The 57,282-nt window shown below is 39.1% G+C and overlaps 4 protein-coding genes and 1 long non-coding RNA gene across 7 annotated transcripts; 1 reads left to right on the top strand and 4 right to left on the bottom strand.

Annotated features, from left to right (window-relative positions):
- Positions 1-6,337: 6,337 nt before the first annotated feature.
- On the bottom strand, positions 6,338-18,659 carry LOC129771865 (protein singed wings 2). 2 transcript variants are annotated; one of them, XM_055775980.1, is made up of 4 exons: positions 18,464-18,659; positions 7,557-8,068; positions 6,951-7,438; positions 6,338-6,890 (listed from the first exon to the last, which is right to left on the bottom strand). In XM_055775980.1, the coding sequence occupies exons 1-4, from the start codon at positions 18,520-18,522 to the stop codon at positions 6,504-6,506; spliced, it is 1,446 nt and encodes a 481-aa protein (XP_055631955.1). In that variant the 5' UTR covers positions 18,523-18,659; the 3' UTR covers positions 6,338-6,503. The 2 variants fall into 2 exon arrangements, with proteins under 2 accessions (XP_055631955.1, XP_055631956.1); XM_055775981.1 differs by lacking the exon at positions 18,464-18,659 and adding an exon at positions 17,928-18,406.
- Positions 18,660-22,120: 3,461 nt separating this feature from the next.
- On the bottom strand, positions 22,121-22,645 carry LOC129771876 (uncharacterized). The gene is made up of 2 exons (XR_008742491.1): positions 22,506-22,645; positions 22,121-22,348 (listed from the first exon to the last, which is right to left on the bottom strand). It is a non-coding gene; the product is annotated as an uncharacterized LOC129771876 (long non-coding RNA).
- Positions 22,646-32,026: 9,381 nt separating this feature from the next.
- Positions 32,027-42,989, bottom strand: LOC129771862 (cap-specific mRNA (nucleoside-2'-O-)-methyltransferase 2). Its single transcript, XM_055775976.1, has 2 exons — positions 42,136-42,989; positions 32,027-33,605 (listed from the first exon to the last, which is right to left on the bottom strand). The coding sequence occupies exons 1-2, from the start codon at positions 42,817-42,819 to the stop codon at positions 32,220-32,222; spliced, it is 2,070 nt and encodes a 689-aa protein (XP_055631951.1). The 5' UTR covers positions 42,820-42,989; the 3' UTR covers positions 32,027-32,219.
- A 3,394-nt stretch (positions 42,990-46,383) lies between these two features.
- Positions 46,384-47,439, top strand: LOC129771872 (protein Gemin2). Its single transcript, XM_055775991.1, has 2 exons — positions 46,384-46,709; positions 46,765-47,439. The coding sequence occupies exons 1-2, from the start codon at positions 46,494-46,496 to the stop codon at positions 47,314-47,316; spliced, it is 768 nt and encodes a 255-aa protein (XP_055631966.1). The 5' UTR covers positions 46,384-46,493; the 3' UTR covers positions 47,317-47,439.
- On the bottom strand, positions 47,364-49,449 carry LOC129771868 (UPF0489 protein C5orf22 homolog). Of its 2 annotated transcripts, none has more exons than XM_055775985.1 (3): positions 49,312-49,449; positions 48,466-49,116; positions 47,364-48,410 (listed from the first exon to the last, which is right to left on the bottom strand). In XM_055775985.1, the coding sequence occupies exons 2-3, from the start codon at positions 48,867-48,869 to the stop codon at positions 47,597-47,599; spliced, it is 1,218 nt and encodes a 405-aa protein (XP_055631960.1). In that variant the 5' UTR covers positions 48,870-49,116; positions 49,312-49,449; the 3' UTR covers positions 47,364-47,596. The 2 variants fall into 2 exon arrangements, with proteins under 2 accessions (XP_055631960.1, XP_055631959.1); XM_055775984.1 differs by having other exon boundaries at positions 49,289-49,443.
- Between the last annotated feature and the right edge of the window lie 7,833 nt (positions 49,450-57,282).

Genomic DNA, 57,282 nt, shown 5'->3' with positions numbered 1-57,282 from the left:
ATAAATTAACTAAAGCGTTATATAGCGGTTTTTTGATATCTATTTTTTTATTTTTTATGAGCTTCTTAACAGCGATTTTTCATGAAAAATAACTCATTCCTTACAGAAATGGCAATTTTTTGAATTTTCAAAAACCCCTACGTAACGCTTAAGTATTGTTCTAAAGTTTCAGAATATCATTTGGACTTGATTCTGCGACACCCGTTGCTTCAGAACCGATACCACCAGCAAGGTACCCGTTTCAGACAGCATTTACACATCCAGCTGTCAACAGCGTAATAATCGTTATTCTTGCACTCGAAAATGGAAAATACATCTTGAAATACCTTAAACTAAACTGACCAGACGTCCCGTTTTTCGCGGGACAGTCCCGCGTTTGAGCAAAATGTCCCGCGTCAGATTATGTCCCGCGGAACGTCCCGCGTCAGATTATGTCCCGCGGAACGTCCCGCGTCAGATTATGTCCCGCGGAACGTCCCGCGTTTGTCAAAACTTTCGACATAAAAATTAAAGTTAATTTTAGTTCACTATCTCTTGTTGACTTGTAATGTTGACTTTATTATGTGATCCCACAAAAATGGAAATGTTCTGAATGTTCTGGCTTCGTGTTCTGTTGAGCAATGTGCCGAAACCAACTGTCGATACGTTAACCCATGTTAAAGCAGTGGCAACTATACTGTCACTCACGAACAATATTTTCTTCGCTGCACATGGGATTGTATTTTAATATTTTTTTAACTAACGACTTCTAAAAGTATCTGACTATACTTAAATTTTTCTAAGGCTGCTGAAAGTGTAGGATTAATTTGGCAGTCATTTTTATGTAAACAATCCGCGATTTTAAAACGCTTACAAAAAATTCTGTTGAAATTCGTTGAAAATCCAATGAGTTGATTTTTTTTTCTTAGTTCTCTCTGCACCTGCTGCTTGATCTCGTCGACTTGCGTTTGGGAGAGCATGTTGTTGCGTACTATCGCTCTACGCCTCGCGTTCATCGCGTTCTGATCAAGCCTCCCGACGAACTCTGGATATGCTTCCTCGAACATTGTTAGTATTCGAGGGCGACCGCTCATGTCCGTCTCCAAAGCAGTGCAGATGTAATAGGCGCGGATCACGAATTCATTCATTTCGTGTGTCCACATGATCCGGCGCCTAGTGGTACCCACAAGTGTGGACGACTGTCGTCTGGCAGTCGCAACAGGTCTCGTAGGCGCAGCGTTTCTTGGGTGATGTCGATGGCTGCTGTTTCCGTGTGGCGGTAGCTCTTCGGGTTGAACCCGGCTGGTGGCCCGCTCTTGCACCTCGCCCTCCAGCCGCTGGCCGCTCGCTCTTATGCCCGTTCCAGGACCAGCTCCAGTGGTCCTTTGCCCGGGAGACAGTGGGTTGGCAAGGTCTCCATGACCCGGGAGGCCTTCCCCGGGAGAGATATAGCGTTTTTTTTTTGGCTGACTTATCTCACTTCTTAACTAGGCGAACCTAGCCAGAATTTTCACCTGCCCCCGGGCTTCTGAATGCCAAAGGGGGACTAGGCTCTGCGGAATGCACGTATCTGCATGCTCGTGCTGTTTCAGTCCTGACCGAGAAATTGTCGGACAATCGCGCAGGTGCTAAGGATGACCGACTTTTGGATGCCGGCCAATTCCTTCTCCATATTCAACACCTTTAGCGCTTCCAGAAGTGTCTTCGGGACAATTCCAGTTCCAGAGAGAACGACTGGAACAATTCTTGGGACGTCCCTTAGCCCCCACAGTTCCTTGAGCTCCACGGCCAATGGTCGGTACTTGCAGATTTTGCGACCGTGGGTCTCCTCCAGATTCTGGTTCAGTGGAATAGCGACATCGATGATGGTGACTTTGCGGTCGCTCTTGTCGTAAACCATTATATCTGGGCGGTTGTGGTGGATCGAGAGGTCGGTCAGAACAGTGCGATCCCAGTACAGCTTGAAACGGTCATTTTCCAGGACAGGTGCAGGCAGGTACCGGTAGTTTGGTACGTTGTCTTCCAGTAGAGCACATTGGAGCGCCAGTTGTCGATGAACAATACGGGCCACGTTGTTGTGGCGCTCGGTGTAGGCTGCGTTGGCCAAAACGGGACAGCCTCCCATAATGTGCTCTATGTTTTCACCTGGTTGATGGCACATCCGGCAAATGTCATCAACGTCTTGATGCCAGACGTACCGCCTGCAGTTTCTCGTCGGCATTATCCTGTCCTGGATGGCTATCATGTCGGCTTCTACTACTGAAGAGAGTTCACCACGCGTTAGCCACAGATTAGATGCGGCCTTGTCGACGTGTGGCCGGTCCAGTTGATGGGGGTGGGCACCATGCACTGCCTTCTGCTTCCAAGCTGCAATCTTCTCCTCCACTGTCTGCAGATTGCAGTTGAGTTGGTACTCCGCTTGCGCCAAGTGCAGAGCGCTGTATCCTCTGTCGGCGGCGCAGACAGCCCGGTATAGCGCGTTTTGGTTGGCGCGTTCTGCGAAGTACTCGCGCAGTTGTCGTACCTGGGCAACACACAGTGCAGATATGTCGACTATTCCAAGTCCCCCTTCTTTGCGTGGCAGTGAAACTCTCTCCAGTGCCGATTGAGGATGGTGCATTCCGGCCTCTTTAAATGCTTTCCTCATCCTTCTCTCAAGGTCCTCTAGGTCAGTTTTGCTCCATTTGACTACACCAAAACTGAAGGTCAGCAGGGGAACCGCGAATGTGTTGATCGCGCGTACCTTGTTCCCCGCGTTGAGGAAAGTCCTCAGGACACAGTTCACTCGACTCAAGAACTTGTCTCGCAGCTCCGTCTTGATGTCGGAGTGGCGAATCCCGGTGAGCTGTCGGAATCCAAGATATTTATAGGATTCGCCACGAACCATGTCTCTTATAAACTCGCCGTCATAGATCTCGTAACCTCCGGATTCGGTAAGCTGCCCTTTCAGCAGATGGACACAGCGGCACTTGTCGAGGCCGAACTCCATGCAGATGTCCCTGCTTATGTCTTCGACAACCCGGATAGCTACACCTAGACGCTGACGTGAATCAGCGTAGACCTTGAGATCATCCATGTAGAAGGTATGGGTCACTTCTTCGTGGGCGCCGTCGCCATACCTTATTTTATAGCCATGACCGTTTCTATTGAGCGTCCTACTGAGGGGGTTCAGTGCCAGACAAAACCAAAGCGGGCTGAAAGAGTCGCCTTGGAATATCCCCCTCTTTATCTGCAGCGTTCTAGACTGCAACACATTTTCCCCATCACTGAGGTGCAGAGACGTACTCCACTGCCTCATCGCATGCTGCAGGAACCTAACGACGACGGGATCAATTTTGTAGAGCTCCAATACCCGGACGAGAAACGAGTGAGGTATGGAGTCATAAGCCTTCCTGTAATCGATGTAGGCCATACTTAGGTTCCGCTGGTTATATACCGCCTGGCCGACTATGGCTGCGTCGATGATGGCCTGCTCTTTGCAGCCATGCGTATTTTTCCTGCATCCTTTCTGCTCTTCTGCGATGATGTGATGCTGTTCGCAGTGAGCAGAAACTTTGGCGGTAATTATGCTGCTCAGTATTTTGTACAGACTCGATAGGCACGTTATCGGTTTGTACTTTGATGGGTTCAATGTGTTGCTGTCTTCCGGGAGGAGGAAGGTGACGCCACGGGTGGCGAATTCAGGAAGGTTGTGTGGGTCACGTAGCACCTTGTTGAAGCACTCAGCTATCTTTGGATGTGCGACGGTCAGCTTCTTGTGCCAAAAGTTCTGGACACCATCGGGGCCCGGTGCTGCCCAGTTCCTCAGGTACCGCGAGGCTTCGCGGACATCGTTCTCTCCGACGATGATAGCTGGCATCTCTCCAATTTCACCACAACTCTCCTCCTCCCGTCTTAACCACATTTGCCCGTCGCGATGTTCTACTGGGGTCTCCCAAATACCAGCCCAGAAGTTCGTCACATCGCTAATATCTGGCAAACCTTCGCGGTAGTCGGGCTTCTCGTCGCTAATGTGGTCGTAGAACGCTTTTTCGTTATCTCTGAACATCCGATTTTGTTCCTGGCGCTTTGCAGAGTCAGAGTAACGTTTCAGCCGTTTAGTTAGGACGCTCAATTGCTGTACCAGTGTGTCGAGTTTTTCCGTCAGCTGGTGAGCTCCCAGCTGGCGAAGTTCAGTAGGCCGCACGATCACAGCAACTTGGCGACATAATTTCGCCGATCTGCTGCCTCTTTTGTACGCCATCAGTCTTCCAATTGCGGCGCGCTTGTTTAGGATCCGTTGCTCCAATCTCCTTCGCCATGGAGGCTCACGCCTTTCACGGAGATGTTGGAGCAGTCCGCCTCTTGGCCTAATACGGTATCCTAAACTTTTGGCGGTCGCCACAGCAGCACAGTAAACTTTCAGTTGCAGCTCCTCCATGTTCTCAGCATCAACCAATGCATCTCTGCAGAACTAAAATGAGCTCCTTTTGTTTACTCGAAAATGACAAGGATATTGTTATTGGTTCGACGAAACGTTAAATAAGATTTCTCGAAAGCAACAGATGGATGTTAACGTCCGTTACTAGAATTAAACAAAGGGCACTGTGGAATCCAGGTATGTTGGCTAAGCTTTTCTAAGCTCAATGCGTGCACAAGCTTGATCGATGGATTGAAGAAATGTTTTGGAGCTGAACTTAGTTTGTTGAAGGAAGTGGACCAATGCAGCATGGAAGATCTCCATGTTAATTGGAGAGTACTAAAGCAGTTAAATGAGGAAATCCGTTGTGAAAAGTTACATTTTTCGTTAAATTATTGAACAAAACTTGAGAATTTCACAGAAAAAATATTTTAAAGCATTCATGCCGATTGTGGTGTTTAGCCGTATTCACGGTGATTACGGAAATTTTTCTCTCTGCGTTATTCGTAGCGTACATCGTCTATTCCTTTTGTAAGTCCCTCGTTTCACTTTCATAATTCAGAATCAACAAATATAGGTTATTCTGAGCGACTTCCTCTCTGAATTGGTGAAAAAAAAATCTGGCGTACCGAGCTCAATTCTCACTCTCGACATTCTTCCAAAAATGGAAGTAAAAGTGACGAACCAGTCAAAAAAGTGTTGAAAGTCGCTAGAACATAGAAAAAAAAAGCTGGAAAAATTGAAGAAATTAAAATACAGTGACTTATCAAAAGCACAAATCGCTAAACAATACATCGTACGACAATCACGAAAATGCCGAAGAAGAAGAACAAAATTTTGATTCATTCTGTTATGAATTCAAGTATTTAAAAAAATTAAAAATATGTTGCTGAAGGTAGAATTTGTTTTTGTATTCAAAATAATTGATAAAAAAATGTTTCATGGAAAATACAGTCAGCTAGAAACCGCTGTATACATTTGGTTTCACAAATAACGAGAACCTCATTCTATTATTTCTTCCGAAGATATTCACTTACAGGTTCAAAATCGTCGCATCGTCAATCATAGTAACTCAGTGAATCAACTGCGCTCTATGGCTTGCACATACGGGAGCTCCATCCTGTTGCGAAGAAAGTGTTCATCGTTAAGTACTTTGAATTCGCTGGATACGATCGTTCCGATAATATTCCTACACTTCTGGAGAAAAGCATTGAACGGAAGCCTGGTTCCGGTCGTCCGACTGTACTACGCGATCGTAAACTGCACCTGAAGCGAAAGTAGATCATCATGCGGAAATGAAAGTCAAGACCGGCTGAGTCGGAACAGCAAGCTGAAAGTTATGGAGACTAAAATTTTCCGACAAAGCGGAATGTCGTGGTCGTCATGGATGACGATAAGTATTTAACGCTGGATGGCAACGACTGACAGAGAACCAGCTACTTTACGTCCCCCACCAAGAAGGTAGGTACCGATGTGAAGTATATCTCCTACGTTGTTCCCAAAGAAGGTGCTTCTGTGACTAGCCATCAGCGAAAATGGGATGTCAAAGCTCTCTTCATTAAGCATCCTGCAAAGGCGAATGGCGAATGAACTGCAAAGTTTAAGCCCCTTAAAAAACAAAGAATGGAACGGAAAGCTACACCTCACATAACAATTTTAAAACATCAAAATGTATTCCCATCTATGTTTTCCCCCCTATTGAACATCTTTTTTATTAAATTTTTTTCTCAAGTCAGGTCAATGAATTCGTCTCTATTTATTTTTTTCTATATTCGCAAACGAATGAAACCCTTCATTAATAGAATTAAATGTTCATTAAGTGACATGGGAAAGTTCTTTCCCATATCATGATTATGTTTGCTATTTTCATTCAACAAACATTGTCCGGAATACTTACCGGCTTTATCGAAATGACATTTATTGGATTATCTTTATTAGTGCTGACATTCAAGGAACGATAAAATTTCAATTCTTTACTACGTATACGAGCTGAGATTGACAATTGTGAGGTATTTTCCTACCTACTAATTAAATACTAACACTAGTTAAGTATATCTATCCGATATTGTTGCTTCTAATTATCACATATCATATTGGAGAGGATTCCAGCTGGCGATTCTTCATGCTATGGAATTTTCATAACAAGCCATGGCAGTTTCCCATACTTCCGGTAGATGTAATAATCATACGCCAGCTTCGTAAGGATGAGCAGAATTAACGAGGCGAAAATAATGCTCAATATGTCATAAATGGCCGCTTTGTTATGCTCAGCCAATCGGCACACATCGTTCGGCGTGAGTGTCATTACGGGGACATAGGATTTCCGACCTTCATCGTCTAACGTGTAGCAAGTGATGTTACGTGAATCCACTATCACAGATTCATGCTTTCGAAGGAACTCCTGCATCCGTGTCGCGAAGCGACATCCGCAACGCCATGGATTGCTGCCCAAAAACAATTGGCCAACGTGTGTGTTTCGCTCGAAGGCGTGCTCTAAACTGTATACCCTTATCTGGAAATGAAATGTTTCAAAGATACAAATACACATAGTATAATTGTTTATAACATCTACCCTGCTAATTTGATTGCCACGTAAGCTAAGAATTCGAAAATTATCCAACCAAATACTGTCCTCTAGAACGTCAATAGATGTGAGCTTATTGTGGTCCAAGTAAATATCCTGAACCTGATTGTACAAATCAGTAGTTGCCAATTGATCTACCTCGGTGATTTCATTGTTCGATACATGAAGCACCGTAGTGTTCGGAGGAAGATAACTTGGCAACCTGTAGAAACCTTTTCCGGTACAGTTCACTGTGACCAGAGGTTGGAATGTCTTTCCGCTATCACTCAGTCGCAGATAGGATATCCTACAGGTGCAGTTCTGAATCTCCTCATTTCGGCAATGCTCTCGTAAGATTTGCTTGTACGTCATAGCCGTCATCATCGGCCGCCCAGTGTACTTCCAATCCTTGCAGACCAACGTTGACTTGTCGGCGTAGAATCCACTTTGTTCTTCCAACAGCCAAATCATATCATTGGTGCAGTTCCACGGGTTACCTGCGAGAGGCCTTTAATAATTATTCGAAAAAGGTTTGGTTCAAAGTAATAAAATCGAATCTTCAACATGAGGATTTATTGTAAGCAAATTATTTAACTACTAGTAAACACCGCTCACCTTGCAGATAAATGTCCACATGTTCACTTTGGAACTTAAACGGAGTGATCTTCACCAGTTCATTGCCCCTCATGTTGAGCTGTCTCAGCGCCGGTAGATTGTAGAAAACGAACTCTCTCGTCACGTTCAATTTCGTCCCGGTGATGTTGATGGCCCACAGATTAACCAACGACGGAAAGTCCCCTTTGAGCGACCACAATTTTTCGCCGGTAATCGAAAGCTTTTCCACATTTGGCACCAGTTCGAGCAGCTCACGGGGATCGAAAACGCTCGACGCCCAGTTGCACAAAATCAATTCTTTCGTTCGACTGAACCTCCCTCGACTGTGAAGCGTCCGGCGATAGTCCAATCCTCGAAAGCATACCGTTCTTAGGGTCTGCTCGAAGAAGCAGTGATGGTGTTTCGCCGATATATTATACCTCGTATGATCGGAACATTCCCCGATGGCAACATTTTCAACGGCCAGGTTTTTCAAGCTCATTGGCAGCTCGGCCTCGAGGGGTAGAAACAGTCTGGAAGTGAGGAGATATAAATGATCCAATCGATATTGAAATGCTTGGTCTAATTGATTTGTGACGCAAAGGCTAATGTGTAAAACTAACTTCAAGTGACTTGTTAACTAAATTAGCGCCCAATTGGCGGGAAGAGACTGCAATCAATCATGTGATTTATTTTTTCGTTCGTACGTGCGTTGTACTCTGTACGTGATTATTTGTATTGTTTGATGGTGTATTCATGTTTCATATCTTTGATTGAATGAACGATTGTGGTTCCATAAATGTATTGCTGATTCAGGTCACATTTGTGGAAGTACTATTTCCTCCAGTGGAAACACCTCAACGATGTACAAGAAATCATGAAGAAATACAATTTTTTTAGTTTCCACCAGTAAAATGAAAAGTGAAAAAACCGGCAGCGAAAATAAAATAAATTGTAGACGTTTTTCTGATCACAAAAGCTTGTTTCAAAACAAAATGAATGATCGGACAGAGCACAGAACCATCGAGATGCGAAATAATATTAGTTTCGCATTTTTCTCGCTTTTTTTTATAAATGAATATACAATTTATAGAATAAATATAATTGTATAAGCTTGAAATATTCGTAGTCGTTTCGGGTTATGAACGAGCAACTTCGAGAGGTATTGCTTTGCAAAATTCTATTGGTCTTGGAGGAGCCTCCAAGCCAGCTACATCTCGAACGGAACTGAATCAAGGTCATCGATACGATACATTTTCGATATATTTTAAGAAAGAGGCTCTCATAATGACATAATATTTCAGATTCATAATGCTCAACTTTTAGTTAGACCTTTTTGATGCGAAAGGATCTAATTTCAATTAGATCTAATCAAAAGTTAGACCCTTAAAACACATCTAAAAGGATCTAAATCAAAACAATACAAGCCTTGGATCTAACAGAAGAGTCTAACTAAAAATTTACAAGCATGAAGGATCTATTCATGTTTTATTTAATCCAAAAAAAAAATGAATTTGTGATGTAGGTGTTGATTTCTCGTACAGTCTGTACTCAATAATTGAAGCTCGACTCGACAAAAAGTTAGAGGAACAGGGTGCGAAGTCGAAATTTTTAAGAGATCTTTTAGAGGCGAATGAACTGCAAAGTTTAAATCCTCTTAAAAACAAAGAAAGAAAGAAAGAGATTTTTGGAATGCTGTTATTTCGTGAAAAGTCTACGCATAAAGATGGGATGTACGTCATTTCAAAGCTTCAACTTACAAGTTTTTGAATTTTTTAAGCCCATACTTTTATCTTGTTATGTGTAGGTTAGGGTTGCAATGGATGTATGAAAAAAAATGATCATCAAATTTTAAGAACCGACCATGTTCATTTTAAGAACTGGCCCCAAAAAATGACCTGTACAAATTTTTAGCTCAATCGGACATGATTTAGGAGTGCCTCAAAGCGCTCAAAGTTATGATTTTTTTGACCCTGTAGAATCTCCCAATGAGGTACATGAAATCGGAGTTTTGAAAAAAAAAATTTTGAAAGGTTTTCAAATTGCATGAAACGTCAAATGTACTGTCATCTCGATTTTTTTTTAAATCCCGATTTCATGTACCCCTGATTGGAAGATTCTTCAGGGTGAAAAAATGGGTGGTTTATATTTATGATATAACCGCAAGGTTAACGTGGGTCTTAGCAATCATTTGTTTGTATTAATTAAATTTTTGATTGAATGAAACAATTTCCGAATTCAATTGAATTCAATATATTTGCTTTGTGAGAAAAAATATTGTTTAATGCCATGTAAGGTCAATCCATACATTGTGATAGATTATGTTCTTCGTTACAAGTAAATTTAATGACAGTTCTTTTTCGTTTGGTATAATGCCTAGGACAAAATATGATCTAACGATTATTTTATTTTATGTTTCCTTTTGAAGTTTGCATCTCTCAAGTGTACGTACTTCTCGAACCGCGAATTTGCTTGATTTGATGAACTTCAGGCACTCAATTTCGATTCTGACATGTACGTCGAACGCATATTGTTTAATCAATAGCAGCAAATTGGTTATCAACATTTTGCATAATCATCAAATGGTATGCGTAAAAATCCAATGAGCAGAAGATATGAAGGCATGTCTTTCAATAACCGAACCAAAGCATTGTTTTCGTACCCGCTCTTGTAATCCGTGTTAGGAAAACACTTTTCGGAGTGCAAAAAAAACATGCGGGTGCAGAAGTACCTCCGGCTTGCATGAATCAACAACTTCAACATCTACTTTTATACTATAGAGTATTTAAACCCGAAGGCTCATTCGCCTCTAGTGTCTGCACGATTTTCCCAGGTTTTAGGAGATTTTTCCAGGTTTAGGAGACCGTGTTAAGGAAACATATTCCAGTTTTCACTAAGGCAAGCGAGTACAAAAGTACTCGCAGTTTGCATTTATTTGCAAAGCCGATTCCCCCGACATCTTGGTTTTGAAGTCTGTGTTAGAGAAACACATTTCAGACAGAACAAAAATGCCCCCGACTGGCATGAATTTGCAATGCCAATTTCCTCAGACACCTTTATTCTGTGTTAGGGAAACACAGTTCAGTGGAAACAACAATACCCCTGACCTGCATGTATCTACAATGTGTTAGGGAAACACATTTCAGCGAGAACAAAAGTCCTCATACATTCATGTATTTGCAATTCCGATTGCCAAACGGCTGCTTGGTTTTGATGGCTGTGTTAGGGAAACCGTAAATCGAATCAATCAAAACGAGGCAGTTAGGGCGTTTAGAGAACGCTTAAAATTTTACAGTTTTTCAATTCTTTATCTTATGAAAAATAACATTTTATTAATTGCGATAGAAGCGTAGAAATATCCCCTATCAATTGATGCAAGTCAGAAATGTTCGAGTTATAAGCATTCGGAATCTTTCATTTTTTCCTGCATGTTCTGTGTTTAGGTTTTCATTTCACCCCTCATATACTCTAGTTAGACGTAGTCCCACGTCAAAATCAAACTGCTTTGAGGCACCCCTAAATCATGTCCGATTGAGTTGAAATTTTGCACAGATCGCTTTTGGGTCAATAAACAAAATGTACATGGTCGGTTTTTGAAATTTGACATGACCATTTTCGCGGCCACCCTAGTGTAAGTGTAGTTGACAACAATATCACGAAGAAATAAAGGATTGATTCCTTTCTGTTTTTTCAAAGATTTTGCGGACTACCCTAAAAACATATCGAAAGGGACGCCTTTCGCTAATTCCGTGTTGCACTGTATATTAAAATGAGGAAAAATAAATCCATTATTCCTGCATGAAATTGAAGGCTTCATTTGGCATTGATAATAATTTCCGATTTGGGTTAAAATTGCACCGTTCAGTACGAATTTTATATCTCTATTTTTGATACCGTTTAGCGTAACCTGATCGCATTTATACAATCGAGATAACTTTGCGAAAGCTATTGTAAATAACATATAGATTTCCACAGCCCAATATTCATGCCCTAGACTTCTCATTCTGTCAATTGAACTCACCGCATTTTGGCCCGCGAAATCTTATTTTCCAACATTGTCTATTGGTACTCAAGCTGCAATAATACACGATACTTTGTAAATACTTTTTTGAGTTTGGAATAGTGCTAATTACCGGTAATTAATTCAGTATTGCACCAGCCGAGAGCTGGGCCCATTTGCATATAGGCTGAGTAAATATAACACCATCCTTTTCATTGCCTTTACCAAATCAGTCGTTGGTTACTAGGCTGAGTACTGACTCTAGTAAACACATTTGTCGTATACTCGACCGAACACATGAACAAAAATTGAAGCATTTTTATCAGCAAACACAATCACGTTGATTTTCAGAAATTTTTGCTACTAAAATCATACCGGTATGGTCTGCCACCACTAGGGGTAAGACGGCCACATGAATTACCTCGTGAATCTAGCCGTATAGAGAATTATTGTTTCGGACTAAATTCGCGTAGTCCTACGTCCTGAGCGGTCGTGTCTCGGATACAATCCCTCGAATTTTTGACAAAATGGCGGTCGTTGGAAAAACAAAACGCGAGTTGAAATGTTTTTTTCTGACATTTCCCTATGTTTTTAAAAAAAGTAAAATTTAAAAACTATCATTTTTTAGAGGTTCATGCGATAGAGAGTTGCCTGCAGATTGTATCCATATAAATTCGGCATGAATCGGTTCAGTAGCACTTGAGATATCGTGTACGCCAGTTTGAGAAAAAATAGTTTCGAGAAAAACGCGTTTGAAGATCAGGTTAGATACCGCATCACTAAAATTGCTCTAACTCGGTCAATAATAGGATTTTCGATAAGTCATTTCTAGGGTATATTATTGAATGCCTATACTATAGAAAGATTAAGAAAAAAAATTGTTTTTTTTCAAATTTCTAGACTAGAATACTGCTTTAATCACGCACGCTAGAAACCAAGAAGCCAATCAATTCGCTCAGGAATTAGTGAAACCTTTTGAAATCTAGAAAGTCTGATCATCGTCCGGAAAATCGGAAGCGAATCCAAGAACATATTCGAAAGTAGTGGGCCTTTTCAAGCGGAACAACAAGCTTTTATAGAGAGAAGCGGCAAAAAAGGCGATTGTTTTGCAGTTCTAGATCCAAAAAACGAAGAAAAGGATTACGAAGTAGAATTTGGTGTAGAAGCGCTTGACGAAACTGTATGATTGCGTGGTTATGAACGATGAAAAGTACTACCTTGCAAATTTCGATCAAATTCCTGTGCAGGGAAACCACGATATACCTCGGTTGATCGAAAGAATGTAAAATCAAAATTAAGTCGAAATTCCCCGAACAGTTTTGAACTGATAAGTATATTGCAGTTGTGGTTTTGAAAGCTTTTGTTACATATTGATCCATGAACCAGTGAATTTACCAGGAGTTCGTACGGAAAAGATTACTGCCTTCTCTAAGTCAGCATGAGGTGGATTGCCTATTCTACGCGGACGTGACAAGCCCAAATACAGTGAATTATTAAGGGCACTTGCCGTTTCGGGTTTTATGAAGAGTGGTATCATACTGTGGAAATTTCATGAGGTTGTTAGCCAACTCCCATTTGGGAACATGGAAATCGATTTAGTTGGAGAATCGCTGGAGAAATTTCTTAAATAACATCACAACGATTTCAACGGCTGTTTCGTTGGGTCGAAGAAAAAAAAATCACCAGGAAAAGTGTTTCGTCAGGTGAATCGGTAAACGTGATTCAAACAAAAAAGCCAATGTAACGAAAAAACATTTTCGATTTTTTTTAAAAAAACCTCCAAAGAAGACTGGCTAGTTTGATATGCTTCAATTTGATATTCATATTGATGAATTTCATGCCAACTCGTCTTAGGAGTAGGCAACACCGTCTCAGATAGCAGGGCCAAACAAATTTCTTAATTTTTGACAAAAAATTATAACACAAAAACTATAGTACCTACAAAATCTGGGTCAAAGGATAAAATGTAGAAAATTGTTTAAAATTTCATAAAAAATACCAAACATTTAAAAAAAAATTGCTGAAAAAAATTAGAATTAATTTTTCTCAAAAACGTTTTTTTTTAAATTCTCACAAATATTATGTGAATAGCCATTACAATTTACAACAAGTCGTTCATACATCGTAAGATGGGCACTTTTACAGGGAAAAAGTTTTCCTAACAACAACTTTTTCATGTTTTCTTTGTAAAAATTACAACTAATACTAATTTTGTTTAAAGTCAAGATAGCAATAAAGTGTATTCGACAAAGTTTCAGATCTTATTAAAATATGAACATTCGTCGAAGACTTTCTTCTATAGTTTCTGGAATATAGGGTATTTTTGTATGGAGACCCCTGAAACAAATGTTTTACTCGTTACATTGTTGTATGTAAATTCTTGCGATTGACATGTTCTTGACTTGTTTCTGAATAGTTAGCAGAGTATGTAAATCGCGATAATTTATACACCCATACCTCTCTATACGGCCGCTCTTTATACGGCATTTTGCTATAACGGCCTTCTTCAATTCAGGCACGTTTTCGATTTGCGGCCTAAAATGTTTCGTTATAACGGCAAAAAAAATTGAGGATTGGTTCAAAAATCACTTTTGTACATAAGTGAAAAAAAAAATTGCGAGACAATGACTTAAGCAACAAAAAAATACATACGCATATTCCATGTAACATGTAACAGTTGTTTCATTTTTGTTTATAGGTTATTGTTGGTTTTTATGTTTGTATGTTGTATGTATTTTATGTTTTTTGTTTATGTTATGTATGTATTTCGCTGCTATCTGAGATGGTGCTACCAACGACTAGACGAGTTGGCATGAAATTCGTCTATTACCAAAATCGGTTCAGTTGTTCAAAAGTTATGAAATTTTGAAAAAGTTATTTTTTGAAAAAGGGAAAAAAAGATTTTTCGGACCACCCTAAAATAGAAATAGGCACCCTAATAAAACAATGAAAAAATACGGGTCTAATACTTTGCGAACAAAACTACCGATTGTCACGAAAATATGAGAACTATATCGATTTGGCATGGAATGGCTGATTACTCATAATCATTTAGATCCACAAATAGTATCTAGTGGAAATATTTACTATGCTACGAAACGGATGTTTATGCATTATTTTTTGAATTCTCAAGACTGTATTTCTTTCTGTATCAAATAATAATTGTCAAAATCTCTTGAATCTTTTGCATTTTAATTCAAAAAGGGCTCGTCAAAACGTGCTTCAATTTTAAGTATTTGGACTGACTGATGGGTCATTTTTCCTCGGCGATAAATCAGCATAACATACAAAGATTGAAGGCCATATAATAAATATAGACGACAATCAGAGAAGGGGAATGCTGGATAAATTTCGCTGATGTAGAGTTGTTAATATCGGAGCACGGCATCAACTGATTATAAACTGTGAACACGGAATCATTAAAATGTTACGCTAAGATTAATCGTGAGTGATAGCACAAATTAACAGTCGCTGCATTCGATTTTAAGTGTAAACACGCAATCCGGACCGTTTAGCGATTATGCTTCGCTAAGCTCATCCACGTTTTCCCGCATTGCGTTAGTCACATGTGATTTTGCCTCTCTGCTTCGAGCATCAACATACAATATAACTACATTATTCAAAATTGTTAAAATTTAATAAACTATATATTAGGATAATTGCGGGATGTTGTGTCCTTAATTAGAATAAACAAAATGATAAATGTCTAATACATTGACAAAATTAACGAGGCTGATGCTCAACACTTCAGTCCATATTTGGAAATTAATAAATATTAGTAAACAGTTGGGTACTACATTAGTGGACTGAGAAGAAATTGAATGACCGAATCACTACAGCACATTTTTGAAAATTAGCCAGAACTCGACAAGAATTTTCTGAAAATCATTCGTTTTTCTCCTGAATAGAAACGAATAGAAACGAAGAAGATTTCAGAGAAGCGCCGGCCAGTTTTTACCTCTAGTTAGAGTGATAATTATTCTGCCAACATAGATTTTTTTCCTCATTTTAATTAATGTTTCATTACTACATCAAAAGACGGAAAAAATCATTTAGCGCCGTTAGTGCTAATGATCCATATCGTAGTGTGATCTTTGATTTCAATTTCATTTTAATCATTGGAGTATTTCCGTCAAAGTCCGTTCTTTGGATTTACACATGCATAGTTTCCTTCTTGTTACTGAAAGAAGTATTTATAGGGGAAGTGGGAGCAAAGTGGCCACCCTAAGGAATAAGCCCATTTCCTGCGTTCACATAGCGCTTCAATCACCGTTTTTCGAAGAATATTGTTATTCAAGATAGGACACGGTCACGGACAGGACACGGGCACGGACACGATATAACGTCACTCGATATAACGTACATTTTACCTCGATATAACGTACACATGTTCAATGTGTAAAAAATATTTTCCGAAATAGGTACTGAGAGTTTCATGTCAATCTCACAGGTTCAACAAAGGCCTCTTGCTGGTCTGTACTTTTAACCAATCTCGAAATACAACTGGTTTTATGATTCCGGATTCTAAATGAATCAACAGCATGAAGGAGAACATCGTGAGAAATGTTGGCTTCATCTTTTAATTGAACTTTTTCATCATTATTTGTTTACCTCACCCAAACAACAACACAAAAAAGTAATACAAGCTATGTTCTATGTTATTTTTTTTTGCTTCGATATAACGTACAATTCGATACAACGTACAATTTTGAAATAGAAATGTACGTTATATCGAAGTTTACCAGTAATCGAGTCAAAAAAAAATTTTTTTTTTAATTTGTTTTTTTTTGCATGTATTTTTCGTTTTTTGAAAATAAAAGAGGAATTTGATTTTTGATTCACCCTTTTAAAGTTAGAAAACACCTTTCTCACATGAAAAAAAAACAAATTTATCCAGATTCTCTCAGGAGGTGATAGATGATCATATTTGATGAAAGAAAATCCTCCTACGTATATGTTCGAATTTCAACAATGGCAGAGTTATAGAATTATATAGAATCCGATCTGTACTACCAAACAAGCAAGTGACCATCCTCACTGTCCAATTTTCCCCCACTACCCCTATGTGTTATTTAACCCATTAACGACCAAGCTGTAAAAATATTTTTTTTGACGAAAGCCATTGGTGTAATTTGGATTATTGATGATAAAGAAACCCCAATGTTCAAGAATTATTTTTTTCCCATTTCCCATTTTCTGGGAAACGAACTGAAAATCAGTTCAATTAGCAAATATACGGTAGTCACAAATGCATCAATTTCATATTCACGAACGAACAAGCACCGGAGGATAGAGGTCTCTAAGTATAAACCTAAGTTAATCCACCTAAGATGAGATGTGACATTTCTTATTTGATGTAATTCAACTTATTACTGGCAGGCATATGCTGTTGTTTTTATTGTTAGCCGTAGACAAATGTTTATGCTTAAGAATTATTTCTTTCTAAGTATCCATTTCCCGAAAAAAAACAATTTCCAATACCTGCAAAGTACCAAAATAATGCGAAAAAACAATGGAATCGAGGATTGGGTGGTTATCATTCGGTCCGGCGAAAGAATATTAACACCAGCAATCTCATTAAAATCCTCGTTATACGTACTGATCATTTCCTCCAGCTCCTCTACACACGAAATTCTACGGGCCACCATTACCTAAGGTTTTTACGGACAAAAAATCATACAGATTTTCAATAATATTTACTGAATCAATTGATATTTGCAAACGTTTACAAATGAGAATGCAAAAACAAATGAAAAAACTTCCGTCTTGAACCAAAACGCGCTGCAGAGGTTAGATGTGTTGGTATTAATTCATCAAAAAAAAATCGTTATGGCCAACGTTTGATTTTTCGAACACTCAATTTTCCCGGTTGTTATTTTCCTGTATGAGGCTCAATCGAACGATTTTTGCCCCATATTGCATTGTATGTTCTTTTATAAAACTAATACATTAGAAAAGTTCACATAATTTTGTATTTTATTGTGTTTTTTAATTGAAATTAAAAACACGTTCCAAACATACTTGCTTTAAATCGAATTTATTGCCCAATAATGTTATACAAAACTGAGTGAACTTGATAGTAAGTGGTAGCTAATATATTAAGCTATCTTTTGATGCAAAAACATTACCATATGGTAGCTTTGCAAAGACATGAAAAATTATCAAAGTTGCTGTTCGATTTTTCGAACGCTTGGCCTAAAATGGGTTAACGCGTTGGAATCCATCAATTACTAGCAAAAATGACTTGAGCCATACAACGATCAAAATCTGAACTTCATCAAAGATCAAACACAATAAGTGTTTCAGAAGTCAAATAATCCTGTAAGGTAGAGTATATGTTCGTTTCCATCATCATTTTATGTAGGCACAATATGAGTTCAATGTCATTATACCTCCATTTTTCCCTATCGTCTCCAAATAGATGTTGTGGACCCGCGAAGCAAATATTTCAAGCCTAGCTTACGGTTATGCTGTATTCCAGAAGCCAAAAGTATATGAACAAAAATCAAAACAACGGATCATCATAATCATTCGCTCAACATTCATTCTGAAAGCATGATTAATTGGTGATAGAAATTTTAGCTTCTCGTCTGTGTCAACCAACTGGCTTTATATAAAGCTTGTCCTTTCGTAAATTTTCCGCTAACTGGCCACAGCGGGTTTCTCGTGGTAATAGTGATAATATCATTCTATTTTTAATTAACACTTCCAAAATAGTATCATATCGCAGCAGTGGGAGCAAAAATTACATTTGCTCACAAGCTGCCGGCGTCAATCCCGGCGTCCGCCGTGGTATCACCTTCACGTATTGTAACAGGTAACGACAACAAAACTGTTTATTGCCACAATGTCACACACGCACAGAATGTTCTCTTCTACCATACCAGCGATATATAATATATTTTTTTGGCTATTTATCACCACTCACAATGTGAAAAGAATGCACCAGATTCGTAGTGACAGAATTGGGCCACACGACGAGGTCATATTTTCTACGGATGCCACCGGCAAACCAGGCGCGAAACCGTCGAATCGTCTATCTACCAGAGATATTTGATCAATGCGTGGTTTTTTTTGAAAATGTCGTCGAACTGCGAGATCTCGACAGTGAACTGTTCGCGAGCGCGAATGGAATTCAACTGATAGTAGCGTAGAGAGAATTTAAGTTTCACGCCCAGTATCAGTATCAAAGCTTCATGGTTGGGCCATGCTTCTGTACCTGTGCATCTTCAATTCTAAAAATTACATTTGAGATACTTTTGATCAAGTTTCCTCTCCGAAATTGGTTAATTTTCATACAATTTTCCCGCAATTCACCGCATAATAGGAACAGTAATTCTTCCGCACGTCTATTTTCGAAACATATGCCATCCTAAAACAAATGAAATTGAATATTTGTGTGTTACTCTCTGTTTGTTTTGCTACGACTAAATTACACTGAGCGCCGCAAAGATAAGCAACCAAATTAACCGTTCGCGCCAAAGTCATCAACTTCCAGTACTTTAGAATTCACGTGCAGCCCGAAAATCGCCGCGGCACACACTCGAATTCATGGTCTCCCTCTGCGAGTATATGTAAGTCAATGTCACGGAAGAATTGACGATGATAATCCTCGCAAGCAGCCAGCATGAATCATCAGTTGTATTCGGGATCTAAAGTTTTGAGTAAATAACTGAAAGTTGATCCTCCACCAAATTGTTTTGTAGTAATATTTTTTTCTGTTGCATATTGGAATTACCCTGTGTCTGAGCTAGCGAAAGTACCTCATTTTTTGCTCATTTACAACCTGTTCTTGTTGACAGGGGATTCCGAGGCTTGGTTCTCGAGTTTGTCTCAAAAAATATGGAATGAAAACGCGCTGGTGTAAAAATTCTGGGAACAAGAAGACAAACAGAAAAATAATTGAATGCCGCAGTAGCTGAAAGGTTACCTTGCGCTCGATCGAAGGAGTGGGTGTGATTTTTACAACGTAATACGTGTAATAATATGGACAATGGAGGAAAAGTGGTTGATTTGTATAGTTACATTTAGAATTTCAGATTTCTGTTAATGAGAACACCTTCTACATGTTATTCTATAATATTTAAACCACCCTATGGCAATGAATACTGAGCAAAAGAGGAAAAGGGAAACAAAAACCGAAAATCGTACATGATTCCGCAATTTAAGGTAATGCGAACCGTGTCGAGAGATGTATGGCCGATGGTGTTTAAGAAATACTCTGTCGCTAGCGGAGCGTGTGGGAAACCAGAGTACAATGGGGCGACTCCATACAAAGGCTGGCCAAGCAAAAAAAGGGTTGTAAAATGCGAAAAATCATGGTTTTTACATTATTTGAGGATGCTGAACACGAATCTCGCATCCATTTTTTATTTGGGTCCGTTCACAAAGCACGTGATCCAATTTTTGGGATATTATGGCACCCTTCCTCCGTAGTATTTTCTACACACTTTTATATATAAATTTATGATCTTTTATCACAAGCAACCCCACTAGGCTGATCATTCAACAAGAGCTAAAGGTTGTACCGCTCATGACAACTCTACACGAGCTGATGTTTGCGCCGGCTAGTGACCATTCTATCCTGGATTCCTCGAGTCGAGAAGACGCACCACGCTAGATATGGGGTACAGACTAGGGGGGCGTTGCTGATTAATGGTCAGCTGCATCCCAATAGGAAGTATCCCGTGTCGGGCACACGTACAGAGCATCGAAGACTGCAACATACCAATTATGAGAACACTTGTAATACTAACCTCGAGCCAACCGCGAGTAATCGGTTACATATTACTAACATAGTTATAAGGCAAACATTGTCGAAATATTGAACTCCCGGCCCCGTCAGGTTGACGCCATATGAGCCTTAATAAAAATATATATTTTGGATAAAAAAAAAAAAAAACCCACTAGGCGAAGAAAACCCCCCCGATATTGAAGAAAATACGTTGTTCATGGACGACCCCTCAAATCAAACAATTTATGCTATACAGTGTCGGACAAAACATTACAAAACATTGAGACCACTGCTCAAGCAAAAAAAAGGAAGTGATAAAACTTTGCGAAAAATATTCCATCATTCCATAATCCAATTAAAGCACTCCATTTTTTAATAATTTATTTGCATTTTTCGATGAAATTTATAATAGCTTTAGTGAAAACTTAGCAACTAAACGATTCCCAGCATCTTACCGATGACCCGATGTGACAACTCCGGATTCTCGAAATGAGTGCACAGGATTAATTCACGACGCTCTTTTTCGTTCGACGACATTTTTCCAAATTTACGAAAAATTGATAGTGAAGCATGGCCAACGTGATCTATACACTCTTATCTGATTATAAGCGAAAGCTGAAGATATAATTCCTAAAAATTAAATTTCTACAGCATTTTTTCCGTGATGCAATTTGATGTGACACACCCTTTAAAATGACGCGACAAAATTTAGAACCAGTTCCTCGTTTCGGCTTTTTCGAGTGTTGTTTCGACCGATTTTTGAAGAAAATTGATTGACGTTAGATAGACGAGCGTTGTCTTGAAGAAGTCATTAATAAAAATGGAGAGCACATCGAGTAAATTTATTTGAAGCCTAATAAAGATAATGAACTCGAAAATGTTGCCTAAAGTAGATGAAAATGAGAGAGGTAGAAAAACAACAAATTTTCGCATTTTTTCCTGCCGCACCTTGTACCTTACATGCAGATTGACAAGACGTTGCTCCGCTACGCTTCAGCACACACAGTCAACGCTTTACACAGAAATTATTCGACCACGGGTTACAAAAATGCGTTGTTGCACCTCACACTCAGACCTGTGGAACTCACAGTCAATACTCTACAGAGAGGTTGTTCAGAAACAGTCAAGCATTATCATACTTCACATGCAGACTGACGATCTGCTGAGCGTTGGGAAGAATTTGAAAAACAAACAAACAACTATTGAACAGTTGCCAGGAAAAAAAAAGTTGACACCCCCTACCCCGTGCACTGGTACCGAGTCCGGTGAGCCTAAATTTCTCGATCGAACAAAAGGTCCCGGATATAATCGGCTAAAAAAGCTATGCGAGTAGACATTGGCGATGCTATGTTTTACACTATTAAGGATTGAGTTGGAATAATACCCATCAGATAGGAAGTGCTGAAGGCCTGTCTTCCATGGATTACACCCTCCATGGCAGAGATATTCGGGTGTGAAGAACTTAGGTGACGTATGGCCACTTTACACTCGTGTTTGAGGTACTGGAGCGAGAAGAGGGTTATAAGCCTTATGTGAAAAAATGAACCATTTAGTTCGAGTGTACCGTACCGAATTCATCGTTTTATTTGTGGGATATATGATATATGACTGGAATACGAGGCGGAACAAAGTTTTGTCAGCTTGCGTGCGAGGTGTGTTATAGTAATCATGCAGTTACTCCATGTAAGAATATGAACGACACAGTGAGTGTCAGGTATAATGGGGCACCTTTTCTGTGTAGAAAGCATGAAGGCGGTGATGAGTATTCTATTAAACGTGGTGCTAGACATTCAGGAGGCGATTGGTCATTGAGGGTAAGATTTTTTGAAACTAACTACTTTAATGAACATCTTTTAGGTTTGGATTTTGAAATTTTATTTTTATTTTAAAAAAACCTCAACCGCTTCAACACAGTAGATATATACTTGAAAAAAGAGTATCAGCACCCGGCTGAGCTTCATTTTATGTATGAACAGAAACATCTTCCAACTTGACACTTTCCATTAGCGTGTCCACTCTTTCTGCAGCTGCTGTCGCAGGAAGGCCCGGAGCAGCCAAACATCTCTCGTTTCGATAATTCTAGAAAAAAACAGCTAAGTAGATTATACTAACATGTATATCCATCGCTAGTCATTCGAATACAACATAATGATTGATATGATAAAAAAATATGCGAATAATCTAAAAGAATTTAATACCTCTTTCCTAGATTGGATAATTTTTCATACGTACTTACCGTGTATTTTTGGGATTTCAGCTGACCACGCAACGGTGATTGCTACACACAACAGCAATATGTAACCAAGATATTTCATTTCGCTGTATTTCTATTCAGTAGTTGTGGAGTTAAAATGAGCGATTTCGCCGTTACCGCTGAATAGCTGCATTTTTAGTTTTGCTCGGCGGATTTATAACTGCAAAACGAACTCGGGTGATGGTTTGTTTTCTTTAGATAATAAAGTGTAAAAAATACATTTCACGATGGATGTCAACATTCTACAATCGCGAATCCAATCAATTTCAGGGTTCTACCTCTAGAGTTGATCAGGTTAATCTTGGCAAACTACTCAGTTTCACAAAAGCTGGATTCAAATACAGGATGAAATATTTGAAAACATTTATTCGGAAAACAATCCTTCGACATCATAGAGTCAAGAAATTGTTATACTGCATCGCTTGATGGGCAATGCTTTTTTTCAGCAGAAGTTTGACGAGAACAATTTATAGTTCGGAATTATCTGGAGCAAATTGGATAAACTCCGACTGGGGAGACGCGATTCAGCATTGCAGCAAAAATATTCCGAAAATCCACGGTACTTAAAATAAATCTTACTAACAATGTTACCAACTTGAAATAAAAGAAAACTAAACAGAAATTCACAAAGTTTCGGCACAGCATTAATATCATGACGAGTTATACATACATTCTTCAAGAGATTGAGCTTCAACAAGCGCGTATTTGGAAGAGACATTCCCTTTTTACGCAAGCTCAGCAAGCTCATAAATGGAAGCAAGGTCTAAGTCCCTGACTTTGTTTCTCAGCAAATTCATCGTGGATCTTTAGGCGGTCGCGTCGTGTCGTCGGAATCTACAGGGAGGTCTTAGATTATGATGACTGCAGAAATTGCGATAATTGCGCTATTTCGTTATTGTAATTCTTAGATCTGCTGCTGGATGCATTATTCCATCTATTATTAAAATATACGTCATCACCAAATGAACGGAATTCAAAATATGGATCTCTCTTCGTTTGTTTTGCCGCAATTTTGGAAACGGCAGAGATAAGCACTCAAATCGTCATCTTCGAGCATTTTATAATTCACGTGCAGCATGGAAGCTGCCGCAAAGCATATGAATTAATGGTCACCCAATCGAATACACGTAAGCAATTATCGCAATTATCGGATAAAAGTAGAAGATTTCTCGAGAAGGAATCGTCCGATTTCAGATGTCATCATTTTGTTATATTTTTTGTATCAAATATGTATTCTATGTAAGGGAAAAACATGTTATTTGCAAGTGATTGAAAAATGTCGAACGAGAATTGGGTCTGAAAATGATTTGATATTATAATGACGAGTTCTGGTAGAAGTACTAGGAAATTTATAGTTAAAGGCATTTACAAGGTAAAAATTAAGCAATGAACCGTTCTGCGATTGAACCCATGGACGTTCGCTTAGTAAGAAAACGTAAATGTTTGAAAGTATTTATAACAAAAAAACCATTTTGGCGACACGAAGTTTGCAGGATCAGCTAGTATAATACAATATTGAACGTCTATGGGCCACTTTTGTCTCAGCTAGCGGAAGTACAGGAAGTACCATCTATACTTGTACACAGGGGATTTCCAGAAAGAGGGTTGATACAGCCAAACTTTTTATTTTTTGCGAGGGATAGGGACCGCTCAAAAAATGATACAAAACTTCATCAGTAGCTCTAAAACATCGTATTTGCTACACAATTAAAAAAAACCTTTTTGTACGGTGGATAGCAATCGCATAAAAAAAGTTTCCCTAAGAGAATAACTCAAATCCACACCGTTCGTCGTTCACCATTTTTCGATTGTGTTGTGACTGTGTTGTGCTTTTAGTTGTCTGTCGAAACTATTAGAAACCATTAGAAATCATGTCATGCGCAACTTCGAGCATTTAATGGAAGGATGGGAATGATTAAAGAAGTGGATAATTTAAACGAAAATATGCTCTTTCACACCGAAATGCATATAAAACATCGAAAAAAAAAACTAAATGGACGATTGCTACGCCAAATATGCTTCTTTTCATATATCATATAGGCATGGGGGTACCAAATGTGATAATATGTACTTTACTGATGGGTCCACTATAAACGAGTCCACAGGATTTGGAGTGTTCAACAAAATTTCCAGCACCTCCCATAGTCTTCAGTTCCCTTGCTCAGTGTATATTGCTGAATTGGCAGCGATTCACTGGGCGCTGGATAGTCTTAGCTCTGTTGAAGCTATCCGTTCAGTGAGGCCGGAAAAGCACTCGCCGTACTTCCTTGAGAGAATACGAGAAATTTTGAGTGCTTCATTCAGACGCTGTTATGTCATTACCTTTATCTGGGTCCCTTCACATTGCTCCATTCCGGGTAATGAGAGGGCTGACTCATTAGCAAAGGTAGGTGCAATTGAAGGCGATATTTATCAGCGTCAAATCGCCTTCAATGAATTTTATTCTTTAGTCCGCAAAAATACCATCGCTAACTGGCAACATAAGTGGAATGAAGATGAATTGGGCCGGTGGTTTCATTCGATTATCCCTAAGGTTAGCCTCAAACCGTGGTTCAAAAGTCTGGAATTGAGTTGAGACTTTATTCGCACCTTCTCCCGACTCATGTCCAATCACTGTTTGTTAGATGCACTACTCTTCCGTTTCAATCTTGCCAGCAGCAATCTCTGCGTTTGTGGCCAAGGTTATCACGACATCGAGCACGTTGTTTGGTCGTGCGAGGTGTATCTGGTCGCCAGATCGAATTTAGAAAACTCCCTTCCGGCCCGAGGAAAACAGCCTAATGTGCCGGTAAGAGATGTGTTGGCTCGGTTAGACCTTGATTACATGTCCCATATATATATGTTTTTCTTAAAGCTATCGATCTTTGTGTGTGATTGTCCCTATATCCTTATACCCTTCTTCCCTTCCTTTGCGGGTAATTCGTCCCCTTGCTATAAATAGTAGGATAAGGTGAAATGTAAATACACTATAGATATGCGAATAGATTTAAGAATTGAGTGTTCATCAACATTGTTACAATTTCCTTATATCCCATCCTTCTTCTAAAAATATGTCACCCTTCTAATCTCGAGTACACCGCGAGTAATCGGTTTTCCACCTTACTAACCATAGATGTGAGAAAATTGTTTATATATTAGGCTGTCAAAAAAGTCCTGCGGTATTTCCGCGAGATGTCGTTGTAAGCGCGTAGTTCTAGTTGTATTCATTGTATCGAGTCATACTATAGCTTGTTGGAAAGGTATTTTATATAATAGAGGCCTTGACAGTGTTTTGTTTAGTTAAGTCGTTGGTGAGTTATAGTGTCGCAAATATGAAGCAAAATAAAGAGAAAATCCGACATATTTTACAGTACTACTATGACAAAGGCAAAAATGCATCTCAAGCTGCCAATAAAATTTGTGCAGTTTATGGACCCGATACAGTTTCCATTTCCACCGCACAACGATGGTTTCAACGTTTTCGTTCTGGTGTAGAGGTCGTCGAAGATGCGCCACGCTCCGGAAGGCCTGTCGTCGAAAATTGCGACAAAATCGCTGAATTAGCCGAGAAAGACCGGCATAGTAGCAGCCGTAGCATCGGCCAAGAGCTGGGGATAAGTCATCAAACCATTATTAATCATTTGAAGAAGCTTGGATTCACAAAGAAGCTCGATGTATGGGTGCCACACACGTTGATGCAAAAAAACATCTTTGACCGTATCGACGCATGTGAATCGCTGCTGAATCGCAACAAAATCGACCCGTTTCTGAAGCAGATGGTGACTGGCGATGAAAAGTGGGTCACTTACGACAACGTGAAGCGCAAACGGTCGTGGTCGAAGCCCGCTGAAGCGGCTCAGACGGTGGCCAAGCCCTCATTAACGGCCAGGAAGGTTCTGCTGTGTGTTTGGTGGGATTGTCAAGGAATAATCTATCATGAGCTGCTCTATGGCCAAACGCTCAATTCGGACCTGTACTGCCAACAACTGGACCGCTTGAAGGTAGCACTCATGAAGAAGAGGCCATCTTTGATAAATAGAGGCCGCATTGTCTTCCATCAGGACAACGCCAGGCCACACACTTCTTTGGTGAGCCTGTAAAAATAAACGAGTTTATAAAAAATATATCATAGGTTCTCAAATGGGGATCAACACTAGGGTAGGAGCCTACCTGTTGGTCTCAAATGTTCCTATCTCACGCCTCCACGAAGATCATATGACGACATTTTTAGATCGGGCGTGAACTAGAAACACACACCTGGTCTTGGCTCCGAGAACGGGTGTCGAAAGTGGCTAAGTGAGGGGGTGCGAGCGATTCAGAGCGCTATATCTCTCCCGGGGAAGGCCTCCCGGGTCATGGAGGCTTTGCCAACCCGCTGTCTCCCGGGCAAAGGAGATACACCCAGACAATGGAGCTAAGGTCAAGACGAATACTACGAATGCGATCACCCGAGGAGGGTCCCCGAACTGGAGCTGGTCCTGGAACGGGCGTAAGAGCGAGCGGCCAGCGGCTGGAGGGCGATGTGCAAGAGCGGGCCACCAGCCGGGTTCAACCCGAAGAGCTACCGCCACACGGAAACAGCAGCCATCGACATCACCAACGAAACGCTGCGCCTACGAGGCGTGTTGCGACTGTCAGACGACAGTCGTCCACACTTGTGGGTACTACTAGGCGACGGATCATGTGGACACATGAAATGAATGAATTCGTGATCCGCGCCTATTACATCTGCACTGCTTTGGAGACGGACATGAGCGGTCGCCCTCGAATACTCGCAATGTTCGAGGAAGCGTATCCAGAGTTCGTCGGGAGGCTTGACCAAAACGCGATGAACGCGAGGCGTAGAGCGATTGTACGCAACAATATGCTCTCCCAAACGCAAGTCGACGAGATCAAGCAGCAGGTGCAGAGAGAACTAAGCTCCAGAACATATACCATATACCGCGCAGAAAAATCGCACAAGAATAGAAAATTGCACAAAAAAGGATTATCTGTATAGTTATTATTATGCTGTTGATATTTGGACGCCTGGAAATTTTTTTGGATGGACTCTCCTGTCTGTCCTTCAACGTGTCGTTGGAAGATGATCTTTACGGAAAGCAGACTTCAATATGCGGGGCACGGTTTTCAACAAGCCCAGTCAGTTTATCTGCTTCGCCGATGACGTAGAAATAATTTAAAGAACACATACGACAGTCCTCTGGACGATGCTAGAAGAGGATTCGCAAGCGCTTGATGTTTTCGAACGCCGAGTGCTATGAACAAAATGCGCCGATGTACAGGTAAATGAAGTATGGAGAACAAGGTTGAATCACGAACAGGCGTAGCTCTATGGCGAACCCAGCATCCAGAAACTCGCCAAGGCGGGACGAGATAGTTGGACCACGTAGAGCAGGACTTGGCAAGAATCGGTGTAGTTGGTGAACTGTAGCTATGGATTGAATTTATTGAAGGAACAATCTTCATGGGATGTAGCATGTTTGTAAATAAATAAACGTTATGAAAAAATGTGATGAAAAATTTGGTCAGCGTTAAGTCAGAGGGGACCAAGTTGCAAAACTAAAAAATTAAGCATTAGATTAAGCATTTCGTAAACTATCACCACATTTATCTGATTTGAAAACCACGCGTACTGCAGGAATAACGTATCGAAATTGTTTTGAATTTTCAACGAAGTAGGGTAACACGGGGTGAGTTGGACATACGGGGTAATTTGGACCACCCCATTATCTCAAAAAGTACGGCTCAACTTGGATTTTTTATAATGTCATCTTCTTTCATTAATGAACCGTAAGTAACTAACGTAAAAAAACTTTGGTAAATTTGGTGAAATTTGACAGGTGGAAGGAAATGGTAGCTAAAAAACACCAAGCACTTTGATTTTCAAAAAATGTGAATTTTCCGATCGTGGTTTTAAGGTTTTTCCCGCTGTTTAAACAAACTTTTCGTGTATTGTGCAGTAAAGTTCTGTTCGCCTACAGAAGAGGAACAATTTGATGCAGTAAACTGTAAGTTTGATAACAATAAATGAAATTAATTGCATTTTAATTTTTGCATGTTATGTTGGGTGACATGGACACGTTTTTGTGGGGTGAATTGGTCCTACAGATTTGAGGTTTTTTCTTTGGTCTAATTGATTCCAGATGCCGCTGAATTACAAAAAGAGGATAAGCAGACAACGTTGAAAGGAGGAGGAGCTTGAAAGAGCAACGCAGGCCATCAAGAACGGATTTTCTTTGACCAAGCATCGAAACTGTTTGAAAATGCTCGAACAACAGTGACAAAATCCATGCAGAATTCGAGATGGTCTCAATCAAAATTTTCTGGTCAGGAATATGGCCAAGACACCTGGTATCGATCCCAGAACACAATTACTGATTGTAACATTATTCCAAAATACTTTACATAAACATGAGTAATTTTTTTTTAGATCAAACACACACTGGACCACAGATGGTCCAAATCACCCCGCATCAAGTTTAAATGTCCAAAAATTATCTTTTTTATTTTATAATATATTTGGTAGTTTGAAGCTTGATATAATGATTGAACATTATTGATTGAGAGAAAACAAGTGTAGCTTAGTATACAATGTGACATTTTTTATTTAGACCGTATTGGTTTGGAAATATTAGGCGATTTGCCTAGGTGGTCCAAATTCCCCACTTTTCCCCTAGATGTAAAAAACGCGTCGAACTTTCGTTCAAACATAATAATAATAATAGAACCTCATCTAGAATTCAGGTCACACTTATTAAAATGAAAGTTATAAAGAATTATGTAAAGATGTGAAAGGCATAATAATATTGAATTATACTCGATGTTTTCTTTATTGCATCATTTTATATACATAAAATTACCATCCCAGGTTAGTACACGAAAATCTTTTTTCGCTTATAATAATGATACGATTATGAACTACACGCCTCTGCCCATTCAAGAACCATTAGTCAGTACCATAGAGGCGCGTCTTCTAGCCAAGCAATAGATCTTTGATATACACGAATAGTCGCCAAAAAAAATCGGTTTTATGCTTAAGGATAACGAACTCCGAGAAAACATCACCTTTTGAACGAACACCAACATCTTCCGATTTGACATTTTCCCATAGCGTATCCACCATCCTTGCAGCGGTTGTTGCAGTTTTGACTAGTGCATGTTAACGTTTGTACGAATAATCGTTTTGACGGTTCTATCGATAAACAGTTCAAATTAGTATCACTTTCACTGATCGATCAATATAATTACCATGCCCTCCGGTAATCTCAACAGACCACGCAACGCTGATCGCTACGCACAAAAACAATATATACGACAGATATTTCATTTCACTGCACTTATGTCTTACACCCAATGCGCAATTGAAACGTTGCAACTATCCCAAAAACCGATTCAACCGATCCAATGCGGAATTCTAATAACACTAAAAGCATTCCTGTGTGGACCCGTTTATATCAAACCGGCTTGATGTCGAGCCAGCTTATAGATCTTTATCTACGTCAGGGAGCGTCTTCGCGAATTGGTGTAACAGTGACAGATAACAGCACTGCGTGAGGAATGGTTCTACACGATTTTGGTTGACGTTGAATATGCTGTATTCCCAGCTTGGATTGGTTGTTTCATAGATTGGCTGCGAGTGCAGGCGACGTATTGTTTTCCCCAGATAAGGTGTACATTTTAATTTTCACGTTAAATGCCATCGTTCGTATTCCGTCAACAATCACGTTGGGAGGGAGTGACGTAATGGAAAGTTGGGGGTTTCGGTGGAGCCCTAAATTAGAATTTTGTTTTTCAGAATTGTCACATTTCTTCACTAAGCGGACCTAGCCAGAATATTCAGCTGCCCCCGGATTTCTCAATGTCAAAGGGGGACTAGGCTCTACGGAATGAACGTATCTGCATGCTTGTGCGAGGAATTGTCAGAAAATCGCGCATGTGCTAAGGATGACCGACATTTGGATGCCGGCCAATTCCTTCTCGATGATCAACACCTTTAGCGCTTCCATCAACGTCTTCGGGACAGTTCCAGTTCCAGAGAGAACGATCAAAACAATTCTTGGAACCTCACTTAATCCCCACAGTTCCTTGAGTTCCACGGCCAATGGTCGGTACTGCATATTTTGCGACCGTGGGTCTCACCCGCATTTTGGTTCTGTGGAAAAGCGACATCGATGATAGTGTCGTGTCGGTCGTTGTTGTCGTATATTATAATATCTGGACGGTGCGATCCCAGTACGGTTTGAAACGGACATTTTTCGGGACAGGTACAGGAAGGTACCGTTAATACAGAGTGCTGTGCCCTCTCTCAACGGCGCAGACGGCCCGGTATAGCAAGTTTTGGTTGGTGCGTTCCACGGCTTACTCACACAGTTGTTGTACCTGCAGATATGTCAACGATCAACGAAGTCCCCCTTCTTTGCGTGGTAGTGACACTCTCTCCAGTGCCGATTGATGATGATGCATTCCGGCCTTTCTGAATGCTTTCCTCATCCTCCTCTCAAGGACTTCTATGGCAGTTTTGCTCCACTTGCCTACTCCAAAACTAAAGGTCAGCATAGGAATCGAAAATGTATTGATCGCGCGTACATTGTTTCCCGCGATGAGGAAAGTCCTCAGGACACAGTTCACTCGACTCAAGAACTTGTCTCTCAGCTCCGTCTTGATTCCGGAGTGGCGAATTGGAAAGTCCAATTGAAACAAGAATTGTTTTCTGGTTATGTTCTCATCACAAGTCTCTTTGTATAAAATCCACGAATTGATTGCTGTCCAAAATATAGTAGAAAATTTGCAATGGCCATCTCCGAGACCCTGCTTTTACGCTATATTTGCGTGCCATCTGGTCAACTACATCTACTCCAAATTTGGTTTTATTGTAAAACGATACAATTTCAAGTATTTCTATTTCTACAATCTAAATTTCGTAACCAAACTCTAAACATATCGGACAACTATTGTGCGCAAACTGCACGAAATTGTATATCTAATTGAATGCAAATGCTTATTGATGTCCACCATTCCAGGGATGATGCATAGATTGTTATAAACATTAAAATTGCCAGATCCGTCAATTTGACGGGTCTCGGTAGAAATAGGTATAGATGGTAGTGATTATGGAAGTTAAAGCCGGTGAACAGAAATTGAATATGAATAATAAACTATCCTTGCAACTTATGAAAAGTCATCGCAAAATTCTAAAACAATACATAGAAATTATATAAAATTTTTGACCATGAAATTTGAAATCCGTCAAATTGACGGAGAGTAAATTGCCTCACAAACATAGATTTTAACACAAGATGTCGTAGGTATCGTAGAACCTCGAATGATAGTGTCCCTGCTCTATTACAGTAATGATGGAGCGAAATCAGAAAATCCGGATTTTCATCATTATTGCCCGTCATATCAATTTTGTCAACCTTACACGATCATTGTTGTCATTCTGATGAAGTAATGTCATTGTTATTTATCATGTAAGGGAACCCTTAAGCTTCGGTCATCTACCCAGTGGCAAAAACAAAACAAGATTTAAACTCTTTAGTAGACCGTCAAATACATTTATTTGGAAATAGCAAGACTGATTGTCTTTTGTTATTAGTTAACAACTTAACTGGTCCACATTGCTTTGGTATCATAGAGTCAAGGCATCAAAATTCCGTTTGCAACAATAACATTACAATACATACAAAACATCATACTCCTTCACCGAAGTATATCCATTCAATGCACGAGCAACTCTAAGCAATACTCCAAACACAAACGACTATTGTAGTTCATCACAGCATAGACGAAGCCTCCTTCCAGCAGGACTTCTATGGGAACAATTCCAAGTATGGTTTTATCGGGCGCACATCGGATGAGTTCCGATTGTAAGGATTCGTTTAGGTATTGCAGCGAAGAAATTCCATCCGTCTTGAGGCACGAAAATCGCAACTGGTTGCAAGCGATTAGATCAACTTTTTCGAACACATACATCTTCAAGAATAGCACAAGTCCCACACTGAATTGCGATATCAGGAGCCAATTTTCCACCGTTAGATAGTCGATGCCTTCTTGATGCGGAAGGTCTGTGATGCGTTGCAGCAATGTTCGGAAGATATCCAGCTCATAGGCGCTATAGCAGGACATATTTGCATAGGATTTTATGTCAACTATGAGGCTGTATGTGGGTTCATCAAATGTGAAAATCCGTTCTTTCTTTTGTTCTTTGTGGGGTAACTCGTTGTTGATAAACTTTATGACATCCTTCAAAAATAGAAGGTACGGTATAACAACAAATCTACTACTCTGTAGAACTTCTATTGGTTTTCCGCAACTGAAGTGGATCAAATCGAAGCATGAATCATTGATATCTGGTGGATCGCTAAATTTGTACCATGGAGAGCTGTCTTGTCTGTTTTCAATTAAATCAATTAGGTTAGCCTTCAATTTTGCCAACTTTTGGTCGCTGTTTATTGCGTCCGTTTTACTCCGTTCGTTATACGTGCCCTTGACAAATCTAGGATTGATATTGGGGAGGTTATTCACGTCCATTCCCTTCAAGATGGTTTGGGACATATTGATTCTTCTAATTCCATATAGATCGAAGAACGTTCGGCTCATTGATAATTTCAATCGTTCGATACGCAAGTTTTCCAAATCACATTTATTTTCGTAGAAGTGAATGTTGCGTTCAATCACATTCTGCTGGTGTGCCATGAACTCATCTGCACAGTGCTGAACATTATCGACGAAGTACTGTGGAATGTGTGCCACGCTAAACATTGATTTAGACGAATGGAGATTGTCGAATATCCTATCCAAATAGGAATCGATCCCCTTCGGTTTGCGAAACGATCTAGCGATCACATACACCTCGGAATTGCCCGGTTTCGAAGTGCATGGTTTGAACACATGGAGCTCCTCGAAGCACACGTACAACAGGTAGAGAAGACTGACGCTACAGTGCTCGTAAAAAGTAAACATTTTCAGGACAAACGAACCGCCTGAACTAAGCATTTTCAGGGCAGTCACCGCTTCCGCCAGATGCAGCTGGGACACGCGATCTTCCTGATCTTCCGGGGCATCATGGCAATCGATCGAACCATCTGCAGTGACGAGATTAACCTAGGGATGAGAAACAAAAAGATGCTATGTAACAAAAATGTATGCACACATATGAGAGCTGAATTCGCGAACTGAACGAAGCCTTTTTGCCCACGATTTCGATTCATACTTCGTTGGTTATGGTTATCTCCGTCAAAATGTTTATTTAGCCTGTGGGTATATAATCATACGCACGCATACACAGATACATAAACTTGAATGCTGCAACCTTATAAAGAAGACTACGTCTAACCGGTAAAATGAACTCGCAACTTATAACTCGCATCGTAAAGATGTTTGCATCAATTGACAGTAAATATTTCTACTCATCTTGAAACAATGAGACAAACAATTGAATAATTATGAAATGTCAGGTATTGTCCAAAATTGTTTGTGTTGTGTTGTAAGCCACTCCCGTTGATCCTATCGACAGTCGAATAAAATAAATTTGGCAGTTGCCTTCCAAAAACATCATTTATTTTCTGACCGCGAAGCAGTTAGCTCATATGCGAAGGCCATCGTTCTAGCATGTAGCGGTAGTAGTAGCGGAAGCGGCGACGGCGGCAACAGCAACGAGTTTTGGTTTAATGCTCTTATACTAAAGTGACCAGATGGTCAAAGGTCTAACGCGGGACACAAAAAAAAACAAAACTTTATGTATATATGTTATCTGAAAAAAAACCATAGTTTAGCGAGTCTCATTTATTCGTGAAACATGTGTCCTTGGAATTAAACCTGATCTGTATTATTTCTTTCTAAGTATCGTCATTCAGTTGTGATTTTTCGGTGGTTTAAATTAAAAATAAATCTTTATAAAAATCTTAAAAATCAAGTCTTTATAAAAATCAATTCTCCGATTTTGTTGCTGTTGTTTCCTGTTAACACTCTCTCAACAAAAAGTCCACTGTCGGTGCGATGAAACCAGCTCAACGTATTAATTGTTGAATGCATTGGAAGCGCTGTTGAACAGTCTGACTAATAAAAATTTTATTTTGAGGTTCATCCATTTAAGAAAATCAACATGATCAAATTGTAATACAATAATATATTGATATCGCGGGACATTTTCGTTCCTTTTGCCAAATACGGGACGTTTCGCGGGACGTAATCCTACGCGGGACATTTTGTTGAAATGCGGGACTGTCCCGCGTAATGCGGGACGTCTGGTCAGTTTATCTTATACACTAAGAGCATCTGAAGACTGTAGACTTCCTTCTACTGTAGGAATCTTGAACCACTGCAACCATTAGTTTGATCTATTGTAGTGCACTCCAGTTTGCACTGTCAGTTCGTTCCATTACCCAGGGAATAAGTGATAGTCGCACTAGGACTTTGCATATCCCCACACGAAGGTATGACTTCCTTTATGAAGTTCCTTCCCGTCTTTGGTTCAGTAGACCAAATCTCGGTAGGCAGTCTCCGCTGAACTAGTTTACTGCATTGGCATAGTATGATGTTTCGAAGATTCTGTTTCGAAATTACAGAAACGACAATTATCGTCTGTCAGATTTCCGATTGCTCGGACAGTGTTCGGTCAATAGACCGTATAATGTACTCAAATTTGCCCTATTCAAGCTGAGTAGGCTGCGTGTTATTCGTTACAAGGTGTAATGAATAATTTGGATTGTCTTGGTGTTAATAGAGCCCTTCAGTTAGCTTTAATCATCGTTATTTCCCAGGTTTTGAGCTCGGATTTCATGCATTATGTAGATAATCCACAAAATGGCCCAGGCCCGACACATTTAATTGAAGATTCAAATCTTGATATCGCTTCCAATTCAACAATATACACTGAGCAAGGACACTGAAGACTGTGGGAGGAATTCTGAGAAGTTCGTTGAACACTTCAAATCCTGTGGGCTCATTCATAGAGGATCAATCGGTAAAGTAAATATTATCACAATTGATACCTCCATACATTGTATCGAAGATCGTTGACACGAACTCCGATCGATGATAATCTGGAATTACATGGATATCCTGCTTCTCAGAGACAGATCAAAATGCACAGAGGAATTGACAAACAAAGTTTTTCTAGTAAAAAAACCGCGTTAATTGGTAAATCCGCGTAAATTGGAAAATCCGCTTAAAAAAAACCGCGTTAATTCGAAAATCCGCGTTAATTGGAAAATCCGCGTAAAAAAACCATGTCACCTAATGATAGATATCAAATGGGACTATCCTTACGTAGAACGGAAGTAAAAAGTTGAGTGTTACTCGCTTCCGAAAACCCGTTGTTTTTTCGTGCAATTTCGTTGGTTGCTGATAGTTATAGTTCGGTTTTCCTCACGAATGAGGACATCTGCTGTTGCTAGAAGATTCCTTTGTGATTTGTACACTCTACTGCCGATGCAAGTGCAGTAGGGTGCCAATGAAAATGGTCATCTCGAATTTCAAAAAGTTACCACATAAAAAATGTTCATCACCTCGAAAAAATACCCTATGCAAAATATCAGCTCAATCGGACCTAAAGGAGAGTGGCGCAAAGCGGTCAAAGTTTGACTTTTCTGAAAATCGAAAAATCACCCAAGGGGGGAGATAGGAAATCGGGGTTTTCGAAAAAAAATTGTCAAATGTCTTAAAATTGCATGAAACGTCGAAATCTAGTGTCACTCGAAAATTTTTTTTTGTCAAAAATCGGCATTCTGGGACTTTGTTTTTTCGGAGTACGAAACGAAAATTGTGGTTTTGGGTGCCAATAAAAATAGTTTTTTCGGTTTTTCATTCGGAACTTGCTACGAAATGTTGATTTGCACGATAATATACCCTATGCAAAATATTAGCTCATTCTGACTTTATTTACTGGTGTCGCAAACGCTAAAATTTTAGTTTTTTGAAAACCAAAAAATCACCGAAAATCGAGGTTTTAAAAAAAATTGATGCCAAATGTCTTAAAATTGCATTGCTCGTCGAGATTAACAGTAGCACTGCAGTACCACTGTTGGCCCGTCCAGAGCTAAGTAGACAGGGAAATCCATTCACGAATCGATGCCCGTAAAAACACCGCCCCGTTGTACAGCCCGATGAGCCATCCGTTACCTAACACCTAAAATCCACGTAAGAATCGTGATAAGGTGCGGCACTAATTTCCTTCATAAGCGTTAAGCTCCGTTACAAGCACTAATTACCGTAATATGCTCTGAAGGAAAACATGAGAGAAAAATGTGAGCTGTACCACATCTCATATTGCACTGGTCTTATTTGACGCGGGTACCGCGTAAAAAAAATGGCGTCAATTGGAAAATCCGCGTAAAAAAACCTCGTTATTTGAAAATCCGCGTAAAAAAACCTGGGTGTAGTCAGGAAAACAAACACAGTTAGAAATATACGAAGAAGGATCAGCCTGCATGGAGATGAATTCATGGTATGGACTCATGAATTCAGAATGAAAATTGAGCTCGATCAGTTGCTCAAAATTTCCAATCACCAATGCACAATGGTCCAGGAGATGCATTTAAGTGGAAATTAGCATTTGGAGCTCGACAGTTATGCTCTAGACAAAAACTCTCTTCGACAAAGTTGTTACATACGATAGATCGCTAATTTTTATGTTATCAAAATAGGGTGACCAAAATTGACGATGAAATAAAAAATATAACTTTCTTATCTTTATAGATAGAGGTAGATATAGTTCGACAATGTTGTAGTCCCAATTGTAAAACATCTTTGTAAAACAAAGTTTTTTTTCTATTTCTTGAAATAACCGATATAGGACCTTTTTTCTAAGTTACGTTAGGGTCACCATGAAAAAAAAATGTTTTTTTGCTCTAACTTTTATATTTTAAATTCTACATACAAACTGTCTTCGGAAGACTTTAGAACTTACTAATGCAAACATTTTGCCATGCAGAACTTGTCAATATCTCAACTTCACCCAAAGTTATTGATTTTTCTTCCTAAAAAACACGTTCTTTTCATTTGTTTGTCATTCTTTCTGGGGCAAACATGAAAAATGTTTGTTGACGGAGTTTAAAAGAACAGATTTCACTCTATATATAATATGTGATTTTCAAAACTGTGGGCTTTTGTTTATTTGTTATTTTTTGTGTTTGAGTAAATTAAAATTGAAATCATGAGTTTTTGGGTAAAAAACATCCAATAACTTTGAGCAGGCTTAAGATATTGACAAGTTCTGCATCGCAAAATGTTTGTATTGGTAAGCTCTGACAGTCGTACGAAGACAGTTTTGATGTAGAATTTGAAATATAAAAATTAAAGTAAAAAACAAACCGTTTTTTCATGGTTACCCTAATGCAACTTAGATAGAAAGTGCCAAAAACAACTTTGTGGGAGATATTTGTTCTTAAGACAAAAACAACAAAACTGTTACATATGATAGAGCGCTAATTTTTATGTTATCAAAAATAGGGTGACCAAAATTTTCGATGAAATAAAAAATCTAACTTTCTTATCTTTATAGATAGAGATAAACATAGTTCGACAATGTTGTAGCCCCAGTTATTTTAAACAACTTTGTAGAACAAAGCTTTTTTCTATCTTCTAATATAATCGATTTAGCGCTTTTTTTCTAAGTTGCCTTTGGGTGACCATGAAAAAACGGGTTTTTTAGCTTTCATTTTTTTTTTCACTTATCAATCCTACTTAAAGTTATTGATGTTTTATCAATAAAATTTAGAGGAGTTGAGATATTGACAAGTTCTGCATCGCAAAATGTTTGTATTAGTAAGCTCTAAAAGTCTTTCGAAGACAGTTTGTATGTAGATTTTGAAATCTAAAAGTTTTTTTTCATGGTAACCCTAACGTAACTTAGAAAAAAACGCTAATCGGTTATTTCAAGAGATAAAAAAAAAACTTTGTTCTACAAAGATGTCTCAAATAACTGGGACTACAACATTGTCGAACTATATTTACCTCTATCTATAAAGATAAGAAAGTTAGATTTTTTATTTCATTGACAATTTTGGTCACCCTATTTTTGATAACATAAAAATGAGCGCTCTATTGTATGTAAGAACTTTGTCGAAGAGAGTTTTTGTCTAGAGAATAACTGTCGAGCTCTAAATGCTAATTTCCACTTAAATACATCTACTGGACCATTGTGCAATGGGTTCATAACCCTTAACCGGATGAGGAACCGAAGAGATAAAAAATTGAAGTGATCTTTCAGTAGGAGTACGCCTGCCAAAACCTCGAGACTCATGGTGTGCGTTAAGGGCATACAATCCAACGCAATACGGGGACAAAGATACTGAATTCGCTCGAGTTTAATGAGATGTGTTTTGGTAGCTGATTGAAAACAGAAACTGCCATACTCAATCACTGAGAGAATACAGTAATCGTTCGCTAACTGGTCCTGGTTTAACTGGTCTACTTTTTAACTGGGCGAACGTTAACTGGTCCTTGGACCAGTTAAAACGCAGAGTTTCGTGAACAATCGACGCCATATTCAAATGGAAGATTCGCTGTGAGGGGCATTCGAATGTAATTTAAAATGTTATGAAAATTGACATTATTTTCGCATGACAAAAATATTGATTAAATTACAGAACAATAATTTACTCGAATTATAATTCATACCTGTTGTTGTACTCAATGCGAAACTTCAATTGGAATCCTTTTGTTTATCCAATTTCATGATCAACGCGAAACAAACAATTCATTGAAGTTCCCCTCGATTTTATTTGACGTTTAACATGCCGGACCAGTTAAAACGCGAATGTCGATAACTGGTCTTCCCTTTTCGCCCAGTTAGTGAATGTTTACTGTAGTTGTACGATATAATATTATAAGATTTTCGGGATGGTGCCGGTAATTGTACGGAGAAAATTTATTCTTTGTTGACATTTTTTTACTCAAATACCAATTATGGGCCCCACAAATACATTTGAGGTCGAACCAGACCCCAAGAAACATGAAACACCGCTTTGTCATCTGCAAGTTGTTTTAGGCTGCAATTTTGTGTAAAGCAATTGTCAATATCGCTTACGTAGAAGTTGTACAAAAAAGGGATTAAACATGAACCCTGGGGAAGGCCCATGTAAGAGATCCGACTTACTGCCGAATCTCCGTGTTATCTACGCCACGTCGGAAAGTGCTCCGGCCACACCACACGCCAATCTACACTATTGACCGCTGAACGCACTACACCCATTCCCACGCGAAGGATTTCACGAGACTATTGTGTAAAACAGCAGCAAACACTTATGTTTCTCACAAAGCAAATTGTGTAACTTGCGGTACGAATTGAAGTCGGACGCGGGTTTTTCGGGTTTTTGAATAGCTTGTATCCAATCATCCGAAACAATATTATGCTCAAGAAACTAAATTCTACAAGCGATGTTTCGTCGTTTCGTCGAGGAGGTTTTTCAACAAGTTGAACTTAATTCTATCCGATCCTGGAGCAGAATTGTGACAAGAAAGAAGAGCAAGAGAGAATTCTACCATCGAAAACTCGAAATCACGGTCGCACCTATCTTGTGGTATATCTCGAACAATTTTTGCATGGAAACGGAATCGGGACAACCATTCGTGCAAAATTCAAAATCCATCGATGTGAATATTCTTCGCGTTCATTCGATAAAGACGGATTTCTCATGCTTCGAGCCACTTTCCACAATTTTTTCATTTACGTTTCTCGTGACAAACCTACCACGAAATTTCGTCAATCAGCACATTTGTTTCCCTTCGATTAAGTTTTTAAATTGATTTTCAAAGGCTAAACATGTTTGAAAATTCTCAATGGTTTCACGTTCTCCAAAAAATGCATTGAATGCATTCGATTTTTCTACATAAAGCTTCGACGAATAGTGGAACCTGGGATAGGTTTCGTTTGAGCGCGAACTGCGCTGTGGTAGATCAAACGAGAAAGGAAGTTATACTAGCTAGAGCAATCGCGTCCACATATTCTTTCCAATCAGTGTATTGTGTGGTCGTATGCTATGTTTATAGATTCAGAAGAATTCGACCCAGTGGTGATGGAAATTTTGATTGGTCAGTGATCTCTATCGTTGGGATCCTGGATTACATTCCACTTGCAATCTGCAAAATTGTCTTTAATACTGGAAGCATTGAGAAGACAACGTTTCTGATGGAGTCGGAAACATTGAAACACGTGAAGATTAGGTCAACAATGTCAGTCAACTTTTTTAAATTTCGATTGGGAAGTGGCACTGGACGGAAAAACGCGGACAGTTGGGGTTTTTGATGTCCCCTGGGTCGTTCGCTTACGAGCGTTTCTTTGGAAAAAAAATTGGAAAAGCGCTTCTGTTTTTCCAAGCGACTCGTGTATGTTTCACAAGCTTAGAGCACGCGTTCCTCCGCAATATGGACACTTATGCTCAGTCGCACTGCAGGATACGCCCACATGTTCCTCTTCGCAAGTGGTACAGAGCTCTTTGTTGGCGCAATAAGCTGCTGTGTGACTAACTGACCTGCATTTTTAGCAAAAAATATCGAGAAGAAAGTAATAATCGATTTAATTTTTTTTTAAATTTGTGGACTAACACAGTTTTTGCCGGCTAAATCAATAGCAAATCCATTTAACCTCATTGACCAACCTTCATTTGAAAGCCTATAACATTCATGTAGAAACTTTCAATAAAGAGATATCTTTGTTTGAATGAAAAATTTTCTCTTCGTGTTTGATAATGAATAATTCAATAAATAGTTATCGCTTCGCAAGTGGAAAGGCAGTTTTGAAAACTACACTAAGTTATGTACGAGGATAATTAATCCCAAACTTGAAAGTTTAAGCTTCAAAATGATTTACATCCCATCTCGTTGATTTTTCACGAAGTTTCAGCATTTCAAAAACCACCTGAAAACTTCTTCGCACTCTGTTACTCTTATATTTTTGTCGAGTGTAGAATGGGGATTGTGGAACTTCCAAGGAACGCTTCCAGATTTAGTAGTTAGTTTGAAGCTGTTACTTACCGTTTGAATTTTTGTGGTATCTCCTGAAAAAGGCTCGTCAAAGTTGAAATTAATTAAAATTTGAAGATATGAGATAAAGATATCATAATTTCTTGTTACTTTCATCTAATATTAGAATAAATAAGTTTCTGGGTTCGATAAATTTCAGTTTCCATTAAAACCCGAAACAAGCCGAATATAAAGATATATTTTAGCGGTCAGGGCTGCATTCCTCGGTGGAAAACTGAAGGTGGAAATTTGTACCGCCATTTGTACCGCTATCGATTCCCATCCCACCTCACCACGATTCGGTCCGGGTTTTTTTTTGTTGCCGTTCTAAATGTTCTTTGGAGTTCTGTTTTTGGGAGCGTTGGGAATGCAATGTTGCGTACTTGTTAAGTCTGATTGCTAATTTCGAAATCTGTTCAAATTGCGGTTTTTTAATTCATGTCCCTGATTCGGTGATAGCATTCATTCATCGGCCCTTGTTAGTGCTACCAAATGTTTAACTGAAGAGTGTCATTCAATCTCGATTATAGCTATAGATCTCCCTAATGTAAACCCGCCATAACACATGTTTGTGGTACCTTTGCAAAAAAGGATGAGTACAGCTGTATTAGATAGTAGAAAAGTCCCTGGCGTACTGATTTCCCATTTAGAAAAATAAAATCAAACTCACCATTTCGAACTGCTTGCTCCGACGCACGATTGCGTCCAAATTCTGCCGTTGCATGATGTCGCCAGTGTTATCCTCCCCGAAGCACCATGAGTCCAGCGTGCGCAGTATGAACCGATCATCTATGATCATGCTTCCCAGGCAGTTTCCTTCGTAGTATGGATTAAGTGTATTGGCAAACCATTCCCATCGGATACTCGGGTGATTCAGCTTCAGATAATGATTCAAACCGGTAATGAACGCACCCGGTGCTTCGCACAAATGCACACTGTAGAATGCTTCAATTTTCGGCGGCACCAATTCATACTGGTAGACACACTCGTATAATTTGGCAAATGCCTGCGTGACAAACTCGGCCCGAACGTTATGTCGGAGATCCATCAGAATCGGAACCAAAGAGGACCGATTGCGGGTATGCTCGTGCCAATCATTTATTTCGAAAACATTCAGCCGACTTTTAACCAAATTCAATCTCTCCTTCAATCGTTGCAGGGTATCGAATCGTGAAACTGGTTCGCTGAAGACAGTGTCCAGTGGTGGTAACACTGGCGATTCTCCGGATGGCGGCGCAGGAAATTCGTACCTTTTGTTGAACTGTTGCTCGATATCCTGCTGTATGTCTCTTAACATATTTGGTCCCACACCGCGTCGACCGGTATTCCTACGATTATCTCTTCTGGAACTCATTGCATTTGTTTAACCCTAGTGGGTCGATTTGAACCTATCACAAGAACGGACACGACGAAACAATGGAAATATGCACTAACAGCTCTTTATTTTACACCATTTGCATTGAAGATTAAGTAAAAATCTTATGCTTTTGTTTTACAAAATGCTACTTATGTTTGTGTTGCGTGCTCATACAAATTATTATTCCGCGATGTTTTCTACATTGTAGATTAAAAATTCTTGACAAGGTTTATTAAAAGGTAGGAGTTCTGGAAAAAGCATACAAAGCACTGCGCATACTATTACTCTTTCTATTACTCACTGCGATCAGTTCAATAAAATATGTTAAATGAAAACATTTGACAAATTGTATGAATATGGAATGAGCAAATGCTCATTTCAGTAGTCCATCATTTGTTGTACAGCTGCTTTGCAGTTAAGAAATGTTCCAAAACGTTTCTCTGGCATATTATCCAAGGAAATATAAATGGTTGAAAATAAGCTTCAATTTGGCTTGAATAATAGTTTATACAACGTATAATTCAGCATATCGTTTCATTAAGGGTGGTTGGTAATTTCACAACTTTAATCGTTGCTATTTAGCATAGCAACATATTTTCGAACCGGTCGTTGCTTTCATGGTTGTCATTTTACTACTTTCTTTTTCGCTCCGGTGGTTATCAAACGTTACCAATAATTAGTAAATATAATGATATTTTTTGGTAAATGCTACCAATCTATAGTAATTATCTACCGTACTAGTAAACATATATGTCAAGCAAAACGTAGGCCCACAATCCCGCCGAAAATGCACGTATTAGAATTATATCCTTATCATACCTCCGTATTGCCTTATGGCAACAATAAAAATGGTTAATACGCGCTTTTCTCACTATTCTTCAGATATGAAAACATTCAAGTTTACTAATGTTATCGTGTAAAATTTACTAACATCTGGTAGGGATGCGGGTTTTCTGATAATATGTATGTACACAAAAATTGTACATTCTACTAATGTTTATGTTACGGACGGAAATGTCAAATCAGGGCCGGTGGTAAAATTTGTTTACGATCTAGGGATAATAAAAGAAATATGTGTTTCCCTATCTCGAGCAACGGCGAGAATAGGAGAAACTGAATTATGAAACACATGTTTTCCCCGTATCTCGTATAGGAGCGAGAAAGGGAGAAAACAACTAGAAAATAGGTACTTAGAATGACGCAGGCAAAAAGAGATTGCCGGATAAGCAGGTAGAACACATGGCAGGAATAACTGAAATGACGCAGGCAAAAGGAGTTTGGCACCAAGGCAAAAAGAGAAGTAATGAATACCCTTGCGCACCAACAGGCAGTTATTATTGTGATAAGATGTTCAGGTAGCTTATCGCTATGTGTGGTGAGGGTAGAATTAAGAACTGGGGAGATAGTTTTAGTATAAAAACTGTAGAAATCACAGAAATAAATTACTCTCGATTCGTCCACGGAAGAAGCGTTTTCTTTGTGAGTAGAATCCGAACCAGCTAGTCAAATTACTAGCATCTAGGGAATTTTGACATTCCCTAGATTAACAGTTTACATTACCAAATGTATTTGGTAGTTTTTCAACGAGGATTTTTCTGAGTGAATGTTTGCATGTGGGACAAAATCGAATTGGTTGTCAAAAAGAATCCTATATAAATATCAAAGAGATCCATTAATCAGGAGGGAAAAAATGTTAGTTTTCTCATGATGATCCAATACATAGATAAAATATTGTTATCAAAGGTATAATAAATCAAAAATAAAAACTATGGATGGGTTAAACCTATGATATAACCGCAAGGTTGACGTAGGACTGCCGTTGTAAGGGAAACATTTCGATTTGCAGAAACGCAAACGAGAAGAAAAGCATCCGCTGCTTGCATCTATTTTGCACTGCTGATTTCCCCATGCTCCATGGTTTTTAAGTCTGTGTTAGGGAAACATCCATTCATTCCAGCGATCGTGCCTCAATCGTTGCGCAATCATAACTGAGTAGATTTCCGAGCGGCACTCGCTTATATACCGATTGGTGTGATTTCAATAGCCTGTTTTGAAAGCAATTTTAGGGCTATTGAAACAAGTTTTTGAATCAAAAAGTAACAAGCATATAACGCATAGACATTTTATCTTTCAAATTAAGTGTTTATCAACCATTTCGTTCAGCTGTTTAGGTTTAATAATATAACGCTCAAAATCTGATTGCTCCGGCGTAACGCATTCATTTTCGAAACTTTGAACTTACCCCCCAGTATAGAAATGAAAGACGTAGTCCTACGTCAACAAAAATTAACTAACTACTTTTTTTGCATCAAATAATGCTAGCGTTCAGAATCAGAAAGATCTAGCTGATATTTTGGCAGGAACTGAAATTTCAGTACTATTGAGACAACTTAAACCAAAGTTTCTTTCATCAAAACAAATATACGAATTACACAAATTACAATATTTATTGCATTCGAGTTCATACAAAATGCAGGAAAAAAGGATCAAAGGATAATGCTTAACCCTTTCCCGTATTATTTAATACGTCACACATCAAGTGATTTCACTAGCCTGCTGAACGTTCTAGCTCCCTACGTTATTCAAGTACCCACGAGTGAGACTCGATGTTCTACGGGAAAGGGTTAAATGGACATACTTCGGCTATCGTGCCACCTGCATCTGGTCTTCATTGAACACTTTACTGAGACGCTGTGGAACTTCGAACTGCTTGCTCAGCTGATTGAATTTCGATTTCCAACATTGAGCTTTCTGTCGCCACATTTCCTTTGATATTTGGCACAATGGGTAGAGTTTCGCAAGGCTTTTAAAAATTTTCGGAATTTCACACTCAGATTCTACGATGTTGTCACTCCATGGATCGGGATCTTCCGGGATGAAATCCGCGTAGTTATGAATATAGCGACAAAAGAATCTGCGCTACGTGTTGGTGATGAACGTAGTCCTCTTGCTCGACAATCGGCCTAATTGCTGAAAAGGCGTTTCGAAGTTTAACCAGGTTCCCTTTTCGGTTGAACTGGAACAATGTATTTATATTTAAATGATACTTTAAAAGTAAATGAAAACTTTGCAACAATCTTAGTTTAAAATATTTCAACCATTGCACTCACTCCACAGACACGGGAACCCTTGTTGGGAATAAGTTTATCGTCTCCTCGAAAACTGACCCAGTGCATTTGTAAGAACGCATCCGAGGGGAAACGATGGAAACTTACCGGAGCATTTTTACTCGGACTCACTTCGGACAGTACTTCTCTGAACAATGAATTTTTAATCACGCTTTCCCGAGTATTATTCTGATTCGGACACAAACGTAAATAAACTGAAACGAAAACCGGTGCGAACTAAATCACGAAAACATTTGTTTCTTTGATTGGAGAAACATTTGACAGATAGTGTGAGGGGAAAAAAGGTCCAAGATAATTTTTTTTCAAGCAAAATGCACTTGAAAAAAACACTGACTACGCAGGGTTATGCGTTTGCATTTTTGGTTTGGTTTAAGTAAGCAATTTTCTAGGTGTAGTTTCCGATATACTGTCTTTCCCTTCGAATAATAAAACAGAATGTCAAAATATCATAGAATTCAAGTTATGATACAATTCGGTTGTTTTCCATCTGTATTATTTCAAAACTGTTTGTGAATCTAAATTCTTGTGTTGAAAATATTATCGATGGATGTGGAAGTTATCCAACAGCGCGCCTTGGCAGTGGATCCACCGGATCAGGATTTCAATCCGAATTTTCAGCCTGTGACCGGTGAGCAGTACCTACAGAAGGTTATTTACGAACGTAAACACTGTCCCGCCGTTGTCGTAGTTAGACCGAGCCCAAAACGGTTACAAGCGCAGAGCAGCAAGATTCCATCGGGAAGCGGTGCCATACCTAAAGTAAGATGAAACCAACTGCTGAAATGATAATTTAATACACATGTTTGTTTTTTAGGAACTGCTCAAGAATGTCGCACCGCAAGCGCTCATACCGACCAGAGAGTGGGAATCGCTGCAGAACAAAAAGTTCACCGAACTGCGGGATACGATAACGCACTATCGTGGCAGTGAACACTTTCACGAGAATCTACGCAAGACTAACATCTATTTGAATTTCGACAATCGAAAACAACTGCACGATTATTGTGCCAAAAATCAGCCTCTCGTACGGATCCTGCTGAGTATACCGCAGCGAAATCTGGAAGTGCTGCTCGAATATCTGTACGAGTGGCTCCAGGGGAAGCAGAATGAGGACGAGCAGGAAGTAGAGGAACGTATGTATCGTAAGGACTGGATAACGCAGTGGATCTATGCTATTCTGGCGTGTATAATTGCCCCGCTGGAACCGTATATCCATAGCATCCTCAGGGACATTGCTAAGGCATGCATTGCGATGCGGAACGAGCTGGCGGCCGAGGAGGAATTGAGAGTACTGCCATTGAATCTGCTCATTTGTATAATTTCAAAGAATTTCAATCAGCTTGATTTGGGAGATAACACCGTTTGAAGTTGGGATCGTGAACCTAGGGAGTAAGAGAGTAAGAGAAGAATAAATTTCATATTTCGTTTTGATTATTATGCATCAATACTAAACATCGTCTGATAAATTAAACTTTTGATAAACGTTTCAGATGTTATTACTATCATTGTCTTATTTCAGGAGAATAATTCTATTAACACTTTTAAATATTCAGTATAATTTATATTATAATGATAATGCACTGGTTTTCAGTTTTGTTCGTTCGAGTGTAAATTAAATAAAAACTTCACCCGAAAAGAATTTAGACCTAGAGTTTAAATTCTTGATCTTTATAGTACAGAATGGGTTCGTCAAGTTCACTTTTAAGGCACTTTTTCAATGCCGCCAATACGAGTTCTTGAATCAATTCGACCTGTTCGGCCGGGGTGTAATCGTCTTCACTCGATCGAGAGATAGTGATCACAGTTGGAGATGGAAGCTGCGTGAGGAAACTTTCGAATTGAGTAATCATGGCCTGAATCTCTTCTCGAGTCGATTCGTGGTGAGGTAGATCCGTAATGTCACAAGTGCAGCCGGCGTCGTAGATCATTGACCAATCAATTTCCTCCTCGGCGTATTCCTTTTTCAGAATTGTCACCAGAGTGGTAACTTTCTGCAGTAATTGGGTATACTCCTGGCTTATTTCCTGCTGGTAATCCACGAGAAAATGTTTTAGATCACCCACTTCTTCCAAATAAAGGAATATCGATTCGAGGAACTCAAGCTTTTCTTCTCGATTCTTGGCGATTCGCTGTAACTTCTCCAGATCGTTTTCTGTGCTGTCAGCCAGCTCGGGCGAGATGAAAATTTCTTTCAGCTTCTCGTATAGGTCGACCTTGTCGTAGATTTTCAAGAAAGGATTGTGCGTGCTAAAATAATCCAAATCGATATCCAAAATATATCCATCCTTGAGTTCATCTTCATCGATCGCTTTATACTCTGCGATGGAAGAAACGTCCAATTTCAGAGCTTTCTTTTTTTCTAAATTCTCCTCCGGTTGATAGCACCCATCTGACACGAAATACTCCAGTGTAGAATCGGTCCGAATGCTGCCCTCGTATTCTCCTACGTTGAATTGGTATCTGAAAGAAAATTTCGTAAGCCGCCAAATTTTATGAACGTATCCAAAATACTCACTTCCCGTTCGGCATCTGATCGGACCACTCTGGCTTAATCCACACAATCCGTTCGACGTGGCCAGCAAAAACCGTAGGCATCAGCCAGTTTTCAATACTGATACTGTCCAACAGGTCCTCCTTATTGAACACGTATTCCGCGGGCATATGTTTCGGGATGCACATGTCCGGATGGGAATCGAAGTGGATAATTTTGTTTCCTCGCAAAGGAAGGTGTCTCGATCCAAGACACCGATACAGAAAGGTCAGCACGTCGTGATGGTCTTCGACGACGAATATTGGAACCTTTGGGAATACCCGTGCACTCACTGTTGGTTGGTCTCCCGTCTGATTGCTGCCTTCAACAGTGGCTGCCGCTTGTGTTGATGTTGCGCTGGTTGATCGCCCTCCGTCATCGTCACTCATTTTTCCTCGCAAACAATAATTATCGTTTAATGCCTGGCGCCCCGCGTATTTGTTTTTTTTTCCAATATATATCAGAGTTTCTAAAGTATCTCTATCAGATGCCGATGTTTATGACCTTGTCTAGAACTTCTCCGTTTGGTTGATTGGTGCTGTCATCGAAAACTAGTGCTTTCGCCCACTTCCCACCAATCTGCATTCGCTTCGATTCGATTCACCCGTGACCGGAATAAATCGCCACAGTGAACAACTGCAACAGAAACAACCACTTGAAAAAAGTGTACTAGGCTAGAAATATTGTGGCGCGGTATTGTATTCCAAAACAAAAATTAACCGGGCAAACGTATTGCTCCGGGCAATAAAATAAAAAAAATAATTAAAAAAACTATTTTGTTTTGTAGGATATTTAAATTGTTTCAAACCTGTATGTTTTTCAATAGCTTACTATATCATATGCCACAAACACGACAGAATAACATCATGCAAATCAGTCCGACAAACAGTGGTCGACTCTTGTGCTCGCACCTTTCCGGAGATTGTTGTGTGACGGAGAGAGATGGTTTGTTTACGGCTGAGACGTTTACGCTAATCTAACGGCAGCGAGGGGCAGCCCAAGGCGCCTCTATATATACCAGGTGAAACAATCATATGAAATGCACTTTCAGCCATATTGGAATTGCTGTCGGTATTGTTTACAAACAGCATCAGAACGCTGCCGGCGACTCTCTACAAACTGTTACGACGCTTATTCGAACGATGCCTGCCGATCGGCTTTCGCGAATTTATGTGAAAAAGAAGGGATTATTTTGTAGAATTTCATTCTCATTTCCACTACTTTCGCGTGTGAAAATGCAATAATGGCGTATCCTAGCGATAACAAAACAAACAACCCCCGCTCCACAAACCGTAATCACCTTCTTATTATAGTGATGATGTTGCTTCACCTGTTATACATTGATATAAGCACCTTGGGGCAGCCGGGGCAGTGGCTGTTTACACTTAGAAAAATCCCCGGTCGAAAACTACCAAATACATTTGGTAATGCAAAATTAGTAGAATGTACAAATTTTTTGTACATATTGTCAACAAACCCACATCCCTACAAGAGTTTAGAACATTTTACTCGATAACATTTGTAAACCTGAATAATGTCATATCTGAAAACTGGTGAGAAAAACGCGTATTAACCATTTTCATTGTTGCCATAATGCAATACGGAAATATTATATGGATATAATTCTGTTACGTGCATTTTCAGCGGGAAAATGTAGCCGATATTGGGCTTACGAATCATGGTTCTGCTTGACATACGTGTTTATTAGTACGGTCGAAAATGACTATAGATTGGTATTATTTACCAAAAAATTCGTTATATTCACTAAATATTTCTCTCAGTGTACAAGTGTCTAAAATTTAACAAATACTTCATTCGAAAATATACTTTTTGTTAAATGAAAAAAACAGAACAGTTGCAACGCAAGGGGTTGAATAAAGTTCACAGTGAAAAATGGAAACAATAAAGCACAAGCATATTGTGTGCGCAAAGCGGTTTCAACGTTTTGGCCCACCATATTATAGACATCATGCGGTAAACATGCATGTGTCTCTGCTACAGGAATGCCAGGTGATTTTTATAAAATATCTTCACATGGTACGAAAAAATGTCTTCAAATGTCTTCACAATCATATCGAAGGAAACTGTTTATTTCAGTTTTGAAGTTTTGGTTGTAACCAAGGAGCTGGAATTGACAGGTGGTTCGTTTTCGACAGTATGACGATAAGGCATGGATGATGCGAGAGGGGATGAAAAATGACAGCGGCTTTTTTTGTTTATAAACAAAGTAGATCAAATCTTTATGCTACATAGCGGTCCCCACCAACATATACCTACGCTGGGCTGGTTTCAATCGAACTAGCTGTTGTGTCTCACAACCCGAACGATCAGGCGAGTCTTCGGCTAAAGCAGTACGGCACAAGCCCACCGGTTATTAAGAGCCACCTCTTTTATATACCCACTAGCATAGCTCCCACAATCGCTGAGTTTCCAATCCCAGCAGCAACGGCAACAACCCTCACGTCCCGTAGAACAGCAATGCAGACAATAACTTGCAGCAGTCACCGAAACACTACAATGATGCCAACAGCGTAAACAAAACCAACATTTATGCGCAGCAAACACATAGCGGCATGCACTCCTCATTGCATGCCATTTGTTATCCTCTTTCTCGGAAAACACTAGCCGTTCGTTTGGCCGCTGTCAATTCGAACTCAAGTAATGGCTGAACAGCAGTTCTGACATAACGTTCCACCTTATTATACCGCCTTGGTTGTAACTCAAACCATATCCATAAAACTGATGTAACCGGTATGTAACCGGAAAACCTTTGATTTGTGAAGTGGTCGTATAGGTCCAAAATCATTCGAATTCTCTAGTGCAAATGAACTAATGTCTTCTAGAGACAATATGTATTCAGACCACTTGAAGTTCTCCAGATTTTGAAGTAGAAGTCGCTTTGTTATTGAATTCATTCTATATACTTGTGGATTTTTGGTTGGAAAGGTTTGAAAAAAGCTGGTGAATGTTCGGGGTCATGAAAAATTAAAAGGAAACAGGGGACACAAGTTCACTACAATAGATCAAACTAATGATCGCAGTGGTACGATACTCCTACATAAACAAGTGAAACTGAAAAGAAAGCGAGCAAATGACACTGAGACAAAAGCCCTACTTCTTTTGACGATATTTTCGACCAATAGTTAGAATTTTATAGAAATAATATTTCTCAAAAATTCACATAGGGGTTGTCCACATACTACGTGGACAACTTTAGGGGGGGGGGGGGGTAGGGGGTATCAAAATGTCCACGCTTGTCCACGGAGAGAAGGGAGGAGGTATAGACTATGCCAAGTGGACACGAAGAATAAACATTTTTTTTGACGTAGGACTACGTCTTTCATTTCTATACCGGGGTGTAAAATCAAAGTTTCGAAAACGAAAGCGTTACGCCGGAGACCGAGATTTTGAGCGTTAATAGCTCCTACACAACTGAACGAAATGGTATGATAAACACTTCATTCGAAAGATAAAATGTCTACGCGTTCTATACTTGTTACTTTTTGATCCAAAAACTTGTTTCAATAGTCTTAAAATTGCTTTCAAAACATGCTATTGAAATCACCAATCGGTATATAAGCGAGCGCCGCTCGGAAATCCACTCAGTTCTAATTGAACAGCGATTGGAACATGTTGTCGCTGTTGTGGTGAAGCTCTTCGTTTGTCATGAAAGCGCGGATGAACGGTGTCACCAAGAGCCTGTTTGTGCACCTTAGGCCAGACATGAATCCATCAGGAGGAGAGTGATGCCACAAACGGTTCCCCGGGAAGACATCGCTACACACACATACACGCGCGGAATTCTTTCCGTTTGGATGCCATTCAGCATCAAGTTCCGGAAAATAATCTGCCAGTTCCTCTGGGAATTTAAAAATACATTCATGTGAAAGAGTTTATTTGAATGTTTTCTATCCAAATGTATCTAATGTGACCAAATACATTTGGTTTTGTGATTTTTCAATTAATCGCAATTAACACGATAGCTTCTGAAGATTATTCTTCCCCATCAGTAGGATATTTCCGTATCCAATATTGTATGCGCCCGCAATCGATTATTGCTCAGTCGCCGAAATTTCCGAGCTCAGAGAGTTCATTCCCCTCTAGTTTGCCTTCCAAATTGCCATCGTAAACCACGCCTTCTCTCGATTCAATCACGCACAAAAAGCATACTTAAGCGATATTCTGGTGGCGAGACGCATTCATTTTTCGTGAGGACATCGACAAGACAACTGGACGGCGAAGGATCGAGATCTGCCCTGAACCGCAAGCAGTTTTGTTTGAAACTGTGAGGGAGCACAGAGAAGCCGATCCTTCAGGAGAAGAGAAGGTGACCATCGAAGCAGCCGCTACACACACACATACACGCACGGAATTCTTTCCGTTTGGATGCCATTCAGCATCAAGAAAGATCCGGAAAATAATCTGCCAGTTCCTCTGGGAATTTAAAATTACATTCATGTGAAAGAGTTTATTTGAATGTTTTCGATCCATGTACCACTGTGACCAAATACATTTGGTTTTGTGATTTTTCAATCAATCGCAATTAACAGGATAGCTTCTGAAGATTATTCTTCCCAATCAGTAGGATATTTTCGTATTCAATATTGGATGCATAAAACCTTGTACCTCCAACGTAACGCTCTCGTTTTCGAAGTCCCCCAAATATTCATTTATTCATTCATTCAGAATGGATTCAGATTCAACTTCAAACAAAGGATCACTGAATCAACGATAGTCCTACGTCACCATTGCGGTTATACCATAGATATAACCCACTTTCTGTTTTTTCAAATATAATCACCGATACATTCTAAATTAAACGAAAGCTGTTCCGTATTCTAGAATTTTAAAACTCTGCCCAACCTGAGTATTCCGTAATTCTATCTATATACATATATATTTATTTCTATCTATAAAGATAAGAAAGTTAGATTTTTTATTTCATCGACATTTTTGTCATCCTATTTTTGATAACATAGAAATGAGCGCTACATTATATGTAACAACTTTGTCTAAGACAGTTTTTGTCTAAACAATAAATATCTGCCACAAAGTTGTTTCTAGCGCCTCCTATCTGAGTTGCATTAGGGTAACTATGAAAAAGTTGCATTAGGGTAATTATAAAAAAAAACTCTAACTTTTATATTTAAAATTCTTCATCAAAATGGTCTTCGTACGACTTTTAGAGCTTATCAATACCAACATTTTGCGAAGCAGAATATGTCAATATCTTAATCCTGCTCAAAGTTGTTGATGGGTTTTCATCCAAAAACTCAATCTGTTCGTTCAAATTCCGTCAACAAACATTTTTGATGTTTGGCCCAGAAAGAATGACATTTTTTTTTATCTGTATTACAGTGACTTTCAACTCATTTGGCTGGTTCGTCACTTTTACTTCCATTTTTGGAAGAATGTCGGGAGTGAGAATTGAACTCGTGACCTTTAGCGTGAGAGGCATGAATGTTACCACTACGCCAGATCGCCTCCTCTAGAAAGAATGACAAACAAATGAAAAGAGCGTATTTTTTTGGGAAGAAATATCAATAACTTTGAGTAAAGTTGAGATATTGACAAGTTCTGCATCGAAAAATGTTTGTATTCATAAGCTCTGAAAGTCTTTCGAAGACAGTTTGCATGTAAAATTTGAAATATAAAAGTTAGAGCAAAAAAAAAACAGTTTTTTTCATGGTGACCCTAACGTAACTTAGAAAAAAGGCGCTATATCGGTTATTTCAAGGGATAGAGGAAAACTTTGTTCTTCAAAGATGTCTCAAACAATTGGAGCTACAACATTGTCCAACTATGTTTACCTCTATCTATAAAAATAAAAATGATAGATTTTTTATTTCATCGACAATTTTGGTCACCCTATTTTTGACAACATAAAAACGAGCGCTCTATCATGAATAACAACTTTGTCTAAGACAGTTTTTGTCTAGAAAATAACTGTCGAGCTCTAATTGCTTATTACCACTTAAATGCATCTCATGGACCATTGTGCATTGGTCTTATTACGTTGCACGACAAAAATTTTAATCTAATTACTAAACGACAATCTAAATATCAGCATTTTATTCTAAAGACAGATTATCATTGTTATCTGAATGCATTGATAACAATGATAATCTGTCTTTAGAATAAAATAATTGAAAACTAATAGCGTGCACCCATTAACTTGATTTGTTTACATTTGTTTCATAGGAACAAAAGTTACGCGAGAATTCCATAATGGTTGAGTTTTCATGATATTACGAATATGGTTTTTTCATCAAATATGATTTTCTATAGATTTTTTTTCCAACTCGAGAACAGTTAGTGTTAGAATGAAAATGTCTGTATAGTTTTTCATGCAGAATTACGTGTAAAATTAATTTTCTCGAAAAGTTACAATTTTTCAAAGTATTGGAATTTCATCAATTCCTAGGATTGAATATTTAAATTTACGTAAGATAATCCATACACCACTAGTCGTCATAATTTCCTCTGATTCTCTTATCTCTCCACGCTAACAACCGTTTGTTTACATCGAGTTCCGTTATCTATTATCCATAGAAACTGCGTATTAATTCGTGATCAAATTCACTATACATTAAAATTCGTACAAAAGGAGTGTAAATTATTGCATGTGGTTAGATAAAGTATTCAGTATGATTCCTTGCTGTGGTGGCTGAGAGCAGACATACAACCGCAAAGGGTTAATGAATTGCACAATGATCGATAAGAATTTAAAAAATAATGAAATATTTTAATACGCTTTCAATAACCTCTGAAAATTCTCCGAACTATGGCGCGAAAGGTTTCTTATTGCGCTACCGACTAAAGGTGAATTGGAGATCCAGAGCGAAGATGAATCGGCATTTGCTGTGATCAATCATATTCCGGAGTGGGCAAAGATCTGCACTCAACACAAAAAAAAAGGACCAGAATGCGGCATCGAAAATTTTGAGTGGGTTTTGGAACGCTGAATTCTGTCATAAAACGATGCATTTGTCAAAGCAATAACTGGGTCTTGTATAGAACATTTCAAAATTGCTCGTCGATTTGCTATACGTTCGTTATGTCATGAAATATGCATAATCCAAAAAGAAAGGATAATTTTTCATTCGATTTCCAGATGGAATAAGTACACTTCTGAAATGGAGCTGAGAACTCAAATTAACATTATTGTATATATGTATTATATGTGATATCAACACATTTCATTGCAAGTGTTGAAAAAATCCTTAACTAAAATTTATTTGAAAATAATTTTAAACCCACTTATTTTTATTCGATTGGTGTTTGCAATCACAATTAGTAAAGCTCAAGATCAATCTTTGAAGTTGTGTAGTTTATATTCAGATGCGGATTGTTCCTCACCTGGCCAACACTACGAGTTTCCGTGTTGCCAAACTAGATAGCTTGCATATCTTCGCTGATAATGGAAAAACAAAAAAATCTTGTTTACTCAAAAGTGTTTCAAAATTAAATGAAACATGTGCTTTGTCATGCTACTCATTTCTCTACCGTACAACAATAATGAGCCAATGAGCAACAAATAGCAAAGATGGTACAGCAGGGTACAGCTAGTAAAATTTGAAATAAAATAAACTTAAATGGATTTCAGGCGCAATTCAGTTATTTCCTTAGGGGCTGTCCACATACCATGTGGACAACTTTAGGGGGGGTAGGGGTTACGAAAATGTCCACGCTTGTCCATGGTGAGGGGGTAGGGGGTTTTGATAATGTCCACGTGGACACGTAAAGTATATTGAAAGGGGTGTAAGTGACATCATCGATTTCTCTACTCTTTTGGTCATAACTAAGCTGCAAACACATTCCCAGCTGTATTTGACAATGTGTCAGAGCCTCGTCTATCGGATTCTAAAGCAAACTCAAATTGGAACGTTTTTGCAGTTGAGTTATTTACTAAAGAGAAAGTTGTTGAAGAGAAATCGATCAAATCACTTACACCCCTTTCATTCTGAGTCCCTTATTTAAAGTCAAAATTTAATAAGATCTGTTCTATATTTACAAGATATTTTTAAATATACGCCCACCCTCAATACTCTGTATTCAACAATAGAAAGACAGTGTTGCCTGAGAGTGCTGCCCGGTCAGACATCCATATTTTTTCATATGGCTGGACTTCCTCCCGGAGATGTATATTTTGAAAGAAACGCGCATGAACTGGCATCGATCAATTTATTCCAATCTGTAATAGAGGATCATGTATTCCGTCAGGATAAAGACACAAAAATGTTGGAATTTTTGTAGTATGAAAAATCACGACTTATGTGCAGGTTTCGATTCAGCTTCTACTCTTGACCACAAAACGGCTTCGTATTTATTTTCCGAAAGCTACCAAGGTTTTCCGAAAATTGAAACGAACAACAAATTCTTCTATGAGCGGCCGCGGGCCGTATCTGTGGAGATCTGTTTCTTTCAATGATGTTTTTCTTTATTGATATCTGGTAATTTTTGTAATACGCCTCTAGTGGGTTGCAAGTTTGCAACATTTGCACAACCCGTTTGGATTTGACTCGATCACAAGAATGAACGCAATATTGTGCTAATTTCAAATCCGACCGGATTCCGGAATAAAGGTTTATTTTATCGAAAAACATTTGAAAGAACGCATCTCAATCTACGATTCGTTTGATAAACGCAACGAAAATGCATGACTTGACTTAGATGGCACCCAGTGGAACTTTAGTCTTCTCAACGTAGGTATAACTTGCGTTATTTTTATTAGTAGATAGTATTTAGTTGAAATTTCTATACCGTAGAACACGCCTTGAATGTATTCAGGAGTGTAAAGCC

This window comes from Toxorhynchites rutilus, chromosome 2, assembly GCF_029784135.1.
Source record: "Toxorhynchites rutilus septentrionalis strain SRP chromosome 2, ASM2978413v1, whole genome shotgun sequence".
In the NCBI taxonomy this organism is placed as follows: domain Eukaryota; kingdom Metazoa; phylum Arthropoda; class Insecta; order Diptera; family Culicidae; genus Toxorhynchites; species Toxorhynchites rutilus.
This window is presented reverse-complemented; position numbering and strand designations above follow the sequence as displayed.

Coding starts and splice junctions, on each gene's coding strand:
- LOC129771865 (XM_055775980.1), bottom strand. CDS start 18,522: ATGACCTCGTCGTGTGGCCCAATTCTGTCACTACGAATCTGGTGCATT. Junction 8,069..18,463: donor TGGTGCATTCTTTTCACATT/GTGAGTGGTGAT, acceptor CCTCACTTCCAG/ACTGTTTCTACCCCTCGAGG. Junction 6,891..6,950: donor GTGGCAATCAAATTAGCAGG/GTAGATGTTATA, acceptor TTTCATTTCCAG/ATAAGGGTATACAGTTTAGA.
- LOC129771862 (XM_055775976.1), bottom strand. CDS start 42,819: ATGAGTTCCAGAAGAGATAATCGTAGGAATACCGGTCGACGCGGTGTG. Junction 33,606..42,135: donor GGAGCAAGCAGTTCGAAATG/GTGAGTTTGATT, acceptor TCTCATCCCTAG/GTTAATCTCGTCACTGCAGA.
- LOC129771872 (XM_055775991.1), top strand. CDS start 46,494: ATGGATGTGGAAGTTATCCAACAGCGCGCCTTGGCAGTGGATCCACCG. Junction 46,710..46,764: donor GAAGCGGTGCCATACCTAAA/GTAAGATGAAAC, acceptor TTTGTTTTTTAG/GAACTGCTCAAGAATGTCGC.
- LOC129771868 (XM_055775985.1), bottom strand. CDS start 48,869: ATGAGTGACGATGACGGAGGGCGATCAACCAGCGCAACATCAACACAA. Junction 48,411..48,465: donor GATCAGATGCCGAACGGGAA/GTGAGTATTTTG, acceptor ATTTTCTTTCAG/ATACCAATTCAACGTAGGAG.